At 38.1% G+C, this 72089-nt stretch overlaps 1 protein-coding gene across 2 annotated transcripts; it reads right to left on the reverse strand.

Moving 5' to 3' along the window:
* Nucleotides 1–32785: 32785 nt before the first annotated feature.
* LOC108041569 lies at nucleotides 32786–35143 on the reverse strand. 2 transcript variants are annotated; one of them, XR_006417393.1, is made up of 6 exons: nucleotides 34825–35143; nucleotides 34057–34426; nucleotides 33794–34000; nucleotides 33620–33729; nucleotides 33314–33532; nucleotides 32786–33255 (listed from the first exon to the last, which is right to left on the reverse strand). XR_006417393.1 is itself a non-coding variant. In XM_044456815.1 (5 exons), exons 1-5 carry the CDS (start codon nucleotides 34950–34952, stop codon nucleotides 32803–32805), a joined length of 1551 nt encoding a protein of 516 aa, XP_044312750.1. In that variant the 5' UTR covers nucleotides 34953–35143; the 3' UTR covers nucleotides 32786–32802. The 2 variants fall into 2 exon arrangements, 1 of the variants encoding a protein (XP_044312750.1); XM_044456815.1 differs by having other exon boundaries at nucleotides 33620–34000.
* Nucleotides 35144–72089: the final 36946 nt, after the last annotated feature.

Raw genomic sequence — 72089 nt, forward strand, 5'->3', positions numbered from 1 at the left:
ATTGATTAACCAAATATAAAATCCATAGAAGATCCCAGCCTCCTAACTTTACAAACACCAATGTTATGGCATATAGTCGTCCGATCCTTATGAAATTTGGGAGGTCGGATTTATTAGCCAAAAATAAAACCCATAGAAAATCCCAACTTCCTAACTTTAAAAACACCAAAGATATGGCATTTCCGATCGTTCAGTTATATGGCAGCTATATGATATAGTGGCCCGATCCGGCTCGTTCCGACTTATATACTACCTGCAATAGAAAGACAACTTTTGGGAAAGTTTCAAGCAGATAGCTTTAAAACTGAGGGACTAGTTTGCGTAGAAACGGACGGACAGACGGACGGACAGACGGACGGACAGACGGACATGGCTAGATCGACTCTCCTGGTGATGCTGATCAAGAATATATATACTTTATAGGTTCGGAAATGTCTCCTTCACTGCGCTGCAAACTTTTGACTGAAATTATAATACCCTCTGCAAGGGTATAAAGATACTTGAATATGATATAAATCTTCTAAACTACAATGAATTCCAACCGTTATGTTAGGTGGAAGATGCTCTCTTAATATGCTTATTAAATTCTCAACTGTATCATATTCGATTATGTGTCTTGTCTTGTCAAAAATGTCCAGTGACTCATGTATTGTATACCTCCCCGTTGTTAATAACAATTGTTGTTTAAATTGATTTAACGGTTTACGGGTCTCTTGTATTACATTTTCAAAACTACTTTCAGCTGAATGCTGTGTGTCTTGGTCTGAGTTTGACTGTTCAGAAACGTCTATATCGCTGTTTGTAATATTATTTATTTGTATTCGTGATAATGCATCGGCTACAACATTTGTTGTTCCGGGTTTGTATATAATTTTTGGGGTAAAACTTTCAATGAAAGAATACCATCTTTTCATCTCTACGTTTGGATTTTTATCCGAAATTGTGAACGATAAGGATTGATGATCCGTTTGTATTTCTATGCCAATTACTCCATATAAATAATTCCGAAGATTTTTTAAAGCCCATACTATAGCTAACAATTCTTTTTTATTTGTGGCATAAAGTTGTTCCGTTTTATTTAATGTTTTTGAAATAAACGTAATTGGTTTATTATCTTGTGTTAGTACTGCCCCGATAGCTACGTTTGATGCGTCTGTAGTTAAAACGAATTTCTTACTATAATCTGGCTGAATTAATTCGACTTGTGCTATTAGATTCTCTTTTAGCTCGTTGAAAGCTTGTACAGCTGATTCGTCAAACTGTATTGAAACTTTAGTAGACATTCTTTTAGAAACCTTTCCATTTTCCCCTCCTAGATATTTTGTTAATGGTTTAGCAATTTTTGCATAGTTACGGACAAATTTTCTGTAATACCCTGTTAAACCTAGAAAACTTCGGAGTTCTCTAATATTACGTGGAATCGGATATTTTTTAATTGTGGCAATTTTTTCGGGATCCGTTTTAATTACATTATGAGAAACAATGTACCCTAGAAATGTGGTTTCTAATTTAAAGAATTTAGATTTTTCGAGAGAAATTTTCATATTTGCTCTTTGTAAAATAATTATTATTTTAATTAAATCAGCATAGTGTTGTTCAATAGTGTTTGAAAAAATAATTATATCGTCCATATAAACATGGCAAGTTTTTCCTACTTGTTCTCTTAAGATATCATCCATAGCTCTTTGAAAAATTCTGGGTGCGTTTGTTAACCCGAAAGGCATTCGTAAAAATTCAAATTTTCCGTTATTAATAGAAAATGCTGTTTTTTCAATATCTGAATCTTTCATTAAAATTTGGTGGAATCCAGATTCCAAATCAATTGTTGAGAAGTATTTAGCCTTTCCTAAATTAGCTAATATTACAGACGGGTCTTGCATCGGGTATCTGTCCGGTATAGTGTTTTCGTTCAGTTTTTTGTAATCTATTACTAATCTATGTTTGAGACTGCCATCTTCATTTTGACCTTTTTTGGGTACCACTAACACTGGAGAATTATAAGGACTTCTACTAGGTCTTATAATATTTTCCTTAAGCATTCTATTGATTTCCGTATTAACGAAATCTGATACTGATAAGGCATAAGGATATTGTTTACTATAAATTGCCCTGTCATTTTCGGTGTTTATTTCACTCCGAATATCGGTACGAAATGGAATTTGTAAATTTATTTTTGAGTGTTCCTCCTCGATTATGTCAATTATTTTCTTCTCCAGTACTTCTATTCGATTTGTACTGGTCATATTAATATTGTTCATTTTATTTCGCTTTTTTATTCTTTTGTTGACGGAAAAATCGACGTCGGGGTGTTTAGGATTTTTAGATCCTAAACCAATAATTTTTTGTTGACGGAAACTACATCGTCGGCGTGTTCAGGATTTGTTGATCCCAAACTATTTAATTTTTTGTTGACGGAAACTACATCGTCGGCGTGCTCAGGATTTGTTGATCCCAAACTATTTAATTTTTTGTTGACGGAAATTTCATCGTCGGCGCGTTCAGGATTTGTTGATCCCAAACTTTTCTCGCTTCTTTCCACAAATATAGAATCTGTGTTTTCGAAACTTATATAATCAAAATATTTTTTTAAAATAAATTCTTTTAATGGAAGAGTATTATTGACTTCCATTAAACTTGTTTCATTTTTTCCTCACTATCGTAATATAATAACTTTTCTGTATTCCCTTTATACTCCAACACTCTCTTTTCAATATTTATAATTGCTCCGATTTTTCTTAATAAATTAAACCCAATTAATAGGTCAGATTCCAATCCTTCTATTTCATAGAACCAATGTCTTGTTCCAAATATATTTATATAATGGTAATATTTAATAATTGAATACCCATGAACTGTAGATAATTTTTTAAAAATTGATAATTCATTTTTATTCTCAAAAATTCCCTTCTTTATATAGCAAGCCGTAGCTCCCGTGTCTATTAAAATATTTAACTCTTTCTTAGTTTTTCTGTCCACTCTTTTTAGATAAGGCATTCCCCTGTAGGGGTCTGATCTAAAAAATGATCTTCATTGATATTATTTAATCTTGTTACCTTATTAGCAGGCTGATTAACTGTTCCTTCTAGTTCCCTTTTTTGAGCTTGAGTTTGCTCTTTGGTTTGATTTGGACGATAATAGTTTGTGCGATTATTGTTTTGATAATAATTATTATTATATCTACCTCGATTATTATTTGACTGCCAATTATTTCTGGGCTTATTTTGAAATTGGAGCGATGAATCTACATCCATTGGCTCGACAGGTTGTTCTTTTTGATTGGTATTCTGATTATTATTTTGCCAAAAATTCTTATTCTGTGGCCAATTATTATTTTGATTATAATTCCAATTATTTCCGTTCCCTTTAGTATTAGTGTTTTGTTTAGAATTAAATCTTAAATTATTTCCCTGATTTTTATTTTCATTTTTAAAACCATAGTATCTGTTTGCAAATTGAGCTCGGAAATTGTTTGACTCTAATTCCTGGACCTTTGCCAACGCATTGGGCAAGTCCGGTGGATTTAATGAGAAAAGGGTTTCTGCTATCGGACCATTTAATCCAGAGATAAAAATTCGTAGAGCATTGCTCCTTATTGTTTTGTTTGTTTCTTTGGTAATTACGTTATCTTTTCCGTATGTCATTATAGTTTTGTTTATTAGTAAAGTCATTTTTTTATTAACTTCATTATAGTATTCAGTAACTGTCATTCTACCTTGTCTAAGGATACTTAATTCGGACTCAAGAATATGGATTGGTCGTTTATCACTATATATAAAATCCAATCTAGATAAAATTCCTTGAAAATTTAGAACAGTGCCATGATTGGTAAGAGCGTCATGGGCTGATCCCATGATTTTATTTCGTAAAATTGTTAACGCGATAAAATACTGCTGACTTTGAATTTTATAAAGGCTCATTGCAGTTTCTGCAGCTGTTGGTTCCCCGGTGAACTTCGGTAATGATTTAATTACTTCAACTTCTTGAATTTTATAGTCCTCTACTATGTTTGCGTCTGTTGCTAACTTTTCTTCCAAACCATCTATTTTTTTGCTTACTTCGCTCAATTGAACATTAATTAATCTGTTAATTAATTCCACAGTTAGGTTACTGGCTGTGGCTAAACCACCTGCAGAAAAATTAGTTGAACTTCCAGTTGCCATTTTTAAATTTAATTCACCGAAACTATCTATTAAATTTTCCAGATTGTTCTTTTTTATTCTCACTGTTATTTCTTAAAAAATTTGCTTGTCTTAAATTAATTTTCTTTTCAAACTCCTTAATTAAAGTAAAATTATATTTATCCTCACGATACTGTCCGATGGGGTCTTCCTTCAATTTATGCGATGTTCTTCTTGTTGTCGATAGAGATTAAAAAATTTTTTCCAGTGTTGGCGAGGGATTGCCCTACAGCCCTTCCTTTCAATTTGTCTTTGGTTTTTTATTATCATTATTATTATTTGCTTGTTGTTTTTGGTTGGTTTTGTAGTTTTATTTGTTTTAGCGGTTTTAGCGGTTTTCGGATTTATTTTATTTTTATAGTGTTCTTGATGTTTGAGATTTAGATCTTCAGTCCACCAACTAATCAACTTAATGGATTATTTCATTTATTGGTTTCCATTACACGATCACTGTTTGGTGTTGGATGTTTTAATTTTTCCAATAAAAATTTGAGTTCTTGGCTGCGCGAGTTCCGTTGTTAATTTAACTTTGTTTTTCATTAAATTTTTATTTTTGGAACTTTTTAATGACACAGCCCCACGTTGGGCGCCAATTAAATTTGATCGTATTGGTTGATTAAAAAAAATATAAATTTTATTTTTTAATTTCACTTTATTGGTGCAGACCTTAATTCACTAACTCTTTATTACATCAAGACACTTTCACTTATTATTATTTCTTATGACCGATCCCGGTTTCAATCCGAATAAGACTGACTCCTTAATTCTAAAATCTTCTCCAACGAACCTCGGCCAGAAGCTTTTCTTTTTAAGCTTCTAGAACTTTGATTTTTGTTTAAAATAAAAGCTTATGCTGAAACTGTCGCATCTCGTTGTGAAATTCAATTATGCTGACCGATGCAATTTTGATTAAAAATTGGAACGCAATACTTTTGTCTTTGAACGTGAGAGTTTGGCTTCGAACGGAAGCTGTTGTTTACTTTACTATAGGTTTATTTATCTTAGCAGAACGGTCAAGCGCGGCCTTCGAAGTTAATGAAAAAGGCGAAGGCAGAATCATAAATAAAGGCAAAGGCAATGTAGCTCAGATTGAATTTAAAAATTTGTTTATTAATCCCATAAGTGGAACCGTTTCACGGGTTGGATAACTTACATACTTATATTGGTTAAACACATACATTCTTAAATAGTATTATGTATATTAAAGTCTAAATGTTTGCACAACACGAGTAACGGGTATAGCGAATAGCTTTCTTTGAAAGGAGTTATCTTTGCCGGGCAATTGCAACTGTGTACAATGTAAATACATACATACATATGTATATGCTTACATACATACACACATACGCCATTGTTTGACTCAGACCTCCAATTTGGGCAACTAGATTTGATTTGCATAGTTCTTGGGATATAGTTCGCTATTGACAAATAAAAAACCATCGCAATTTCCTTTAATAGAAATCCCATCGAGAATTAACGTTGACTACTGTTGAGCACCTTGGCCAGCTGTTTACAAAGTCATCCGTTAAAGATAGGCGCCAAAGAATGGACGAAATGTAGGCGCTAGCAGGCAAAATTTTTGGGCGTTAGAGTGGGCGTTGAATTAACTTTTTTGTTACAATCGATATTTATTGACGAAACAAATACTTATTCAATTACAAATTTTCATAATATCATCAAAACTGTGGCCATAATGCTTAGTGGTTTATGGGCGTCAAAGGGGGTTTTGGCGCCTTTTAAAACAAACTGGAAACGCTGCCTTTGAACTCCTTACAAGGTCTACATGCAAAATGCCAATCTTCCTAGCTTTTATAGTTTCCGAGATCTCAGCGGTTCATACGGACATCGATAGACAGACTTGGACAGACGGACATGGCTCAGATCGACTCGGCTTTTGATCCTGAACAAGAATATATATACTTTATAGTGCCTCCAAAACAATTCCTTAGCTACCTAAAGTTACATACTTTTGCACGAAAACAATATACCCTTTTACTCTATGAGTAACGGGTATAAAAATGTCGTGTATTAAAATTCACAATTCACAATTCAAATAATATGTACTAAAATACAGAAATAATTCTGAATGATTAATATACGTATTTATTTTTTTTTTGATTTTTTCCAATAAAAAAAAACTGCTTATTTATTGACATTAAGATCAGACGGAACAAAGTTCGTCGGGTCAGCTAGTAAAAAAATAAAAACAATAAGTCCAAAGGCAACTAACAGTTAAGCAAAATATAAAATTTAAAGAATATTAAATTAAACACTACAACTTAAATAAGTGAAATAAATATAAAACAAAATTAGTATTTCTACCGGAATTTTTACAAAATTATAATTTTACAATAATAATGGCACAATCAAATATCGCCGCACCCCAAATTGTGGCGCTAAGCGACAACAACCTTGCTGAAGCTCGTCGGCAGCTTAAAGATATCATACCATTTAAAGGTGATCCAGAAAATCTGTACACCTTCGTCAGCAGAGTGGATTATGTAATTTCACTCTACAAAACTAATGATGTGCGACAACAGAGGATTCTTCTTGGAGCAATCGAAAGAAACTTAGACGGACACGTAACACGATCAGTGGGCCTTCCGAACATCGAAGACTGGCCTACCCTTAGATAGAGACTAGTTGCAGAATTTAAACCCCAAACACCGAACTACAAATTACTGGAGAACTTCAGGGAGACACCTTACAAAGGAAATCTGAGAGCATTCTGCGAAGAAACTGAAAGGCGACGTCAACTGCTGATTTCGAAATTGCATCTGGAAGGTAACCAATCAGATTTTATTATTTATGTTCAGGCGATTAAAGATTCCATTAAAATACTGATCAGAAAATTACCTATACAATTATTTACTATTTTAGTTCAGCATGATATTTCAGACTTAAGACCGTTAATTACTATTGCGCAAAATGAGGGAATATATGAAGAACATATTAATTTTGAATTAAATAAAAATCCAGAAAACCGTAATAAAAACGCTAACCCTAAACAGAATTTTAAATCCTACAAATTCAATACAAATACCCAAACCAAATATCGACCAAGTTATCCACAATATTCTCAACCATTCTAACCTAATTTTAATCCATACACGCAATCATTTAGACCCAACTTTACACAGCAGATACCTAAGAACCAAGCCATGTGACACGTACCAAATCATTTCACACCCAACCTATACATGAACTCAAACAGCATATTTTAAAGGAAATACATACCCTCAATTGCAACAAACCTCCACATCTAAAAATACTAACTTCCCGGCTACCAAACGACTAAGACCATCGGACAGTGCAAGAGCAAACTAAAATGTCTATTGACGAATTAAGATTTCAAGACGCACACGAATACGAAAAATTACAGCCTATCTATTATGAACAACAATATTATGACCAAAATCAATACCATGGGTTGATTAATGTAGGGCAACAACAGATACAATCCATCCAAAATATAAATTAACAAAATCCAAATAGCTCAGAACCCAACGAAAAATTTTAGTTAACAGCCCCGGACAACACCAATACATAGAAATATCATACAAAGGTTGCACATACAAATGCCTTATAGACACAGGATCCACAATAAATATGATTAATAACAAGAAAGAAAAGCTAATTTCGGGCGGAGCCGAAGTTGATATACCCTTGCAGAATACTCTGTAAATTATAAAAATTATTCATATGATGCATTCTTAATACTCAAAAAAAATCCCAACTTCCTAACCTAACAAACACCAAAGTTATAGCATTTCCGATCAATCAGTTATATGGCGGCTATAAGATATAGTCGACCGATCATTATGAAATTTAGTAGGTCGGATCGATTGGCCAAATTTAAAACCCATAGAAAATCCCATCTTCCTAACTTTACAAACACCAAAGTTATGGCATTTCCGATCAATCAGTTATATGGCAGCTATAGGATATAGTCGGCCGATACCGGCCGTTCCGACATATATACTGCGTGCAAAGGAAAGAAGGGTGTGTGCAAAGTTTTAATTCGATAGCTTTAAAGCTGAGGGACAAGTTTGCGTAGAAACAGACAGACGGACAGACGGACATGGCTATATCAACTCAGGAGGTGATCCTGATCAAGAATATATATACTTTATAGGGTCGGAGATGTCTCCTTCACTGCGTTGCACACTTTTGACCAAAATTATAATACCCTCTGCAAGGGTATAACAAATGAACCATTTTATGTACACAGTTTTTCTAATAATTACGATATACTAATTGACAGAAAATTGTTGAAAAATGCACAATCAATTATAAATTACAAAAAGAGCACAGTTACCCTGTTTGATAAAACATACAAATTAATTACTTTAAAATCAGTAAAAAACCAACATTTTCTGGGGGTAAAATTTTAAAAAGGGAAAAAGGGAGAAAAAAAATATAAGGAAAAAACGCGGCCTTCCTTTTCCCGTTTCTATTAAAAAAAAAAAATTTGAAAAAAAAAGAAAAAAAGTGTTTAAAAAAAAAATAGAAAAAAAAAAAAAAAAAAAAAAATTAAAGTATAAAAAAAAAAAAAAAAAAAAAAAAAAAAAAAAAAAAAAAAAAAAAAAAAAAAAAAGAAATTTTAGAAAAAAAAAATTAGAAAAAAAAAAAAAAAAAAAAAAAAAAAAAAAAAAAAAAAAAAAAAAAAAAAAAAAAATAAAATTTTATTTATTTTAAAGTTTAAAATAATAAAAATATAAAAAAAAAAAAAAAAAAAAAATTAAAAAAAAAAAAAAAAAAAAAAAATAAAGGAAAAAAAAAAAAAAAAAAAAAAAAAAATTATATCCAAAAGCCCCCAGAAACAATAAAATATTCAGCTCAGAAACCAATCAAAAAAATAGATTTTGAATTGTTTCGATTAGATCACCTGAATCAGGAGGAAACTTTAGGGTTAAAAGATTTATTAAATAAATTCAAAAATCTTCAATATGAAGAAGGAGACAATCTAACATTTACAAATACTATTAAGCACGTACTATATACAACACATAACTCCCCAATTTATTCAAAACAATACCCACTTGCTCAAGCGCACGAAATTGAAGTCGAAAACCCAGTGCAAGAAATGCTTAATCAGGGATTAATTAGGGAAAGTAATTCACCATACAATAGTCCTACCTGGGTAGTACCCAAAAAAATCAGATGCTTCTGGTAAAATTAAGTATAGAGTAGTAACAGATTATAGGAAACTTAATGAAATAACTATCCCCGACAGATATCCTATACCAAACATGGACGAAATCCTCGGTAAACTAGGAAAATGTCAATATTTTACAACTATAGATTTAGCTAAGGGATTTTATCAAATAGAAATACACCCAGAACCAATATCAAAAACAGCATTTTCCACCAAAAGCGGTCATTACGAATATCTTCGAATGCCATTGCACCCGCTACTTTTTAAAGGTGCATGAATAATATCCTTCGACCGTTGCTTAACAAACACTGTTTAGTGTATTTAGATGATATTATAATTTTTTCCACATCCCTTACCGAACATTTAAATTCATTACAACTAATTTTTTTCAAACTTGCAGAATCTAATTTAAAATTGCAGTTAGACAAATGTGAATTTTTAAAAAAAGAAGCTAGCTTCCTTGGTCACATCGTAACCCCTAGTGGCATAAAACCAAACCCCCTTAAAGTTAAAGCCTTAGTTTCCTATCCAATTCCAACAAAATTAAAGGAGATCAGAGCTTTTCTTGGATTAACCTGTTATTATCGCAAATTTATTCCAAACTACGCAGACATAACAAAACCAATGACCAAATGTTTAAAAAAAGGAGCAAAGATAGATACACAAAATCTTGACTACATAGAAGCATTCAAAGAACTTAAAGCTTTAATAATCAGAGAACCAATTCTCCAATTGCCCGATTTTGAAAAGAAATTCACTTTAACCACAGATGCCAGTAATTTAGCCCTTGGGACCGTACTTTCTCAAAATTGTCATCCTAGATCCTTTATTAGCAGAACATTTAATGAACACGAATTATATTACAGTGCTATCGAAAAGGAATTACTCGCAATAGTTTGGGCCACTAAAACTTTTCGATATTATTTACTAGGACGACATTTTCTCATTGCTAGTGACCATCAACCTCTTAGATGGCTGCATACCTTAAAAAAACCGAATGCCAAGCTACAAAGATGGAGAGCCAAATTAAATGAATACCAATTTAAAATCGATTATATTAAAAGAAAGGAAAATTCAGTTGCCAATGCATTATCAAGAATTAAATTTGAAGAAAATCATCATAGTGAAGTTACTCAACAGAAGAAGACAATAGCAACCTTATTCATTTAACAGAAAAACCAACTATTTCAAAAAACAAATAATTTTCATTAAATCCGATAAAAATAAGGTAGACCATTCAACAATATTCGGTAACTCCATTACGACAATTCAATATAATGAAATAACACTTGAAAAGGCCAGACTTTACTTGATCATTTTATTCATAGAAACATTACCATTTATATTGAGAACGATGTAGATTTTGAAATTATTCTAAGAGCATACAAGGAAATTATTAATACCACATAGTAATTCGCAACCTCTACCTATTAAAGAATGATTTCATACCAGTTTCTGGCCCGAGGGCATATTTATAAAAGAGTACGAAGCTAAGAGAAAACAGAATAGTTCAGGGGAAATGGAAAATACCATTAAACAACTGTCCCAAAAAACTAGCCTCCTATTTTCTTCTTTACTATCAGAATACAAGAGGCGTACTTAGTAAGCTGATTAAATTGTATTTGGAAAGTTTTTCACTCCCATATAATATTATGGTATGTACAGACCTGGTTAAGGCCGGATATGCTTAGCTCCGAAATTCTCCCGGGTAAGTACACAATTTATAGGCTTGATCGTCAGTCCAGACGGGGAGGTTCGAAGAATTTTATGACATCGAATTCCTAGGTATAAAATTATCGTTTCCCGGTAGTTTTGTATATATTACTTGTTCATATATCCCACCATCATCTGAGTTCCCTATTTACGCAAATCACCTTTCCGTTATTCAGTCCATTTCCAAAAAACTGTCAGATCGAGATCAGTTAATAGTATTGGGTGATTTTAATATACCTAGTGCGACATGGTCCCATGACGAAAACTCTAACATTTTACTTCGTTTAGCGCAGCATGATTTTGTTGACGGCTTGCTTGACATTGCGCTATCCCAAGTGAACCATGTTAAGAACTGCTTAGGACGTTTACTGGACTTGTGTTTTGTTTCAAATTCAGAAGGCGTTTGCCTATCAAGAATATCACCACTTACACAACCGGAAGATCCTTATCATCCAACTCAAGAGCTGACTGTAGACGAAAGAACAGAGCTGAATAAAAATCCGAAAAGTCGACTAAACGAATCCGCTGCTTTCGTAAGGCAAACTTTCATCTTTTAAATACTTTTATATCCGGGTATGACTGGTCCGAATTTTATTCATGCACTAACGGGCCGTTAATATCTTTTATAATGCATTGAATTCCTTCTTTTATATGTGTGTTCCGTTATACTATCCGTAAATTTCAAATAAACCTACGGGGTTTAATAAAGAGTTGTCACACCTAAAAATATTAAGTCCAGACTTTTCAATAAATTTAAAATGTGCGGTTCACAATCTGCCTTCTCTCGGTACCTAAGGGCTCGGTCAAATTTTACCGTGCTTAACGCCCGGTGTTATAAAAGCTATCTGACTCGTTGTAGGGTCCAATTTTCACAAGATCAAAACAGTTTTATAATTTTGTTAACGCTAAGCGTAAATCAGCCTGTTACCCTGCATCGCTATCCTTCGAAAACTCTACGGCAAACTCTGATCAGGCAATTGCCGATCTATTTGCCCAGTTTTTTTAGACAACATATTCTGTTTCGTCCCGTCCAAATCCGTCTTATTCAAATACCATATCCAAGTCGAACTTGATTTTTTGTCCCAGGTTAAGCGAAAGCTCCCTTCTCTTGGATCTCCATAAAGTTAAGCCAGTCTATTCAACGGGTCCGGACGGAGTTCCAGGCTGCGTGCTTAAATACTGTGCTGAAACTCTGTGTAGACCTCTGTACAAATTGTATACCTTGTATTTAAAATCATCTAATTTCCCACTTATTTGGAAGGAGTCATTTGTTATTCCCCTTCATAAGAAAGGAAATTACAGAGGCATATCCAAATTATCCGCTATCCCAAACCTTTCGAAAACACTATTACACCCCATTTGCAATCTCTTTGTAGATCGATTATATCTTCATGTCAACATGGATTAAGGCGAAGATCTACGACGAAAACGTCTTGGAGCTAACGTCTTTTGTAATAAATGGCTTTAAAAAGAACATGCAGACTGACGTAGTTTACACTGATTTTGGTAAAGCGTTTGATTCAGTAAATCACTCTCTTCTTCTATTAAAGCTGGACATATTAGGGTTTCCATGTGATCTTCTAACATGGATCTCAAGTTATCTAAGTGGTAGCACTCAACGAGTCCTCTTTAAAAACTCGATCTCTGATTTGATTCGAGTTTCTTCAGGCGTCCCACAAGGAAGCCACCTTGGCCCACTTCTTTTCACTTTATTTATAAACGACCTCCCTCTAATCTTGACAAAGGCGCGTGTCCTTATGTACGCAGATGACGTTAAGTTATGCCTGCAATATAACTTTTTTTCGAGCAGTTCAGACTTACAATCTGACCTAAATGCTTTTCAAACATGGTGTTGTGAAAATCTTTTGGATTTAAATAGCGCTAAGTGCGTTGTGCATTGTCTAGAATTACGCATGTTGATGACCTTGGTGTCCTTCTTGACCCAAAACTTAAGTTTTATGACCATATTACATCTATGGTGAATAAAGCCAGGGGAGTACTTGGATTTATTAAAAGGTGGTCAAAGGAATTCGATGATCCTTATGTGACAAAGACTCTGTTCATTTCACTAGTCCGTCCAATCCTGGAGTACTGTTCAGCAGTAGCAGCAGAGTCCTCAGTATGGTGTACAAATAGACCGGATAAGAGTCTGTGTCTTAACTGGAATGCAAGCCTTATTTTACCACCCTACTCTTGTAGACTTCTCCTAATTAATCTACCATCTTTATTAAACCGTAGAACGATGCTTGGCACAACTTTGATCTCTAAACTTATTCACGGGGATGTGGACAGTCCCGAGATACTGGGTCGCATAAGCTTCTCGGTGCCTAATAGAATTACCAAGAACTATGTTCCTCTTACTTTAAATATTTGTAGATCTAACATTGATATGCATGAACCCTTTAGAGTACTGTGTAACGACTATAATAGACTAAACCATATTATTTCTACTACCGACTCTTTGCCAAGCCTAAAAGCATTAATTTTATCTTACTTAGCACAAAATTAGTATTAGTATTAGTCTCGTACGTATTTCTAATCTTAGTCTGTCCGCTTTTACATTGTCCTTTTTAACTTCTCGCGATCTCGTTTTTACGCCTATTAGGCACCGCGCGTAACAAGCACTGCTTGGTGTCGTGAGGGCCGCTTGTTTGCGCTGATCATAGTGCATCAACGTCCGAATATATACATCGAATTCAAAGAAATAATTCTTCAATCACATGAAAAAATTTTACATCCAGGTATACAGAAAATGACCAAATTATTCAAAGAAAATCACTTCTTTCCAAATAGCCAACTATTAATTCAGAATATAATTAATGCAACATATGCAATTTAGCTAAAACAGAACATAGAAACACCAAAATGCCTTCAAAAATCACACCTAGATACACCATTGTCGAGACAAATTTGTGGTAGATATTTATTCATCTGAGGGAAAACATTACATCAGTTGCATTGACATTTATTCTAAATTCGCTACACTTGAGAAAAATTAAAACTAAGGACTGGATAAAATGCATGAACGCACTAATGCACATTTTTAATCAGTTAGGGAAACCCAAATTACTAAAAGCAGACAGAGACGGAGCTTTCTCTAGCTTGGCTCTAAAGCGTTGGCTTGAAGCAGAAGGAATTGAGTAGTAACTCAATACAGCAAAAAACGGTGTAGCAGACGTCGAAAGACTTCATAAAACAATAAATGAAAAAATACGTATAATCAATTCATGAAGAAGTAAAATTAAGCAAAATGGAAACAATCCTTTACACATACAACCATAAAATTAAACATGACACTACTGGGCAAACACCAGCTCAAATATTCTTATACGCTGGGCATGCAATATTAGACACTCAAAATATTAAAGAAAAGAAAATAGATAAAATAAATGAAGATCGACAGGAATTTAGCATTGACACTAGATACAGAAAAGGTCCACTTCAAAAGGGAAAATTAGAAAATCTATTTAAAGCTAATAAAAATGTAGAAAAAATAGACGAAGACCATTACAAAATAACTATTCGAAATAGGGAAATAGGGAAACTACAAAACACAATTTAAGAAACAAAAAATAACAAACGCCGTTAAACTTCCACAAAAATAACGAATTACTACTTATTTCACATATCCCTATTAACCACAAAATCATTAACACCATTAAAATAATTCCTTAACTCGACCATAATGAGTATCAGTTAGACTATTCAGATCAACAATAATATTTTGAAGATGAGAATAAAATTTATAATCAAGACAATAAAGAAGTTAATAATGAATGCATAAACAAGAAAGGAAAGCTAACTTCGGGCAGAGCCGAAGTTGATATACCCTTGCAGAATACTCAGTAAATTATATTCTCCAAAATTATTCATATGATGCATTCTTAATACTCATAGAAAATCTTAACTTCCTAACTTTACAAACACCTAAGTTATGGCATTTCTTTGAATAATTTTGAATTAATTACAAATTGATTGTTATTATTACGGATTAAATCGTTAATTTTATTACAAACTGTTATGAAATCATCGTGATCTGGCGTTCCTGCTATCCATTTCCAAAGTGTACCTAATTCGTTGATTCCCCTTTCAGCTCTATTGGGTGTAATTTGCGAGATAAGAATTTTAATAATGTCTAAATCATGGGAAATTTCCCACTGTGAATTATGATTGCTTATATTTAAGTGAGTTGATTCGAATTGAATGTTTTTAAATAGACTTAGATTAGTTATATGGAATAGGTCAGCGTAAGATTCATAAGTTAGAACATCTTAAGTATTTTTGTAAAGAAAAAAATCATGGTTCGTATAGTCCATTATTTGGGAATTGGTGGCGACTATCATCAACAATACGTATATTATTGAATTCATTTTCTGTAATTTAAAACAAATTGTGTTTAAAATTTTATGTTGTCTTTATGAATAGTTTCTTTCTTTATGATAACCTTATTGTAGATTTTCCTTAACTACTTGTCTCTTATATCGAGAATTAAGCTTGTTTCTTTCCCCATGCTTCTTTTTAAAAATGACTTTCCCTATGAGATAGTCCTTCTCCTTTCTGTCTTTGTTATGTCCCTCTAACATTTTCTCTTGTGTAGTTTTTAACAGTTGAGGAATAGTATCGTTCTCGATTTTATTATAAAGTATGTCAAAGGGTTATCGAATTCCTAGGTATAAAATTATCGTTTCCCGGTAGTTTTGTATATATTACTTGTTCATATATCCCACCATCATCTGAGTTCCCTATTTACGCAAATCACCTTTCCGTTATTCAGTCCATTTCCAAAAAACTGTCAGATCGAGATCAGTTAATAGTATTGGGTGATTTTAATATACCTAGTGCGACATGGTCCCATGACGAAAACTCTAACATTTTACTTCGTTTAGCGCAGCATGATTTTGTTGACGGCTTGCTTGACATTGCGCTATCCCAAGTGAACCATGTTAAGAACTGCTTAGGACGTTTACTGGACTTGTGTTTTGTTTCAAATTCAGAAGGCGTTTGCCTATCAAGAATATCACCACTTACACAACCGGAAGATCCTTATCATCCAACTCAAGAGCTGACTGTAGACGAAAGAACAGAGCTGAATAAAAAATCCGAAAAGTCGACTAAACGAATCCGCTGCTTTCGTAAGGCAAACTTTCATCTTTTAAATACTTTTATATCCGGGTATGACTGGTCCGAATTTTATTCATGCACTAACGGGCCGTTAATATCTTTTATAATGCATTGAATTCCTTCTTTTATATGTGTGTTCCGTTATACTATCCGTAAATTTCAAATAAACCTCCGGGGTTTAATAAAGAGTTGTCACACCTAAAAAATATTAAGTCCAGACTTTTCAATAAATTTAAAATGTGCGGTTCACAATCTGCCTTCTCTCGGTACCTAAGGGCTCGGTCAAATTTTACCGTGCTTAACGCCCGGTGTTATAAAAGCTATCTGACTCGTTGTAGGGTCCAATTTTCACAAGATCAAAACAGTTTTATAATTTTGTTAACACTAAGCGTAAATCAGCCTGTTACCCTGCATCGCTATCCTTCGAAAACTCTACGGCAAACTCTGATCAGGCAATTGCCGATCTATTTGCCCAGTTTTTTTAGACAACATATTCTGTTTCATCCCGTCCAAATCCGTCTTATTCAAATGCCATATCCAAGTCGAACTTGATTTTTTGTCCCATGTTAAGCGAAAGCTCCCTTCTTTTGGATCTCCATAAAGTTAAGACAGTCTATTCACCGGGTCCGGACGGAGTTCCAGGCTGCGTGCTTAAATACTGTGCTGAAACTCTGTGTAGACCTCTGTACAAATTGTATACCTTGTATTTAAAATCATCTAATTTCCCACTTATTTGGAAGGAGTCATTTGTTATTCCCCTTCATAAGAAAGGAAATAAATGCAATACAAGTAATTACAGAGGCATATCCAAATTATCCGCTATCCCAAACCTTTCGAAAACACTATTACACCCCATTTGCAATCTCTTTGTAGATTGATTATATCTTCATGTCAACATGGATTAAGGCGAAGATCTACGACGAAAAACGTCTTGGAGCTAACGTCTTTTGTAATAAATGGCTTTAAAAAGAACATGCAGACTGACGTAGTTTACACTGATTTTGGTAAAGCGTTTGATTCAGTAAATCACTCTCTTCTTCTATTAAAGCTGGACATATTACGGTTTCCATGTGATCTTCTAACATGGATCTCAAGTTATCTAAGTGGTAGCACTCAACGAGTCCTCTTTAAAAACTCGATCTCTGATTTGATTCGAGTTTCTTCAGGCGTCCCACAAGGAAGCCACCTTGGCCCACTTCTTTTCACTTTATTTATAAACGACCTCCCTCTAATCTTGACAAAGGCGCGTGTCCTTATGTACGCAGATGACGTTAAGTTATGCCTGCAATATAACGAAATTTCTAGCAGTTCAGACTTACAATCTGACCTAAATGCTTTTCAAACATGGTGTTGTGAAAATCTTTTGGATTTAAATAGCGCTAAGTGCGTTGTGCGTTGTCGAGAATTACGCATGCTGATGACCTTGGTGTCCTTCTTGACCCAAAACTTAAGTTTTATGACCATATTACTTCTATGGTGAATAAAGCCAGGGGAGTACTTGGATTTATTAAAAGGTGGTCAAAGGAATTCGATGATCCTTATGTGACAAAGACTCTGTTCATTTCACTAGTCCGTCCAATCCTGGAGTACTGTTCAGCAGTAGCAGCAGAGTCCTCAGAATGGTATACATATAGACCGGATAAGAGTCTGTGCAAAAGAACTTTTTATTATTTGCTCTACGGGGCCTTAACTGGAATGCAAGCCCTATTTTACCACCCTCTTCTAGTTGACTTCTCCCAATTAATCTACCATCTTTATTAAACTGTAGAACGATGCTTGGCACAACTTTGATCTCTAAACTTATTCACGGGGATGTGGACAGTCCCGAGATACTGGGTCGCATAAGCTTCTCGGTGCCTAATAGAATTACCAGGAACTATGTTCCTCTTACTTTAAATATTTGTAGATCTAACTTTGATATGCATGAACCCTTTAGAGTACTGTGTAACGACTATAATAGACTAAACCATATTATTTCTACTACCGACTCTTTGCCAAGCCTAAAAGCATTAATTTTATCTTACTTAGCACAAAATTAGTATTAGTATTTCGAACGTATTTCTAATCTTAGTCTGTCCGCTTTTACATTGTCCTTTTTAACTTCTCGCGATCTCGTTTTTACGCCTATTAGGCTCCGCGCGTAACAAGCACTGCTTGGTGTCGTGAGGGCCGCTTGTTTGCGCTGATCATAGTGCATCAACGTCCGAATATATACATCGAATTCAAAGAAATAATTCTTCAATCACATGAAAAAATTTTACATCCAGGTATACAAAAAATGACCAAATTATTCAAAGAAAATCACTTCTTTCCAAATAGCCAACTATTAATTCAGAATATAATTAATGCAACATATGCAATTTAGCTAAAACAGAACATAGAAACACCAAAATGCCTTCAAAAATCACACCTAGATACACCATTGTCGAGACAAATTTGTGGTAGATATTTATTCATCTGAGGGAAAACATTACATCAGTTGCATTGACATTTATTCTAAATTCGCTACACTTGAGAAAAATTAAAACTAAGGACTGGATAAAATGCATGAACGCACTAATGCACATTTTTAATCAGTTAGGGAAACCCAAATTACTAAAAGCAGACAGAGACGGAGCTTTCTCTAGCTTGGCTCTAAAGCGTTGGCTTGAAGCAGAAGGAATTGAGTAGTAACTCAATACAGCAAAAAACGGTGTAGCAGACGTCGAAAGACTTCATAAAACAATAAATGAAAAAATACGTATAATCAATTCATGAAGAAGTAAAATTAAGCAAAATGGAAACAATCCTTTACACATACAACCATAAAATTAAACATGACACTACTGGGCAAACACCAGCTCAAATATTCTTATACGCTGGGCATGCAATATTAGACACTCAAAATATTAAAGAAAAGAAAATAGATAAAATAAATGAAGATCGACAGGAATTTAGCATTGACACTAGATACAGAAAAGGTCCACTTCAAAAGGGAAAATTAGAAAATCTATTTAAAGCTAATAAAAATGTAGAAAAAATAGACGAAGACCATTACAAAATAACTATTCGAAATAGGGAAATAGGGAAACTACAAAACACAATTTAAGAAACAAAAAATAACAAACGCCGTTAAACTTCCACAAAAATAACGAATTACTACTTATTTCACATATCCCTATTAACCACAAAATCATTAACACCATTAAAATAATTCCTTAACTCGACCATAATGAGTATCAGTTAGACTATTCAGATCAACAATAATATTTTGAAGATGAGAATAAAATTTATAATCAAGACAATAAAGAAGTTAATAATGAATGCATAAACAAGAAAGGAAAGCTAACTTCGGGCAGAGCCGAAGTTGATATACCCTTGCAGAATACTCAGTAAATTATATTCTCCAAAATTATTCATATGATGCATTCTTAATACTCATAGAAAATCTTAACTTCCTAACTTTACAAACACCTAAGTTATGGCATTTCTTTGAATAATTTTGAATTAATTACAAATTGATTGTTATTATTACGGATTAAATCGTTAATTTTATTACGAACTGTTATGAAATCATCGTGATCTGGCGTTCCTGCTATCCATTTCCAAAGTGTACCTAATTCGTTGATTCCCCTTTCAGCTCTATTGGGTGTAATTTGCGAGATAAGAATTTTAATAATGTCTAAATCATGGGAAATTTCCCACTGTGAATTATGATTGCTTATATTTAAGTGAGTTGATTCGAATTGAATGTTTTTAAATAGACTTAGATTAGTTATATGGAATAGGTCAGCGTAAGATTCATAAGTTAGAACATCTTAAGTATTTTTGTAAAGAAAAAAATCATGGTTCGTATAGTCCATTATTTGGGAATTGGTGGCGACTATCATCAACAATACGTATATTACTGAATTCATTTTCTGTAATTTAAAACAAATTGTGTTTAAAATTTTATGTTGTCTTTATGAATAGTTTCTTTCTTTATGATAACCTTATTGTAGATTTTCCTTAACTACTTGTCTCTTATATCGAGAATTAAGCTTGTTTCTTTCCCCATGCTTCTTTTTAAAAATGACTTTCCCTACGAGATAGTCCTTCTCCTTTCTGTCTTTGTTATGTCCCTCTAACATTTTCTCTTGTGTAGTTTTTAACAGTTGAGGAATAGTATCGTTCTCGATTTTATTATAAAGTATGTCAAAGGGTTATTATACCCGTTACTCGTAGAGTAAAAGGGTATATTGTATTCGTGCAAAAGTATGTAACAGCTAGAAGGAAGCGTTTCCGACCCTATAAAGTATATATATTCTTGATCAGAGTCACTAGCCGAGTCGATATAGCCATGTCCGCCATGTCCGTCTGTCCGTCTGTCCGTCTGTCTGTCTGTCCGTCTGTCCGTCCGTATGAACGCTGAGATCTCGGAAACTATAAAAGCTAGAAGATTGGTATTTTGCATGCAGATTCTAGGAGTTCCTACGCAGCGCAAGTTTGTTTCAAAAAGGTGCCACGCCCCCTTTAACGCCCACAATCGCCTAGATACGATTTTAAAAATTTAAAGATTTCGGAAAAGTAGAAATGCAGTTTTATTGTGTTTATCAATAGGTATCGAAATGTAGAAGAAATTTTTCAAATCGGACCATTCGTTAAAAAGTTATGCGTGATCAAAGTTTCTATCTCCATCTCCCTCGCACTCCCTTTACCTGAGTAACGGGTATTTGATAGTCGGGGCACCCGGCTATAGCGTTCTCTCTTGTTGGTTGGTTGTCGAATGAATAGTTTTATTATACTCTTGCGCGGCTCGTATTACAATTTCGGTTTAGTCGGTTAAATTAAATTGCTATTAAATTGTTAATGTCGAATGTGCCCTTTCGACTTGACCGTTTGAGGTACTGTGTCTCGGGTCTGCGTTATGTAAAGTTAAACCGCTTCGTTGTGCAATAGATTTAAATTGAGCAGAAGTAAAGCTCGGTTCATTATCGGTCATTATTACCTTGGCTTGAGGAAATTGTTGAAGTGATTCCATTACTTTATTTTCAATATTTAATTTATTTTGGATTCCTTAACTACTAGAAATTTTGAATAGGCGTCAATACAAGTTTTATAACTGAGACCTTGCGCATAATATATATCAATATGTAAATTTTCGCCTTCTTTAGATGGCTTCACCAATGGGAATTTTAATTGGGTGTCTGTTATATTTGTTTTCATTGCAAATATTACAGTTTTTAATATATTCTTTTAATTTTGAAAACACCTTGGGCCAGTAATACAATCTACAGATTTGTTTGTAGTTTTCATCTAGTCCTCGGTGAGCTCTACTGTGTGTTTCTTCTATTATGATAGTCTTGCCTTCATTGTTTTCTACATCTTGAAGGAATGTCCTTATGTAAAGGAATTTATTAACGAATTATATAAAAATCTTCAAGTGTACAATGTATACCGACGGTGACATTTGGTTGTAAATATTCTCTTAGAATTGAAACCAAATTTTCGGGAGTTTTATACTCGAGTATACGTCTGGTATTATTAAATACGTTAACAGATTCAAGAACTGTAAACCTTGCCTTTGCTATTAATAATAGAATCATAAACTAGTTTAGAGGTTTTTTTGTTTCTTCAATTGCATTTTCGAAACTACTTTCTGCTGAGTGCAAAGTATTATAATCAGACTCGGATGGTTCCGACTGATCTCTATCGGACAAATTGTTAATTCGTGATAATGCGTCGGCAACTACGTTAGTTGCACATGGTTTATGTACGACCTTTCGAGTGAAACTTTCTATAAATTAATACCAGCGTTTTATTTCTATATTTGGATTTTTATCCGAGATTGTAAAAGATAATAGTTGATGATCGGTTTGAATTTCAATTCCAATCACTCCGTATAGGTAATTTCTCAAATTTTTCAGAGCCCACACTATTGCCAAAAGTTCCTTTTTGTTAGTTGCATAGAATTGTTCAGTTTTTGACAGGGTTTTTGAAATAAATGTTATTGGTTTAAATTTTTGAGTTTTTAAATTTTATTTATTCCAATATATTTATTGGTTTACCTTCTTGAGGTAATACCGCACCAATAGCTACGTCTAAAGCATCTGTGGTTAATGTAAATTTTTACACCCTTGCAGAGGGTATTATAATTTCAGTCAAAAGTTTGCAACGCAGTGAAGGAGACATTTCCGACCCTATAAAGTATATATATTCTTGATCAGCATCACCAGGAGAGTCGATCTAGCCATGTCCGTCTGTCCGTCTGTCCGTCCGTCTGTCGTCCGTTTCTACGCAAACTAGTCCCTCAGTTTTAAAGCTATCTGCTTGAAACTTTCCCAAAAGTTGTCTTTCTATTGCAGGTAGTATATAAGTCGGAACGAGCCGGATCGGGCCACTATATCGTATAGCTGTCATATAACTGAACGATCGGAAATGCCATAACTTTGGTGTTTTTGAAGTTAGGAAGTTGTGATTTTCTTAGGTTTTTTTTTTGGCCAATCAGTCTGACCTACCAAATTTCATAAGGATCGGCCGACTATATCTTATAGCTGCCATATAACTGAACGATTGGAAATGCCATAACTTTGGTGTTTTTAAAGTTGGGAAGTTGGGATTTTTTATGAGTATTAAGAATGCATCATATAAATAATTTTAGAGAATATAATTTACAGAATATTCTGCAAGGGTATATCAACTTCGGCTCCGCCCGAAGTTTGCTTTCCTTTCTTGTTTATTATAGTCTGGTTGGACCAGTTCTATTTGAGCAACGAGACTTTCTTTTAGCTCGTTAAAAGCTTTAATAGCTGGGTCATCCAGCTGAATTAACATTTTAATTGATATTCTTTTTGAGATTTTGCCATGATGTCCTCCTGAATACTTCGTTAGTAGTTTAGCCTTGAAGGCATAATTCGGAACGAATTTTCTATAATAGCCGAATATTTTTTGGAGGCGGATATTTAATAATGGTGTCAATTTTTTCGGGGTCCGTCTTGATGACGTTATAGAATACAATATATCCTAGAAAACTGGTTTCGCGCTTAAAAAACTTGGATTTCTCCAAAGATATCTTCATATTAGCTCTAAATAATAAATCGATTATTTTAGTTAAATCGACATAATGTTGTTCAAGTGTATTAGAGAAAATTATTATGTCGTCCATATAAACATGGCATGTTTTTCCTACTTCTTCCCTTAGAATGTCGTCCATTGCTCGTTGGAAAATTATTGGTGCATTGGTTAATCCAAATGGCATCCTTAAGAATTCATACTTCCCGTTATTTATTGAAAAAGAAGTCTTTCCTACATCTGATTCTTTCATTAGAAACTGATGAAACCCTGATTCTAAGTATATGGTTGAAAAATATCTAGCCTTTCCCAAATTAGCTAGAATTACAGACGGGTCTTGCATGGGATATCTGTCCGGTATCGTACTTTCGTTTAACTTTTTATAGTCAATAACTAGTCTTAATTTAGGACTTCCGTCCTAATTTTGGCCTTCCTTTGGTACCACCAACACTGGAGAATTGTAAGGACTGCGAATTGGTTGTATTATTCCTTCTTTAAGCATTCTACTGAATTCGTTATTAACGAAATCGGCGACTGACAATAAGTACGGATATTGTTTTCCGTATATGGGTCTGTCGTGAAATAAATTTAGTTTCGCCTTTTATATCTGTACGAAATGCGATTTGCATGTTGATTTTCGAATGCTCAGTTTCTACTTTCTTTAGTATTCGGTATCTCATATCGGAAATGTTTTTACTGATTTCACAATTGAGATTGTTTAAATTGTCAGTGACGGATACTTCAACGTCGGCGTGTTCAGGAGTTTTGTATCCCAAATTTGTATTTTTGTCGGATGATTCTACGACGGCGCGTTTGGGATTTTTGAATCCCAAATTTATATTTTTGTCGGATAATTCAACGACGGCGCGTTCAGGATTTTTGAATCAAAAAATCACTTCTGATTTGGTCCTTTTCATCAAAGTATTTGTTTATTATAAATTCTTTCAATGGAAGAATGGTTTTTTCTTCAGATAATGAAAGTTGGTTGCAAGAGCTGTCGTTATCATATATCAATTTTTCTTCTTTGTCCCCATATTTCATTACCCCTTTTTCGGTGTTAATTATATCTCCGATTTTTTTGAGTTTAACCCATATATTTTATAGAATGTGTAACGCGTATTAAATATCGTTACCATGTGATAATATTTAATTATTGAATATCCATTAACCGTAGACACTTTTTTATATATAGGAAGTTCGTTTTTATTTTTATAAATCCCCGTTTTGATATAACATGAGGTTGCCCCTGTGTCAATTAAAATTTTGAGTTTTTTTTTAGCTTACTATCATTTCGTATTATGTAGGGTAATCCCACTCCGGATTCTCGCCTAAAATTGTTTTATTAGCCGGTTGGTTAACTGTCCCTGTTGGTTGTCTTTTATTCTGTGGTTGATCTTGCTGAGTTGTGTGTGCCTCTGGCTTTTTATACTGAATCCATTTATTCTGGTTATAATTAGTGTTGCTAAAATTTTTATAACCCTGATTATTGTTATACGTTCGCCTATTCTGAAACTGTATGGATTCGTCAACATCCATCGGTTCAGGTTTATTCTGTTGAGGTTTATAGGAATTCCATTGATTTTGAGTATAATGTTGGGGATAATATTTTCTGTTATAATTATATTTATTCTCATTATCAGGTTGATTAAACCTCAAGTTGTTAGTATTCTTAAAATCACTATTACAGTTATTATAGTTATTTTGCCTGGGTTTATTATTAAAGTTTTGTTGCCCATATAAGTTTGACTCATTAGTCTTTCGTTGTGAAAGACTTGTTGCTTTCAAGTTCTTCTACTATTACCATTGCGTTCGGTAAATCTGGTGGATTCATTGAAAATATTACATCTGAAATACGGCCGTTGAGGACAGTTATGAACACTCGTAGTGCTGTCTTTCTATGTTTTTCATTAGGTTCAGCTGTAATTGACTTATTTCCTACCATGTGTCATAATGGTTTAATTATTTATAAAATTTCATAACCGATAGTTTCCTGACTTATTACACTACTAAGTCCTGCTCTAAAATACGTATGTAACAAAATTCAATACGGTTCTATTATGAGTTAAGGCATCATTGGCAATGCCTGTAATTTTATATCGAAGTATATTTATTGCCGAAAAGTATTTTTTACTTCTCCTTTTGTATTGTCCCATTGCTATTCCCGCCGATTCTCTCCAACTAACATTCTTCTTCGCCTTTATATTCTGCGACCGACTTGATGATTTTATAAGAAGTATCGCACTTTACGTTTGGATCAACATCTTCTACTTGATAATCCTCAACCTTCTTTATATTGTGTTCTTTAAACTCGCGAACTCATTCTTCAAAGGACTCAATTCATTTTTAACTATTTGTGCTATTAAATCGCTTACATTAAAGTCTGTGTATTTGCCTGGCTGCTAGAAGCCATTCCACGTAAGGGTGGAGTCATGGTGAGAAAATTTTCAAAATCGTTGATTAACTCTTCCACCTTGTTTGTTTTTATTTAATTGTTTTGAAGTAAATTTTTTTAAATATAAAACTATAATTAAATAGCTCACTAATTTTCTTCTTAATTTCCTTGGATATGGGATGTCTTCTTTGTGATTGATGATCCTGTTTGGGATGGCCTTCAGCTCTTCCTTCAATTTATTTCTGTGTAGCGAGGGTTTGCCCTCAGCTCTTCTTTTTTTGTTGAATTTTTATTTGATTTTTTATTTATATTGTTTAGTTTTTTGTAATTTTGTTTGTAGGGAACCTTTGATGTATGTTTAAATTTTTTGAGTTTTTCCGGCTCAAGGTCAACAATTGAAAAATTTTTTAAATAAAAGTTTTTAAAGAACAAAAAATAAAATTTAAAAACTTTTATTTAAAAAATTGTTTAGTTTTTATTTGTCCGTTTGATTTATTTATTTTTGTTTGATAATTGTTTTAGAGAGTAATAGTTTTTGGAGCAGTGTGTTTTTTTTTGTTACGATCATTTTTGATTTCCTCCATTAGCTATTTTCACGATGCAAACACTTTTTATTATATCATCGTTTAGGTTTTTGAGCGGCGCGAATTCCCTTTTTGTTTTTGAAAATTGTTTTGTTTTAAAATTTATTTCAGGATTTTTTTAAATAGCACCGCCCCACGTTGGGCGCCAATTAAATTACCGCTTAGCGAATTTGTTAAAAAAATATTTTATTTTTTACTTCAATTATTCACTAGTTTACACAACCTTTTTCAGTATCGGACTTATTATTCTACACTTCTCACATTACTCTATTTGTCAACTGATCCCAAAACGGACTAACTGCTCAAGGGCCGATTATCTGATAAGCAAACCTCGGTTTAAGAGAATCTAGGGACTCGTTAAGAATTGGTTAACAGATGGACTCAAGAGAGTCGGAATAAATTGGATGATGAAATTAATAATTTGATTTTTGAAATAGATTAAAGAGATTACTCTGCAATTTTAGGTCTCGCTGGATGCGTACCGGATGTTAATGTTTACATTTGGGAGACCCGGCTTAGTTTACGGTAGAAGGCCTGCGGCGCAATTGTTTACAGTAGAAGGACCGCGGTGCAATTGGTATTGAATTAATGAATTCTCATTGGAGTGGGGAAGATAAATAAGAACTCTGGATTTAGTGGGAAAGCTAAGTAAGAAGTTCCCAGCTAGAAATTGTTTACAAAATAGATAAGGAGCCTGGGTTCTTGGGTTGTATAACTTGCACGCCAAATGAAAATCAAATCTAACATGTTGATCAACACTATCAACATTCTATTAATTTTAATACTTTCTAAAAAACTTACCAATGGCCAAAATTTGGAAATCAATCCCGTTCAACCAAAAAACGGTTATTTTATATTCAAAACAGGAACCTTTGACTTACCAACTAATTACGAATATTACCGTCAACTTAACCAAAACTGAACTAACGTACACTAATTTAATTAAACAATCAGAAAAATTTTTAGGTTTAAAACAAGCTTTATACTTAACAGAAAAATTAAACAGAGAAATGAATGGAATCAGAATTGCAAAACGTAGCAAAAGAGGTCTTATAAATTTTATAAGCACAACATACATATATCTATTAATAACATTTGATAAACAAGATAAAGAAGAATTAACAAATAAAATTGAAAATTTAGAACAAAACACAATTCAAGTTAACGAACTCGATAAAGTAATAGATGCGGTAAACAAAGGTATTGAAACAATAAATCATTTAAGCTTGGTCAATGTGTAGCGAACTGATTTTTATGGTCTGCTCGCTACGAGTATCGTGCGACTAGCTCAGAAGATTTGTGTTGTTCGTCCCACCAAATTTATATAAACGTGACCGCCCGATTCTCTAGTGAGAACGCACAGAATGTTAGGATGTTTTAGTATTCGCCGACTTGTCCCTCGGCCTGGGACTAATGGTGACAGATGGTGGTCTCAACGCCTTCCCTGATGAATTTTGTGGCTGCTCCACCGTCGCTCTCCGCTGTCTCGTTGCTCTCTGCCCCGGAACGCCTCCGTTGTCTTTGGCCTCGGGGCTTTAGGGGTCTAGGGATGCGTAGCCGTTCCCAGACTAGGGTAAACAGGCACTGGGCTCCCACAGCATACGCCTTTCGCAGCCACAGCCTCCTGTCCCTGGATCAAGACGAACGCTTCCGCCCTCGCCTCTTAGCCGTGGACAGGATACGTCGGAGTGTGGCTTGGTTGCTGCTGGGCCTGCAATGACTGATCGTCGTTTCTTGTGTCCTCGATGTCCTTGCTCTGCTCACGGCGGGAATCCTGGTTCCGTCGTCCGCGTGCTTTTGTGAGACTTGGTGGCTCTCGGGATTCGGTCAGCTGCCTTTCTAGGACTCTGGCAGCGAACTACTGTGCTACTGTGCTCTCGACGCATACGCCTCTCGAGACACCCGTGGTTCGGACGCGCGTCCTTCGTGGCTAGTCGCACCAGGGCCTGCACAATTCTCGCCTGCCGGTTCAGGCGTACGCCGGAATTCGACAAGACAATTGTTTTCGCATGGCAGCTGGTTCTGGACAGCTTCCCTTCCGAGCCCACGGTTCTTTGTCGAAGGACGCTTTTTTATTCAATTCTGTCGGACTCGCCGAGCAATACGCCAAGCTCAAATCGCGACAAGAATTAGAACAAAGCGCCTGGACTTAGCCGCGTGATGCCTTAAGGACCTCAGCTACCAGTTTCTCAGCTCGGAGACTTCAACTCTAAGCCCCGAACGTCTTGATGTAGCGATCTTGCTCCTTGTTGACTCGGCGCGGCTCTGCTTCCTCCTGATGTTAACTTGACTTGTGTTGTTCACTGATTTGCTGCTTGTCTACTGATCTTGCTGGATTGACTTCTTGTGATCGACTGATCCAGCTTCCTGCGCTTGGCCTGCTTATATAGGCCGGCGTATCCCGTTAATTCTCGGCTTCTCCTTTTTCGGTTTTGCACACGGCACCATACTAGGGTCCAAAGTCCGCTGCGTTCTACCGTTACTCCTTCTCTCCAAACTCTCTTTCCCTCCTCGTTCTCTCCAAACTCTCTCCAGGAGTTATTTAACTCTTCACAAATGATGTAGACGAAAGGCTGGCATCACTTATTTTTAATCTACAAGAAGTCACTGAATACATAGAGGATATAAAACTAGGCATGCAACTTACTAGACTAGGCATTTTAACCCTAAATTACTTAAGCATGATACTTTAACACACGTTAATTCAAAAAAACTATTAATAATAAAAACATCTACTTGGTTACAAACCAATACTAATCAAATATTGATAATTTCTCATATCCCAAAAGACATTACAAAAACTTCAAAATTCAAAATTTTGCCTTACCCAAATTAATTTAATGACATATTAACAGAACCTTTAGAAGACATATATTATTTTCAAAATAATCAAACATTTTCATTTAACACAAAAGAAAGAGTTACAAATAAATGTATTATAGGAATATTAAACCAAGCCAATGCCGAATGTAGATACACAAAAATGTATAAAAAATATGAAACTAATTATATAAGGCCAAATATTAATCAATCATGTATAAATCAAGCAATAGTTGTCGAAGGATGTAATATCATAAAAGCATTTAATTGTTCTGTACAAATCGAAGAAATTTTAATTACAAATACCATAATGGACTACACCCAAATTTTTTATGTAAACAATAATGTAACAATGTTAGAACCACTGTCAATAATTGAAACAAAAGATATAAAAGGAATACATACGAACCGAAGGTTTGATAAGGGTAGTTATAAGTTTGTCTTGTAAGGAGCAGACCTATCTCTCCCAGTTCGCGTTTACACTATTTTGATCAATAAAGAAATTTATATTTTTTTTTAAATGTTAAGTCCCGAATTTGTTATTATATAGTACAAGTTTTCACTTTAAAGATTATGAAAAAAAATAATAATAATCAGGCGTTAGAACTAGCGGATTCAGAAGATTGCCATTTTTTCTTCAGTTCTCATGACATCGTTCACTATTTTTAAAACGCAATATTTCAGAATATTTTCAAGGCTGGGTTATTCTTATTGTCTTTCTCAAAATATTAGCTTTTAAAATAATATATCCTGAGTAATAAAGAGCTAAATTTAATTCAGCGACTACCGATAAATTAAGATGTTTCTTTTAAATACTATATAATCACGTGCAGACAAATTTATCACCTTCGGCTTGCCAAAGCTAGCTTCCGTTCTTGCTTATATTACGGAAGTATTAAATGATATAAGCGCCAAGTCGACCAAGTCCTCTTGAGAGCTTTAGCCATGCACGTTTGCACCCTTTTTAGTGATGAACCACAGGCCGTAACCCAGCAATTGTGGGATGGACAATAACCTTAAATAGCCGCACCTTGGCCTGAAGAGATAGGCCGCTACCTGGTTTTGTCCTCGATGAGCCACAGACTCGATCAATATGTCCCTTCCAACAAAGGCGACGGTCTAAGGTAACTCTAAAGTAAGTTACCTTTTCCTCATGCTTGAGCCTATTCCCATCAAAGTAGAGGCTACGCGACCGGCGAGGGTGTAGAGAAAATGTTGTTGCGGTTAGTCAACACATATCGTAAAGTACCATCGAGAAGCCCCAGCACTCAAATGCGTCTAAACGAGTCTGGATACTCCGTGTGGCTTATATACATCCCGACGGTGATGTCCCAAAGTTTTAAATCTCGCAATAGTCTATGTTATTTCAGTGGATGCATGAAGTCACTCAATGACGTCTCGAAAGGCTTGTTTGACAGGGATTCCTTTATCATTTTTAAAGCTTCTAGACTCCACGGTATACAAATTATGTTTTAGATGTGTCCACACGTTGTCCCTCGCCGCTGTCCGTGAGGGTAGGGGGTCACACTCCAGTTGCCACCGTGACTGGTTCCGGGGGAGGGGGTGATGACGCAATCGCCACCGTGGCTGGTTGTTCTTATGGGTGAGCCGGGCGGTTGCCACTGGCTCTCTTCTCTCCTTTTAGGTAACCAATTTCAATTAATAAGATAAGTGTTAACGGCCAATGCCGGAGTTTTATATTCAAGCCAATGCTCTTTATTGAATATCAAGATAAAAACTGAAAACATATATTACTTTACGTAAGCTATGCGCGGCCGGCAAGCCGACCGCTCGTGCAGCGAGCTAATGATCACCCAATATCTGAATATGCTAGGGTGGTCCTAATGATCACCCAAGATCTGTGTCAACTTATGACTACTCCTTAACAGTGTTAAAAACTCTCCCCTTAGGAATATGACCGTCCTCGGTCATCTGGAATTTTTCAACAGCTTGTTTGATCTCCCGTGCGTCTCGTCTCCTCCTCAGCATTATGATGAGTAGGAAGGTTCAGCTGATGAGAAGACTGGCTCCCACACCGACCGCGAACCAGGTGTCGGTAGTTCCAGCCGATTTCACTTCCTCCTTAAGTCCTTGGATGACCTCCAAGTTTTGGCTGTTAATTCTCTGGAGGAGTGGCATGCTTAGCGTGGGATCGTGGCCGATGATGTTGAGTAACGGTGATGCCGCCATGCCCGGAGTTTTCCTTATGGCTTCACGTTGGTTGGAGTATTTGGTGCCATTGATGAGAGCCACTCGCTCGAACATGACGAGGTGCGAGCCGTTGGTGGTTATTTCAGGGCCATCGTCAGTGCTGACTTTAGCTGGGCTCTCGTTGATTATTATTACTCCGTCATCTTTTAACGTGATGGGGCTTAGGTGACTGGCTTGCGTCTCGCATAGTGCAGTACTCCCCGCGTGCAGGCCTCGAGCACAAGTATCGTAATCCGCCAGTTTGCAAAACGATGCGTAAGTTGTTGGTACGCAATCGGTGACTGCTAGGACGTCGCTATTGCATTCGGCTACTGTGTTCTCCTTCAACTGCAGGATGGTGTGTTGGTGTGATACAGGGAAAATTGTGACCTTTTTACAAATTGTTTTAATCTTAGGGTATGCGATTAGCACATGGATTATACTATCGGACTGAAGGACTCTAATGTTAGACGCCTCTAGTAGGCTAATGATGGGGACTTCTGTGTGGTGATCAACAAATACAGACTTCAAATCATTTTGATTAAAAATTGCTGGGTTTATGATGTTGGCTTTTGCAAGCGTGACTGTAAGCATTTCGTTTTGAATCTCCGTTATTAGTATTCTATTCCTGGCCAAAAGTACCTCGTACAGGTGAGAAGTGTCAACTACATTATTTTGTTTTGCCTTGATAATTTTATTAACGGTCTCTATTAATTCATTTATTTTATTTTGCGTCTGCGTATTTATTATAACCTGCCGGTTATTTGATTCAATTAAACGTGCATCGGACATTTTTAGCATATCGAAATCGGCCGCATCAGGTGTGCCCGCAATAACTTTGAGTGCGGTGCCTAGGAAGTCTAGGCTCCTGGCCATCCTATGGTGTACCTTTAAAACAGACAATAAACCTCTAACGTGTTCGGTATCGACTTCTAACAATTTTCTCATATGAGACTGTGGGAATAGATCGGACAGCCTAGTAGTTTCTTCTACTATAATTGAAAATTCGGTTCCCATACTAACGCAATTCCGTCCGTAATTGGGATGTACTGAGCATGCGAATAATCCGTTACTCTAACATTAACTATAGAAAAAAATTTATAAAAAAATCCCCCATTTTTAAAAAAAAGAAAAAAAAAAAAAATATTTTATAATAATAAAAATATATAAAAAAAAAAAAAAAAAAAAAAAAAAAAAAAAAAAAAATTTATTTTTTTTTTAAAAAAAAAATTCGGCGACATATCTCCGCCCTTCTACAAACGGCGCGGAGATAAGATGTTAAAAAACGACAGATATCCGCGCGAAATTATTTCGTTTTTAAACGTCATATCTTCGTCCGGAGATATGTCGTTTGCAGAAGCGCGGACATATGTCGTTTTGAGACGACATAACCCCCCCGCTGATCAACGCGGAGTTATGTCGTATAAAAACGACATATCTCCGCCCTTCTGCAAACGACATATCTCGAGATGTGACGTTTAAAAAATAAATATTTTACCTCCTTGTTGACTACGCCGTGGATCATGCCGTCCCAATTCAAAGAAACAGCTTGTATTTATAGGTATTACTTTAAACTTTTTGTTTTTGACAGCATTTTAGTTGTTTAAGACTTCTTATTTAATTGTAAATAAAAACATTTCGAATTGCCTCATCAACAGGCTGATTACAGCTGGGACATTTCGGTTTTAAATTTCCACTTTCATCATCGTCAATGTCACTATCTTTCAAGGAATTATTTTCGACAATTTTATCCCAACATATGCCGCAGACATTAACATGATTACATGGTCGCAACAAAACAGATTTAGGATTCAATAGGCACACATTACATGGGTTCATTTGGACAATAGCAGTATCCGACAACTGACTTAAATTGGAACCGTCTGAGGAAATAGATGATGTTGAAGAATTAAGCTCAGACGAATTAGTTTCCATGTCATCCACACTGTTAAAGATATCCTTCTTCTCAAGAGGATCGTTTAGCGAAACCGTGCGAGTTAAAAATCCCTGAATATATATTTCTCCAATATCAAACAACTCCATTGCGTCCATGATTTTTTGAGAACGATTCTGAAAAAATTATTGTTCTTATGTATAGTTATCTCTTAATAAAATAACATATACTTACACGTAACTGTTTCGTTATTGGTTGATTTCCAACACTGGCGTTTTGGAACAGGAGGGCGAATTCCCGGCTTTTCTCAAATTCTGCATCAATTAAACATTGTACAAATTTGAAAAAATGCCCTTTTGCTCGAATCTTATTGCCTAAATTCAAATTATACGCTTCAACAGACCCGGTGGTTCGAGTTGAACGCTTAAAAACCGATATGTTCTCGGGTCCTTCCTAAGAAATAAAATAAGGTATTATAATATACCAAAAAACTAATACCAATACAAATTTATAAGTTATAACTTATAACATAGAACCAACCTTTTTAAGCCACTGCTTTTCAAAATATGTTAAAAATGGAGAAAACATCTTATTTTCTAAAGATTTTGCTTGGCATTTCAACATATTAAATGCTTCGACTATTTTTGTAGCTGGTAGAAGCGGTAAATACAAAAACTTGAGAAAGAGTACATATGCATGTTTATTGCAATTTACCATTTTTTCAAATCCGGGCGTCTTTTTTGCATTTTTTTTGCATGCTTGTGTAAAATGGAACCAACAAGCAAAGAAATTCATTGAAGGATGCAATTTTTTTAGGGCGTTACGCATTGCTTTTTCGTAGTCCGAAATAAAAGATGCACCTTTTAAGCAACAAATGTTGAAATCAATATACGTCATCAATACGAATATAAACGGCGTTATCTAAAGCAATAAAAAAATAAAATAATCATTTATATCAATTAAAAGAAATAATTTACCTTCTGAATATGTTTAATGTAAATTATTAAAAGTTGCTTAAAATCTCCAAAAGGACATACTTTAAAAGTGGCATCAATGAGGTAATTACGATTTTGCTCTTCAATATTATTTTCAATTAAACCAATTATCTTGTCCGAAGAAAAAATACAGTACCCAAATGAGCTTGATACGTGTACTTTTTTGAAAAAACATTTTGGAGAATTTCCTTTGGTCATACCAAATAGGTTCATGACGTTTTCATCTTCAAACATTAAACGAACGCTCTCTGGGGTTGTTGGAGACTTTGGCAAGAATGGCTGCCTTATTCTTTGTAGAGTTCGTTTGACAGTATCGAAGTTGACCTCAATTTCCTCATCACCTTCGGTTTTTCTTTATCAAACAGAAAATTTAAGAAAAGTAATAATTAAATTTTAATATCGAATTTTACTAAAATTACAAAAATGTTAAAGTATGTAATACATTACATATATATTTTATATATATTGTGCAACCAACTTTATCTACATAGAACATACACAAATATGTAATCTACAACGTAATCTCTAAATACAAACTGTAATAAAAACAAATTTAAAAAGTTTTAAAATCACAAAAAAAATCGTAATATTAAAAAATAAATATTTATTTAATATTAGCTTTTTAAATTTTGTATTTTTACAAAAGATTTTTACTTTCAGAAACTTTTAACTTTATTTTTTTTTCATTCAGAACTAGTAAAAAAATGAGGAAAATTTGACTTGAAAAAATTATTATGTTTGTTTACTCACTCAGCAAGAACATCATTAAAAACTTGTTTTATGTCCAAATTTGTATTGTCTTGGCATTTTTGTTTAATTTCTGACACCGCACCGAGTTTTGCTATTTCGCAACATTGGGACGGATGATTATGCACCATATTATTAACATTCGAAAAAGCACGTGTTTTATCTGAACTTAAATATAGTCTGGCTTAGCAGCCTTCCACGCGACAGACGTATGCTATATCACCGAGCTTCAATATTTTATTTTTTTGTGAGCCATTACGGCTTCCTTCCCGAATTTCAAATTTAATGTTTTCCAAGTCCATTATTAGGTCAACTGCTCGCTGTGAACTTACGAAGTCAAATGACTTCTTCTTGTACGTACGCAGCACTTAATAAAAGAACAGATAATAAAGAACGGTAAAATGCAATTTTGGAGCATGCCACATAACTTCTCACTTCTCATAGTAAAGTGGTACAAAATATTAAGATTCCCAAAAATGGGAAATATATTTATATTAATTTTTGTATTTAATAGTAACTTTTAAAATTATTATAATATATTGATGTTTTTTTCAGAATATTCAAAATATTTGTGTTTGAACTTGTGTTTAATCAAATAATGATTTTTATTTTGTCTTTTTCCAAATTTTTAATTTGTTTTTCACTGTTTTAACACACTATAGGACATCAATTCAAGGGAATGTGACAATATATGTATGTATGTAGTTTGTGTATGGGAAAAAAATTTAGAGCTCTATAATTTGTCCTGTTTTACATGCCGATATGAATATGTACATTTGAAATGAGTGATATATGATATTTAAAAAAATCAACTTTGTAGCTATGAAACTCGCGCGGAGATATGTCGTTTTAAGCGCATACTCACGCTATCTCCGGAGATATGTCGTTTATATTTTCGGCGGGATATTGTTTTAACGTCTTCTCCCGCGGGATTGTGTTGGGCGGGAATGTCGTTTTGGATACTCGCGGCGTTGTGCTTTTAGCGCGATTCCCAATAATCGCATATCTCCCGCACCTGGGCGGTTGCGGCGAGTTGTGTTATCTTTTTATCTAATGTTGTCCTTGTGGACCACCCTCCCACTAATAAGGACAGACGTTTCCATGTCTGCTTGTACGTAATTGTTGTAGTTTATTTCCTAACCTTTTGTTATTTTTGATGCTGTGTAGAGATGGTGCGTTAACAATGTCAATGTTATATTGATTTTTCAATAATGAGGTTATAGTCTCCGAGTTGAAAGATGCCTCAATATCACAATATATTGTTTTAATGTTTGGGAAAAAATTTATTAGTTGTAATATGGGGCTGCGCACATCGACTATGGCTCTAGAAAGTAATGGCTGTACTACAGCGAATTTTGAAAATTTATCTAAGCAGGTGAAAAAAAAAAACTCTTATTCGTAGAGTATATGTCTATATGCAGCATTTCGCCAGCATATGAGGGGGTTGGTGTGATACCCAACTCCTGCTTCTTGGCGTGTCTATTGTACTTCCCTTTGGTGCATGTCTTGCAGTTTACATCCACTTCGTTAGCGAGTTTGGACATATTTGGAAAGTAGTAATCCTGAAGGACTTGTTTGACATTTTCTTGGGCTGCCCTGTGAGCGCGGTTGTGTTCGCAGATAATTATTTCTTTCTGTTCATTTGCATCCGTGATGTCATTCAATTTTTTGCAATGCCAGAACTTGGTTGCTGGGAATTCGGTCACCAAGGCATGTTGGATGCAAGCTAGTGCAGGGAGGTCGCAGTAAATGGCGTTAACAACATCTACATTTACTACCTCTTTGACCAATTCGAACAGCGAGTCCTTGTTATTGAATTGGATTATGTGTCGGTTTTTGGTCCCGAAAACAATGAAGTGTCGCCGTAAAGGCTGATCTGCTTCCTCCAGGATTATTTGATTCCTGTAGCAGTTCAGGGGCTTATCAGAAGATTCGACGGTGTAGGTCAAAGAAAGTTCACTGTGAATAGTGGCTACGACAGATTGGGGTTCGTTTAGTATAGCATTTATGTTTTGTCGTGACAAAGCGTCAGCCACAAAATTTTCCTTTCCGGGTTTGGCGTTATGTTCTTCGATGAATGCTTTCAATCGTTTAATTTTGGCAATTGTATTTCGCTCGGATAGAGCGAAGGTAAGAGGTTGATGGTCCGTAAAAATCCGGATCTCTTTAGTGCCGTATAGGTAATTTCGTAATTTTCCTATGGCCCAAACAATTGCCAATAATTCTCTTTCGTTTGTTGCGTAATTGAGCTCGCAGTCTTTCTACGTGCGAGATATCATTGTGATTGGCCTGCCTTTTTGGGACAGTACCGCACCGATACCGCTTGCTGAGGCATCGGTTGTCAAATCGAACGGAAGTTTGAAGTCTGGATATGTTAGTATCACATCTTCTGATGACGAAATGTCTCGCAGGCGCTCGAACGCTCTGCGTTGGGTCTCATCAAATTCGATAGCAACCTTTTTTGACATGTGTTTGTTAACAGTGCCATTCTCTCCTTTAAGTATGGAGGTAAGTGGTCTAGCTATGGTAGCGAAGTCCTTGACAAAACTTCTGTAGTAGCTGGCCAATCCTTGAAAAGACCTGAGACTGAACAAATTTTTTGGTTCGGAGAACTCCTGAATGGTTTTTACCTTTTCCGGGTCTGTTTTGTCTCCGTTTGATGTAACAATGAAACCAAAAAATTCAACACTTTTCTTGAAGAATTTGGATTTTTTCGGTGCCACTCTCATGTTGGCTTCGCACAGGCATTTTAGGACTGTGTCAATGTGTATAACGTCGTCGGCAGCATTTTCGGAGAAAATTATCACGTCGTCTACATAGATGTAACAAATTTTCCCGATCTGTTCACGTAGTACGTCGTCAATCGCCCTTTGAAAGATGCTTCCCGCATTTTCAAGTCCAAAGGGTAGACGGCAAAATTCATACTTTCCTCCGTTTATGGAGAGAGCAGTTTTTTCGTGGTCTTTCTCAGCCAGATAAATCTGGTGTCGATTTTAAGTCTAGAGTAGTAAAAATTTTGCCTTTCCTAAGTTCCAACTAGGAATACATAGGGTAACGGTCGGAGATGGTTCATTCATTCAGTTTCCTAAAATTGATCACCAGCCGTTTTATCTTGTTGCCATCTGCATCAATTCGCTTTTTGTCAACAACCCATGTTGGGCTGTTAAATGGTGACCTAGAAGGCCGGATAATGCCATCCTTTAACAGCTGTTTGATTTCTGTGTTAACAAAATCTGCTGCTCCCATGGGGTAAGGATATAGCTTGGAATATACGGGTTCGTTAGTGTCCGTACCAATTGTGGCAATGATCGAGGTGTTAAAGGTAGCGCCTCGTTAGAGTGCGAAAACACTTGTTTCCTCTTAAGGATCATTTTTTTAAATGCAGCTTTCACTGAATCTGGGACTATTAAGTCATCGATATTAGTGAAGTTCACGTTATCGCATTCGTGGTATTTGAGCTGTTCAGATATATTTCCATACCTGATAACGCTGTTACGTAAATCTAATGCCGCTCCGGCCTGCGTAAGCAAGTCGAAACCTATTATGGCATCAAAAGTGTTGATAGTATCAAGTAAAAACAAGAGAGAACGCTATAGTCGAGTGCCTCGACTATTAGATACCCGTTACTCAGCTAAACAACTTAATATAAATATGCCTTCTTGTGTTTTTTTTTTTTTTTTTTTTTTAATAATGTGAATTATAGTGACCACAGGAAAATAGGACAAAAAGTTCAAATTATCAATTTGAATTCGGCGATCTCTTAGTGCTGGCAGCTTTACAGCACGAGCATTAGCACCAGCGCTGCTTTAGCGCAGGCAGCTTTTGTCCTGCACCAGCAGCTGTGTTTATGTTTATGTTTTTGAGTGCAATAAATTGACTAGAAATATTAAACATACATACTTATATTGGCTAAACACATACATTCTTAAATAGTATTATGTATATTAAAGTCTAAATGTTTGCACAACACGAGTAACGGGTATAGCGAATAGCTTTCTTTGAAAGGAGTTATCTTTGCCGGGCAATTGCAACTGTGTACAATGTAAATACATACATACATATGTATATGCTTACATACATACACACATACGCCATTGTTTGACTCAGACCTCCAATTTGGGCAACTAGATTTGATTTGCATAGTTCTTGGGATATAGTTCGGTATTGACAAACAAGAGAGAACGCTATAGTCGGGTGCCCCGACTATCAGATACCCGTTACTCAGGTAAAGGGAGTGCGAGGGAGATGGAGATAGAAACTTTGATCACGCATAACTTTTTAACGAATGGTCCGATTTGAAAAATTTCTTCTACATTTCGATAGGTATTGATAAACACAATAAAACTGCATTTTTACTTTTCCGAAATATTTAAATTTTTAAAATCGTATCTCAGCGATTGTGGGCGTTAAAGGGGGCGTGGCACCTTTTTGAAACAAACTTGCGCTGCGTAGGAACTTCTAAAATCTACATGCAAAATGCCAATCTTCTAGCTTTTATAGTTTCCGAGATCTCAGCGTTCATACGGACAGACAGACAGACAGACAGACAGACGGACAGACAGACGGACAGACGGACATGGCTAGATCGACTTGGCTAGTGATCCTGATAAAGAATATATATACTTTATAGGGTCGGAATCGCTTCCTTCTAGCTGTTACATACTTTTGCACGAATACAATATACCCTTTTACTCTACGAGTAACGGGTATAATAAAAAAACATCGCAATTTCCTTTAATAGAAATCCGTATCGAGAATTAACGTTGACTCTGTTGAGCACCTTGGCCAGCTGTTCCAAAGTCATCCGTTAGATGGCGCCATGAAAGCGGAAATGTTGGCGCTGGCCAGGCTTAAGCGTTTAATGGGTTTTTGGGCGTTAGAGTGGGCGTTGCAAACTTTTATTGGGCCAATCGATATTTATTGACGAAACAAATACATATCAATTAAAATTTTCATAATATCATCAAAACTGTGGCCACAGCGTGTGGCTTGTGGGCGTCAGAGGGGGCGTGGCACCATTTTGAAACAAACAAACTTGCGCTGCGTAGGAACTCCTAAAATCTACATGCAAAATGCCAATCTTCTAGCTTTTATAGTTTCCGAGATCTCAGCGTTCATACGGACGGACAGACAGACGGAGAGACGGACAGGCGGACATGGCTAGATCGACTCGGCTAGTGATCCTAAACAAGAATATATATACTTTATAGGGTCGGAAACGCTTCCTTCTACCTGTTACATACTTTTGCACGAATACCATATACCCTTTTACTCTATGAGTAACGGGTATAAAAATTGAGCCTTTATGCCGAATATGTGCATAAAGCACTTTTCTTTTACATTACTGGAGCCATGAATGGAACTCATAGTGAATGGGGAGTCGACAAGCATTATGTTCTTCAGCTCCTTTAGGGGCTTTACATAACTCTTTGCCGCTCTAGTGTCTAAGAGTATTTTTATAGTTCTTTCCGCCAGGCCTCGCTCAATAAAAGGCAAGCGGGGCCTTCCTCTAAAAAATTGACGAGGTCGTTACAGTCAAATGAGTCACTGTCATCATCAACTGCGTTTAGTGCGGCTGCGGCCGCGTTTTCATAATCTTGAGTTTCTTCCGCGTTTGCGGCCTGCTCAACATTGTTAACCCGCTGGCGCCTTTGGCCAGTCATTCTCTCCGAAGAGTTTGGTCTTTTTGAGCCCTGCAAATTTTGGTATTGAGTGTTGTTTCCCTGTTTAAAATATGTAGGATGTCGGAATTTAGAAGATGATGGATCAATGTCCATAGGTTCAGGGGACTGATTTTGTTTACCCTGATCTACCCAGTTGTCCTGTTTACGCCAAGAATCGTAGTTTTGATACTTGCTTGGCTTTTTGAAAAAATGGGGATTTTTTTCTGGCCCGCGGTCGGCACCAGAATTTTTCCCTTGTTTCTCGGGCGCTCGGTGTTGGCCCTTGTGAAAATCAGTATTCTGATTTCTTTGCTCAGCTACCTTGGCATATGTGGCCGCGAACATACTTCGTTCAATGCTGGCTTCTGCCGCTCTGGCTAATGCCAGTGCTGCTGCAGGTCTTTTGGCTGTGCTGGAAACACAACAGCCCTTAGTGATTTTTTTAGACCAGAAATGAATACGTGTAGGGCGTCAGCCCTAACTTCTGTATTAAGTAATGCAGCCCTTTCATCGTCATTTGTCATGACAATTTTGTTTGTAACGAGGGTCAATTGTCGTTCGACCTCATCGTAGTACTGCATAAGTGTTTGGTCGCCCTGACGGACCGACTCAAGTCCCTGCCGTAATAGGCGCAAAGATGTTTTATCTGCGTAGGAGCAGTCTAATCTAGCTAATATGGCCTTAAAATTAAGCACTGTATTATACGAAACTAGCAGCGCTGGTCCCTTAATTTTGGTTCTAATAATAGTGACGGCTTGGTAATGCGCGGTACTGCCCTGATAAGATTCGAGAAGTTCATAGGCATCGGTGGCGGATTGCCTCCATGCCACGTACTCATCTTGTACACCAGTAAAATCTGGAATTGACTTCACTACATGTAATGGTATATCGCACTGTGGTGCTCCCGGTACTACCGCTACCCTCTGGTAGGATTCTATCTCCGGCGCTTCTATACGCAAACTCTGAAGTTTTTGATTAACGGCACTGATCTGATTCGCGAATTCGGCTCTGAGCCTCAGTTCTTGATTATTTAATGCTGCCCGAATTAACGCCTCTATTTGTGCCGCGTTCATGGTTTCTGTGTTATATTGTTGTGTCCGTACTGGTTGATATCTACTGGGCCCTCTAATTAATTCTTCTTCACTATCACTTTCAAGACCGCGTTTAGTTTCCCTATATGGGCCTGGAAAACTCATAAGGCCACTTATTGGTTGACACTAAACACAAGTTATTGGGAGGCCGAATGTTTTAATTCGACCAATTTAATTTTCTATATTATAATTTTATATCAATAACCGGGTGCTTGGCGTCCAAAAAAAAATTGTTTTTTTTTTTAGTGACGGCCGATATTAATTCACATAAGTCACATTTGCAGTTGCTTCATTTAAACTATTTTAAAATTTTGGGTAAATAATTTGTAGGGATTTTTATTAATTTTGATCAGCCCACTTACATTTTTTGGTGTCGTGGATTCGGTATTAAAGTTGGGTGCCAATTATGTTTTAAATGTGTCCACACGTTGTCCCTCGCCGCTGTCCGTGAGGGTAGGGGGTCACACTCCAGTTGCCACCGTGGCTGGTTCCGGGGGAGGGGGTGATGACGCAATCGCCACCGTGGCTGGTCATTCTTATGGGTGAGCCGGGCGGTTGCCACTGGGTCTCTTCTCTCCTTTTAGGAAGACTACGTTGGGAGTAACTGACTCCGTTGCTAACGGCCATTAAGGCACGATAACCAATTTCAATTAATAAGATAAGTGTTAACGGCCAATGCCGGAGTTTTATATTCAAGCCAATGCTCTTTATTGAATATCAAGATAAAAACTGAAAACATATATTACTTTACGTAAGCTATGCGCGGCCGGCAAGCCGACCGCTCGTGCAGCGAAGTGCTGACACTAGCAAAATCAACATAACTCACCATACCGTGCACCAATAGGAACCAGGCTCGGCCCCTAAAGGCGTTTATGCTGATTTTGCAATTAAACGCTAGGGTGGACCTAATGATCACCCAAGATCTGTGTCAACTTATGACTACTCCTTAACAGTGTTAACATGCTAGGGTGGTCCTAATGATCACCCAAGATCTGTGTCAACTTATGACTACTCCTTAACAGTGTTAACATACAGACTTATGAGTCGTCTTGGGCTAAAAACCAGTTGTCGCAGATAATAGTAAAGCAATAAGTTGCCTAAAATCAGAATGGAAAATGGATCGCGTTTCTTGGTTTTGATTATTATTATATAATCATAATCAAAATTGACATCCTAAAACGCATTGCTTCTAAAAAAAGGTATTCGCACCTATACATGTATATGCGAGTTATATATAAACCAGAAACGTTTATTCCTGAATCATTAAATAGTCCAGCGTTGTCAACTCTCCTTGCTGAGGCTTCTATAGAAAAGACAAATGTATAAGTACATGTAGTATATTATGTTGTCAAATAACTCCCTTCCGCTTTTTTGCTCTTAATTAAATGCTTTATAAAAATTGATACAGTGAACGGATTAAGGTTAGCTATGCGCCGTTTTGTTCGATAATGTGTTCCCATTTAGACGGCAACTTCATACCCAACTCGTAGAAACTTCCCTCCTTATTTGCGAAAAACTCTGACAGCCACTTTTGACAACCCTCTTTTGAGCCCATCTTTACACCAGTAAGGGCATTCGCCATGGACAGGAACAGGTGGTAGTCACTTGGCGCTATGTCCGGGCTCTATGGTGGATGCGATAAATTCTCCCATCCGAGCTCCCGTAGCTTCTGACAAGTCATCAAAGAAGTGTTTGTTCTGGCGTTGTCCTGGTGACACTACACCCTTCCTGTTGGCCAATTCTGGTCGATCACCGAATTCAAGCGGTCCAGTTGTTCGCAGTAATTGGTAGAATTAAGCTTCTGGCCATATGGGAGCAGCTCATAGTGTATGATTCCCTTCCAATCCCACCAAACACAGAGCAAAACTTTCCTGGCCGTCAATCCCGGCTGGGCCACTGTTTTGGACGATTCACCGGCATCCAAACACGACCGTTTTCACTTGACATTGTCGTATGTGATCCATTTTTCTTCGCCAGTCACCATCCGCTTCAAAAATGGGTCGAGTTCATTCATTCCGTTTCAACAGCATATCGCAGGCGTTGATTCTGTCCAACAGGTTTTTTGCGTCAAATCATGCGGCACCCAAACATCCAGTTTTTTTTTTGTTTGCAGCCTTCTACAGATGGCTTAAAACGGTTTGGTGACTCCTATCTGCTCGGCGATGTCACGAGATGTCGCATGCCGGTCTAGCTCGATGTTTTCCATGATTTGATCGGTATTCGTCGTCACAGGAATTCCGCCGGCTGGCTTATCCATGGTGTCGTTTTCACCTAAAACACCATTAATCTCACGGAATGTTTCTCTAGGGGATTTACCTTTTACGAAGAAAAACTTTAAAACAGCGCGAATTTCAGCGTTAGCGAACTCTATGTTTACACATGTATAACTTTTCTACGCAATAACCAAACTTCTTATGAATAGCGTCGTTTTGTAGGTTATGTCAAGATATGTAGCATTGCCCGATACCGATATGTAGCGCTTTGCACAAAACCGCCAAATTCAAAAACCAAAAAAAACGGAAGGGAGATATATATTATATTTGACAACCTGATATATACGTGTATTTTTTCGGAGCTTGGTGTGGCACAAGAAAAATGAATTTTACTTGTTATCTGTTATATCTGTTATAAGGTCGCGCGGGAACTCTCGGCTGTTGAAAGGTCGGAAGGAACTTTCAAACGCTGTGGTGTCGCTTCTTCTTTAAACTTTCCCGAAAATTGTCTTTCTATTGCAGGTAATCGGAGCAAGCCGGATCGGGCGACGTTATCATATAGCTCCCATAGGAACAATCGAAAAAATTTTTAAAAAAGTATAACTTTGTTTTTTTACATTTTTTTTTTGTTCTTTGAGGTGTGCTAATATTTAGATACTATGGAATTAGTATAATATCATATAGCTGCCATAGAACCGATGGAAAAATGCAGCGCAAAATCGACAAAGCTTCATTGTCTTTAGTAATATAGGCATTTTAAATGTAGTAGTTTTGTAATAGCTGCAAGGGTATATAAACTTCGGCTTTCCAAAGTTTGCTTCCTTTCTTGTTTTTCCTTGCAATTTAGCATTTAAAGCCGCGGGAGCAGATGCATTGTAGTTCAATAGGATGAAGGATCCAAATCTCGCACAACATATTTATGAGAGTTTGCAGGGGATTCAATATCTAAGGACCAGTTCAAAGTATACTATAATGAACCACAAATCAGGCACATGCGTTAGATTATTACGGCACCAGAATGAATTTTTTTCGGCGAAAGAGGACTCTTAGTGTCCAGCCACTCAAATAACTTAGGAATCATCCAAGGAGAAACCTAACAAGTCGAGATTCCGATCAATAAGTAAGGGATTTTCGGAATCAAATGCTCTATTAAATTCTGTAATGTGGGTGGTTTCCCTGTGTCGAAAAAAAGGAAGATGTTGTAGGGGAAATAGCTAAAAGCTATTGATTTCGGAGTGGTGTTTCGTTCTTCAGACTGGGAATTAGCTGTTAGGTATCCCATTTCTTTACCCTCCCTTCCTTTATCATATTAAATATTAAGATGACCCTTATAAAAGTTCTAGTTTTAATTCATATTAACACTGTCCTGCTCATGCTCTACTCGGGACGAGTAAATAAAGAAATTAGGCGATCATTTTAATATCAAGTGTACATTTTAATAATTCAAATAAGTGTCAAAATAATTCATAGTAATTCTCATAGTTTTCTAATATTGTTTTTAGAGTATTTAATTTTATATTTATAAAGAAAAAAATAGTTATAATCTAAGTCATCAAAATTTAGATGAACAAAATAGTCGATAGTATGTATTTAGGTTATTGGGATTTCAATTTTCGTATCTTTAGTTAAGAATAGGGCGCAAGTATATATATAATTTGGGGGGTTCAATTCATTTAATTATTCTTACTGAAAACTCACTCTTTACTTTTTATATCATTTTCCAAGCGTGATCGTTGAGCTCAAGGATGACGATGGTTGATGAGTGCTATATTATGGAATCGAAAAGACTTATAAGTAAACATGGCCTAATATTAACTAGGAATATACTTTATTATTTTGTTTTCATACCCTTTGTAGCGAACTGATTTTTTGTATGTCTGCTCGCTACGAGTATCGTGCGGCTAGCTCAGAAGATGTGTGTTGTTCGTCCCACCAAATTTATACAAACGTGACCTCCCGATTGTCTAGTGAGAACGCACAGAATGTTAGGATGTTTATACTAGGATCTTTATTCGCCGACTTGTCCTTCGGCCTGGGACTAAAGGAGAAAGATGGTTCTCTCAACGCCTTCCTTGAAGAATTGTGGTCGCTCCACCGTCGCTCTCCGCTGCCCCGCTGCTCGCTGCTCCGGAACGCCTCCGCTGTCTTTGGCCTCGGGGCTATGAGTGTCCAGGGATAGCCTGTTCCCAGACTAGGGTAAACAGGCACTGGGCTCTCAATGTCCCTGGATCTGTCCCGGCCGGGCACACCAGACGCCTACACAGTTTCTACCTGACGGTACAGGCATACGCCGTAAGACCGTAAATGCAGCCCCTGTGGCAGGACGCTAGGTTCAAGACGAACGCTTCCGCCCTCGCCTCTTAGCCGTGGACTGGATACGTTGTAGTATGGCTTGGTTGCTGCTGGGCCTGCGATGACTGCTCGTCGTTTCTTGTGTCCTCGGTGTCCTTGCTCTGCTCACGGCGCGGATTCTGGCTCCGTTGTCCGCGTGCTCTTGTGAGACTAGGTGCAGTGGGTCTTTGGCTATCGGGATTCGGTGAGCTGCCTGTCTAGGACTCTGGCGGTGAACTACTGTGCTCTCGACTCATACGCCTCTCGAGACACCCGTGGTTCGGACGCGCGTCCTTCTTGGCTAGTCGCACCAGGGCCTGCACAATTCTCGCCTGTCGGTTCAGGCGTACGCCGGAATTCGACAAGGCAATTGTTTTCGCACGGCAGCTGGTTCTGGACAACTTCCCTTCCGAGCCCACGGTTCTTTGTCGAAGGACTCTTTTTACGCCAAGCTTAAATCGCGACAAGAATTAGAACGAAACGCCTGGACTTAGCCGCGTGATGCCTTAAGGACCTCAGCTACCTGTTTCTCAGCTCGGAGACTTCAACTTTAAGTCCCGAACGTCTTGATGTAGCGATCTTGCTCCTGTTGACTCGGCGCGGCTCTGCTTCCTCCTGAAGTTAACTTGACTTGTGATGTTCACTGATTCTCTGCTTGTCTGATCTTGCTGGATTGACTCCTTGTGATCGACTGATCCCGCTTCCTGCGCTCGGCCCGCTTATATAGGCCGGCGTGTCGCGTTGCTTCTCGGCTTTTCCTTTTTCGGTTTTGCGCACGGCACCATACTCGGTCCAAAGTCCGCCGCCTTCTACCTTTACACGTTCTCTCCAAACTCTCTCCAGCCGTATTCTTCAAACTCTCTTCTCGTTTCTCTCCAAAATCTCTCCAGCTGGATTCTCCAAACTCTCACCAGCTGTATTCTCCAAACTCTCACCAGCTGGATTCTCCAAACTCTCATTTATTTGTGAAGAGTTATTTAACTCGTCACACCTTGTTCACGTACCATCCTCGACACTTTATTTAAGTTTAAAATTAACGTAAAGGTTAACAATCTAAATATTATTTATAAAAGAAAAAAAGGTCTCGAACAGCAGTCCAACTCTAGCAACAAGAGTTTTGGAGCAACGACCTTGCGCATACAGCTTCGGTTTTAAGGCCACTCCCAAAGTCACATGGGCACAGTTTGAGAGGCGGCGATGTGTTGGCCAAAACTGATTTTAGCAAAGCGTGATTGTCATCCGAGTTCCCTGAAGACGATCAGGAGTGGCACAGGTCACAATTATGGGGTCATTAGAGCACTCTTTCTTTTTGTTTGTGGGGTTGCTCTGACGGTTTATGTAATCATGACCACGTGCAGCTGGACATTGATCCGGCATGGATAATAAGCCTCTCCGATAGCTTGGGCTCCGCGGTTCCACTAGCCAATAAAACCTGGATAGTTATTTCCAATTAAAAGTCCCTCGTCGAAAAGTATCAGGCCCTCAAAGGGGCCAGGCGAGTACACGGCCTTAACCGGCAACTCCCGAGTAGAAAAGATCTTTGGTTTTTAATCCCTTTTAACCGGTAAGGTGATGTGCACGATTATTTGGATTGGAGTATTAAATAATAGATTCCGGGTGACACGAGGTTGCTTTATGTACAGGGTCCGGCACTCGAAGTGTAACCACTTAAAAAAGCCATAAATTTAGTTTGGAAAATTACTTTTTCTCAATTCAAAGTACAAAATGTCTAAAAATAATACAAAATTCAGAAACAATTCACTTTTTCTCGATATGACCACCTTTTGCCTTGACTATGGTCTTCAGACGGTCCAAAAACGAATCGCAAGCTGGCCGAAAGTGACTTGCAGGTATTTTGGCCCACTCTCGGACAACGGCTTTTTTAAGCTCCTCGAGACTGGTGTATCTTTTAGTGCGGACCTTGCTCTCCAAAATGGCCCAAAGAGAATAATCCATCGGACTTGCGTCTGGTGAATTCCAGAGCCATTGTGTGGACGTTATGAAGTTTGGAACGTTGTTTTCCAGCCATTCTTGGTTCAATCGAGCTTTGTGAGATGGTGCTGAGTCCTGTTGAAACGTCCATGGTCTGTCACCGAAATGATTGTCTGCCCACGGCTTCAAAGCAACTTTCAGAATACTTTCCCGATAATATTGCGCATTTATTTTGACGCCAGGCTCGATAAAAACGATTGGAGAGCGCCCATCTGCGGTTACAGCGGCCCAATCCATTATCTGTGGCGGGTGCTGCCTCCTGGTGGCTAATCGATGACTCAAATTCTCGCATGAACGATCCGTCAAATAAACTCTATCGTTTTGAGAGTTTACGAATTGCTCAATTGTAAAAATTTTCTCGTCAGAAAACACAATGTTCGGAAGTTGACCGCTTTCGGCCAAGCGAAGCAACTCCTTCACTCTCTTAAGTCTGACTTCACGCTGCTTCGGTTCACTATCAGCAAAATGCTTTCGTACACTTGTAAACAATACTCTAAGCTGTCATTTAGCTAAGTTACAGACAGCTGATCCCCGTGCGTCAGCTGAGCGAGCGGTCTGAAGTTGGTTACACTTCGAGTGCCGGACCCTGTAATAGATTTTGGACAACTTGTATTCGCACTTGTGTTCACAATGACTCGATCGACGGTAATAAAATTGTCTTTAGTCGCTTAAAGAAATTTTAGGCTCGCAACCGAGCATTTGAGAGTTCGTGCAGAGTTGCCGACACCGAATTACTCAAGCCGGGGCGATAACGGAAGAATAATACGATTATCTACCTGCATGTTACCCGAATATTGCTTATCTATCATATATGAGCGTTTTTTCCCGATGCACTCTTGCAAGGCGAAGCTTTCTGCATATGAACCATAAAATGACTTATACTTCAGAAGTTTCACTCAATGCAAATTATAAAGAGAACATTAAGAGCATAGGTTTTAGTAATTTCTATTTAAACTGACCACTACAACCAGTTTGCGAGTGCTAGTTATAACTGGCAATGAGAAAACAGAAAAAAGGACAGTTTCTTATGTTCTTACTTGGACATCTTTTAGATGCAAAATTTCTAACTTTTTACCTTGTTCATTTGATAACTGATAGTAAGACGACCCTACCTTACGTTCAACAATGGCTGGTACAAAGACTGGTGCCAATTTTGCACTAAACTTTTTGATTGCACTACTTTTGCAAAAATTTCGAGCTAATACTTAATCACCTTCCTTAAAACTTATATTGCTACTACGCAAATTGTATTTAGCTACATTTCGATCATGTGCCTTGGAAACGTTTCGACGTGCGACTATCTGCATGGTTTGAAGCGCATCTGGATATCCTATTTTAGTATCCCCTAAAAGAAATTGAAGTCGAACATATTTTTCCCAAATGCTTCCAGATATGGGGAATATCTCGTACTTTGGTCAACGCTGGATCTTAATGCTCCACTGATTTCTGGTAACTTAACATCCCAAGTGATGTGATCCTGATTTAAATAGGCCCATATTGCGGCCAAAACTGATTTTTTTAGCCGCTCGCTGGCATTAGCCTGTGGCGAGTAAATCGCTGTACAAGTATGCTTAACTCCAAAACGGGTAGTGAATGCTTTAAAATAGTTAGACACAACCTGTGACCCATTATCGGTCAATATAGTTTCAGGTACTCCAAAAGTACAAAACAGACTGTTTTCCAAAAATTCACAGATTCGGTTTGAGGTAAACTTTCGAAGCGGGTGCAGGAAATGGAATCTTGTAAAGTAATCTACTATTATAAGGATTCCAATGTTTCGTGATCTTGGGTAAGGTCCTAGAAGATCCTTGTCAAGCTTCCGGAAAGGTCGATCGGACATCATGGGCTTTCCCATAGGTGGTCTTAAGACGACGTTAGGATACTTGGTCTGATGACAAACATCGCAGCTAGTTATGTATTCCCGTGTCTGCTTTACCATCTTCGGTCAAAACAAATATCTTCTGATTTTTTCTACTCCAGTTTTTCCTACTCCACTATGAGCTGCGTTAGGCCGGTCATGGGCCCTGATAATAACATCTAATGTTAGTCCAGCCGGTACCCATAATTTTCAAAACTAATTGGTCTTCAATGTCATTGCCCCTAACTGGTTCAGTTCTTTTATAAATTATCCCATCTACGATCTTTAAATCGGGTAACTTAGCCTGATTAGTACAAATATTTTCTATAAGATAAACATACTCCTCTGATTTGAACTCCTCGGAATTAAGATCGACTATTGGTCCCTGTTCTTCTACTTCGGATACGACAGGTTTATCTTTTCGCGAAAGCGCGTCTGCTACAAATTTTTGGGGTCCTTTTCTATGGGTTATTCGGAAGGAGAACCCTTGTAATTGTATTGCCCAACAAGCCAGACGACCAGACAATTCCTTTTACTCATAAGCCACTGTAGAGACGCGTGATCAGTAACTACTTCAAAATCCTGACCCTTACGTACGCCCGAAACTTTCGGATTCCATTAATTAGCGGCAAACATTCTAGCTCTGTTACAGAGTAGTTTCTTTGAGCCTTCGACAGCTTTTCGGACATAACTTCTACAGGTAGTACCTCGTTCTCCTCATTGTTTTGGGCTAACACACATCCTAACACACATCCCAGACGCAAGTCGTCGCACAAAAGCAGAAAAGGTTTCGTAAAATTTGGGGTGGATAAACTCGGGTGTTAAAGGCTTCTTCTGCTGTAGAATTCCATACATAGTGTTTCGAGTTCTTTAGAAGCTCGGTAAGCGGACAACCGACTGTGGCATAATTATCAACAAAACGACGCTACCATCCGGCAAGACCCAGAAAACGCATAAGTTGCTGTACTGAACTCGGTATTGGAAATTTTAATTGTTATAATTATAATTAATTTTGCCAGGATCGGTTTTCAGTTGGCCATATTCAATTATGAACCCGAGATACTTAATTTCCTGCATACAGAAATGGGACTTCGCTACGTTAATCGTAAGTTTAGCTTCTCGTAACAACATAAGATGGGATTCAAAATCATTGGACAACACTAAAAGATCGTATAAATAGACTAAAACACGCGTTCGCAGATGGGCGGGTATCACTTGATCCATAAGCCTACATAGAGTCTGAGCGGCATTCGTTAGCCCAAAAGGCATAACTTTATACTGGTACAGTGACCTGTTTGGTATAGTGAACGCAGTGTAAGGTCGAGAAGACTCAGCTAAAGGTATTTGCCAGTAGGCATGCTTCATATCCAGCCCTGTTATGTATTTGGCTGGAGGCATCCGACTAAGTATCCCATTTATATGGGGCAAGGGATATGCGCCCTTTCGTGTGTATTTGTTAATTTCTCGTGAATCTAAGCATAACCTATTTTTATTTCCTTTTTTAACCAATACGATTTAACTATTTACTATTTTACTATTTGAAGGTTCAATGACATCTAAGGCTATCATCTCTTCCACTTCCTCAAACATCCATTTCTCTTTGGCCGGTGAGAATGGCCAATGCCTTTGCTTAACTGGAGTCTCTGTATTTATAATCATCGAGGGTTCAATAAGAGATGTACGACCCAGTCCTTCGCGTTCAAATGATGGAAATGTTTTTATGACTGCTCCAAGTTTAACTTTCTGATCTTCCGTTAACAATCCTCTTCTCTGGAGGAATCATCTCCTGTATCTAACTCACCTACTGTTTCTTCTTTATTAAGTAACTTAGCTAAAAGACCGAAACTCTGCCAGAAGTCAACTCCTGAATAAACATTTTGTTTTAATTCCGGAATCAAAAAAAATTCTATTTCCTTAACTTTATCTTGAAACCTAATTGGGACTAAAAGTTTTGCGATAACTAAACAAGACTCATTGCTAGCTGTTCGTATTTTACCTGAACATTTGCGGGTTTTCTGATGATGTGCTTAGGTTTTGGCAGGGGCTCCCCCTAAACAACATACAGTTGCCCCCGAATCCAAAAGTGCTTTAAAAGTTGTACCTTATATTATAATGTCAGTGTATAAACGGCTGTCTGAACTCAAAATGACTGCTGATATTATTCTGATCCGATCTGCTCTTACTTTTTTCCAGAACTACCGACTTCTTAATGTAGATCGATTGGGTTTGATCCGTAGATTGAGTAATGGATTATTATATAGTTCTTTTTCGTTTTTATCTAATAGTTCGTCTAAAGTATAAGTTGCGGCTTGACTGACTAATTTTAATGGATAAGAGTGTAATTTAAAAATTTGGTCTACTTTCGCGACGTTAATATCGAACATTTTAGATGGTTCTACTTTGTCGGATGCGCTGATCGATGGTGGTTCTGCGCATCCTGCTTCCGGTTTCCCGACGGAATGCATTTTGGACACCGAGGCTTGTATACATCTTTAGCACCACATCCGTAACAATGCAAACGCTGTTCCGCCAAACACTCCTTATTTCCGTGGTCGATCTAATCACAGTTAAAGCAAGTCACTTTTGTCCAATTCCTTTTTACTATCTGTGCTACGGATTCTAAGAGGAAGCCTTTAGTATCGGTTAGGACCTCGGATACATGTTGTTTTCCGAACCTATTTCTAGGTATGGCATTGTTAGTTTCTCGACAAAAATTGTCATGCTTCTTAACTTCTTCACGCAGTTCGCAGCGGTTCTTAATTTTTAGGTGAAGAAGCTCGTATCTAAGTGAGACTTTAGCATTGCGCTTTAAAATATCCACTATTTTATCTTCTGCTACTGGAAAGAGGAGATACTAGGTCTTCAATGGCTGATTGGAATTCGTCAAATGATTCACCTTCTCTTTGTCGCCTTCTCCTTATCAACTCCCACAAGTCAAAGTCATCTTTCGTATCATCGAATCTTTGTCTGAATGCTACCGAAAGGTTTACCACGAAAAGAGCGGATTCTTTCGATGAAAGTTCCAGAACCAAGCACTGGCTTTGGCTGAGAACAACAGATTTAAAGTTGAAGATGTTAAAGACTTCAACCTGTACAGCAATTCGTCAACGTACAGGGAGTCTTTTGATCCATCGAATCTTAAACGCCAACTGGCCAGAATATTTGTGTCGGAGTTAAGTCCGTACCTAATGTAAGTCTTTCTAGTTGTGCTCTAAGACTCTCTTCTATAGCGCTTTTTACGAATGAACTATGTTCTGTCATCATGTCTTTTTGCTGACTTTTTATAATAACTGTACTTGCAACTGAGTTATCACTTCCGTTTCGAGTCTGTAATCTGGTTCTCATCGTCCTGCGATCGAAATCTGTACGGTTTTGTCGCGACTTAGCCCCTCGACCCCTTCCTCGACCTCAAGGTCTTTGCCCGGAAGATAGAAATTCAAAATGTTGTTGAGCTGGAGCTAAATTCATATTATCTGGTAGTTCAGCTGCTAGAGTGTTTTCCTCAAAGGTGTTCATAGCCGGATTAAATTCGATTTTGCAAATAGTGCATATTCGGCTCGTTTTCAAAAATTCCTGCATGCAGCTATCGTGAAAGCGATGTCCACATGGTGTGGTACACTTTAACTGCGTTGTAGTTAATGTCTCTTTTACAGATGCTGCAAAATTCGGGGGCAGGTTCTCCCAGATCGCCGCCTACTGCGCCACCTTCTGGGGTGCGTTGTAACGGCATTTTAAATATAGATAAATTTTTTTGCGCTTAGAAATTAATTGTTCTGAACTAGCTTTTCTCTAAACTCAAGAATGTTTGTTTTATAATCAAATATAAAAATTCGTCCCTTTTGAGCATGTTTTAGTCAGTAAAATATAAAACTACTAGCTTAGAACGAAACACTTTCTTTTGAAATGTAATATACATTTTGTTTGCTTTTATAGAAACTAATCTGGTAGTGGTTAATCTCCAAATAATGAATCCAGCAAATTAAATATCCAACTGCCTTGATTTAATTTCCTCTCACAAACTTTGGTTATATATGGTTTATAGTTTGGACTCCCTATCCTGATACTCCGAATGGATGACGTAAAATCGCAAACTAAAATTGATCTAAATAAATATGTCTGCTTTGTCAGCCTTACTGAGTTTGTATCCACTTATATTCTGAATTAATTAAGGTCTGTTAATCCAATTTTGAATTAAACACCACATATCTGTTAATATCATCCAGAACTTAAAAGGAACAGACTAAGTTTAGCATGACTTTTTTGCAAAATATGGGTGGAATTGAAAGAGCTTTATTTGTGGTATCTTAAACTTTCTCCTGGTTTCAAAGGACCCACGTTGGGCGCCAGCTATGTAAGGTGGGTGGTTTCCCTGTGTCAAGAAAAAGGAAGATGTTGTAGGGGAAATAGCTAAAAGCTATTGATTTCGGACGACACAGACGATTGACAGGATTTCGAGAAGTGTACCTCTTGCTGTGGTCAAACTAGCTCACCGGATTGTCGTGGGGTCTTTCTACTCTTCTATATGCCAATCGATCCCATTAGCATAATATTTTAGGTACACGTATGACTGCGAGTTTATGGCTATTAAAAGTTGTGGGGTTGGCAAATAAAATAACTGTAATAGGCTAACAACTATAACCATGTGGTGTTTTGTTCTTCAGACTGGGAATTAGATGTTAGTTATCCCATTTCTTTACCCTCCCTTCCTTTATCATATTAAATATTAATATGACCCTTATAAAAGTTCTAGTTTTAATTCATATTAACACTGTCCTGCTCATGCTCTACTCGGGACGAGTAAATAAAGAAATTAGGCGATCATTTTAATATCAAGTGTACATTTTAATAATTCAAATAAGTGTCAAAATAATTCATAGTAATTCTCATAGTTTTCTAATATTGTTTTTAGAGTATATAATTTTATATTTATAAAGAAAAAAATAGTTATAATCTAAGTCATCAAAATTTAGATGAACGAAATAGTCGTACGATAGTAGGTGTTTAGGATATTGGGATCTCAATTTTCGTATCTTTAGTTAAGAATAGAGCGCAAGTATATATATAATTTGGGGGGTTCAATTCATTTAATTATTCTTACTGAAAACTCACTCTTTACTTTTTATATCATTTTCCAAGCGGGATTGTTGAGCTATATTATGGAATCGAAAAGATTTATAAGTAAACATGGCCTAATACTAACTAGGAATATACTTTATTATTTTGTTTTCATACCCTTGTTCACGTACCATCCTCGACACTATATTTAAGTTCAAATTTAACGTAAAGGCTAACAATCTAAATATTATTTAAGAAAGAAAAAAGTCTCGAACAGCAGTCCATCTCTAGCAACAACAGTTTTGGAGCAACGGCCTTGCGCATACAGCTTTGGTTTTAAGGTCACTCCCGTAGTCACATTGGCACAGTTTAAGAGGCGGCGATGTGTTGGCCAAACTGATTTTAGCAAAGCGTGATTGTCATACGAGTTCCCTGAAGACGATCAGGAGTGGCACAGGTTACAATTATGGGGTCATTGGAGCACTCTTTCTTCTTGTTGGTGGGGTTGCTCTGACGGTTTATGTAATCATGACCACGTGCAGCTGGACATTGATCCGGCGTGGATAATAAGCCTCTCCGATAGCTTGGGCTCCGCGGCTTCACTAGCCAATAAAACCTGGATAGTTATTTCCAATTAAAAGTCCCTCGTCGAAAAGTATCAAGCCCTTAAAGGGGCCAGGCGAGTACACGGCCTTAACCGGCAACTCCCGAGTAGAAAAGATCTTTGGTTTTTAATCCCTTTTAACCGGTAAGGTGATGTGCACGATTATTTGGATTGGAGTATTAAATAATAGATTCCGGGTGACACGAGGTTGCTTTTTGTAATAGATTTTGGACAACTTGTATTCGCACTTGTGTTCACAATGACTCAATCGACGGTAATAAAATTGTCTTTAGTCGCTTAAAGAAATTTTGGGCTCCCAACCGAGCATTTGAGAGTTCGTGCAGAGCTGCCGACACCGAATTACTCAAGCCGGGGCGATAACGGAGGAATCACACGATTTTCTACCTGCATGTTACCCGAATATTGCTTATCTAGCGTTTTTTCCCGATGCACTCTTGCAAGGCGAAGCTTTCTGCATATGAACCATATAATGACTTATACTTCAGAAGTTTCACTCAATGCAAATTATAAAGAGAACATTAAGAGCATAGGTTTTAGTAATTTATATTTAAACTGACCACTACAACCAGTTTGCGAGTGCTAGTTATAACTGGCAAAGAGAAAACAGAAAAAAGGACAGTTTCTTATGTTCTTACTTGGACATCTTTTAGATGCAAAATTTCTAAATTTTTACCTTGTTCATTTGATAACTGATAGTAAGACGACCCTACCTTACGTTCAACAATGGCTGGTACAAAGACTGGTGCCAATTTTGCACTAAACTTTTTGATTGCACTACTTTTGCAAAAATTTCGAGCTAATACTTAATCACCTTCCTTAAAACTTATATTGCTACTACGCAAATTGTATTTAGCTACATTTCGATCATGTGCCTTGGAAACGTTTCGACGTGCGACTATCTGCATGGTTTGAAGCGTATCTGGATATCCTATTTTAGTATCCCCTAAAAGTAATTGAAGTCGACGTAGTATCTCATAATCTTTCCCGTTTAATAACATATTTTTCCCAAATGCTTCCAGATATGGGGAATATCTCGTACTTTGGTCAACGCTGGTCCTTAATGCTCCACTGATTTCTGGTAACTTAACATCCCAAGTGATGTGATCCTGATTTATATAGGCCCATATTGCGGCAAAACTGATCTTTTTAGCCGCTCGCTGGCATTAGCCTGTGGCGAGTAAATCGTGGTACAAGTATGCTTAACTCCAAAACGGGTAGTGAATGCTTTAAAATAGTTAGACACAACCTGTGACCCATTATCGGTCAATATAGTTTCAGGTACTCCAAAAGTACAAAACAGACTGTTTTCCAAAAATTCACAGATTCGGTTTGAGGTAAACTTTCGAAGCGGGTGCAGGAAATGGAATCTTGTAAAGTGATCTACTATTATAAGGATTCCAATGTTTCGTGATCTTGGGTAAGGTCCTAGAAGATCCATGTCAAGCTTCCGGAAAGGTCGATCGCACATCATGGGCTTTCCCAAAGGTGGTCTTAAGACTACGTTAGGATGCTTGGTCTGATGACAAACATCGCAGCTAGTTATGTATTCCCGTATCTGCTTAACCATCTTCGGCCAAAACAAATATCTTTTGATTTTTTCAATAGTTTTTCCTACTGCACTATGAGCTGCGTTAGGCGGGTCATGGGCCCTGATAATAACATCTAATCTTAGTCCAGCCGGTACCCATAATTTCCAAAACTAATTGGTCTTCAATGTCATTGCCCCTAACTGGTTCAGTTCTTTTATAAATTATCCCATCTACGATCTTTAAATCGGGTAACTTAGCCTGATTAGTACAAATATTTTCTATAAAATTAACATACTCCTCTGATTTAAACTCCTCGGGTGGGCAAAAGAGTTTTTTTTTAAATTCTTAAATTTCAGGAGATGGGCAAACATGGTCATCTTTTATTTTTCAAAAAAAACGATTTTTAAGGGGTGGGCAAACGTTTTTTGTTAAAAAATCTCGTGTTTAAGCCGTCGGCAAACGTTTTTGTCAAAATTAACTATTTTTAAGAGGTGGGAAAACGATTTTTTTTTAAATTCTTAAATTTCAGGAGATGGGCAAACATGGGCATCTTTTATTTTTTCGAAAAAACGATTTTTAAGGGGTGGGCAAACAATTTTTTCTGCAGGTAAATATGATCAAAACTTAAAAGTCAAATATTTTTAAAAGTATTAATATTTTCAAATTTCTAAAAGATGGGCAAACGTGGGCAAACGATTCTCTTGGGATTAAAAAAAAGTCAACTTTTATGTTTTCGAAAATGTTCGAAAATTTTCGAAGATTCCATATTTTCAAAACTAAAGGTGGGCAAAAAAATTAAAAAGTGGGCAAACATGGGCAAAAAATGGGCAAACGATTAAGCTATTCAATTTTCGAAAATTCGATTTTAGTCGACCCAGCTTCTTTGAGCTGAAATTTTACACTCATGTAAAAAAAATCGTAAAGTATTTTAAAAAAGCAAATTTGCAACATCGGCTAAACACAACATGAAAAAACTCTTGCCCTACTCGATGGAATTCAAATTATACTATGCTTAATTCTATAGTGGATAATTGGGCAACAGTTAATCAAATATTAGGTGACTCTGAGGGAGGTCAAAAACTGATTAGCGTTAATATATGTACTTTAAGAATAATAGTGATTTTGCTTGAAGATTTCGAGAGAATTTTTTAAGAATTACAAACGTGTAGTTCTCTATCTTTATTCTTTGTTTTACGCTCTATTTCAAAAATAAAAAAACCTTTGTTATCCGTTCTTAAGGAAAGAATTTTAATTAGTGTACATACTATTTGGAAAGAAAACTAAAGTATTTGGCACAAAGCTGCATTTTTTTATATCCACCTGCTGCAGTTATGGAACATGAGGACATAATACAAATAAAACATTTCTGTTATAAAAAAAGAATAATTTTATTTACAATACAAGCGAATTTTCCAGTAACAATAGTTTTTCGAGTAATGAATCAAGTCCAGCAAGTCCTATTGTCAATTGGCAACTAACTCTAAAAACCAAACGTTTGTGCCGAAAACCCAATTTTTCTTTTCTGACCTGGTGGCTTTTTCAAAAAACAGTTATAAAACGCCTTTGGAGGAAATAGAAAGTTACTGTACAGAGAGCGTTTCCTTAAGCGAGGACTTCAAGCCGATTGAATGGTGGAAAAGCAAGGAAAACTGCTATCCTCTTTTATCTAAGTTAGCATAGATACTTCTTACTATACCATCGAGCAGTGCAGCGGCCAAGAGAGTTTTTCCCTAGCGGGCAATGTTATTACAGAGAAAAGAATTAGATTAGGACATAAATTTGTTGATAATTTACTTTTTCTCCATTCTTATTATAATAAATTTAAATAAAAACAAGAGAGAACGCTATAGTCGGGTGCCCCGACTATCAGATACCCGTTACTCAGGTAAAGGGAGTGCGAGGGAGATGGATATAGAAACTTTGATCACGCATAACTTTTTAACGAATGGTCCGCTTTGAAAAATTTCTTCTACATTTCGATAGGTATTGATAAACACAATAAAAATGCATTTTTACTTTTCCGAAATATTTAAATTTTTAAAATCGTATCTCAGCGATTGTGGGCGTTAAAGGGGGCGTGGCACCTTTTTGAAACAAACTTGCGCTGCGTAGGAACTTCTAAAATCTACATGCAAAATGCCAATCTTCTAGCTTTTATAGTTTCCGAGATCTCAGCGTTCATACGGACAGACAGACAGACAGAGAGACGGACAGACAGACGGACAGACGGACATGGCTAGATCGACTCGGCTAGTGATCCTGATCAAGAATATATATACTATATAGGGTCGGAAACGCTTCCTTCTTGCTGTTACATACTTTTGCACGAATACAATATACCCTTTTACTCTACGAGTAATAAAAATAATTTTTAATAAAACGACCTGAGCTACAAAAAATATGTTAAATAATAAATAATTAAAAGTTAAGTAATATGCAATAAAGCAAAAAAAATATATATGTTAACTAATAAATAATTATAAAGTAAGTAATGGGCAATGAAGCAAAATTATGTTAAATAAAATGTAACATCCATAGAAATAATTTGTTTCATTTAGCGACGCATTTTGAGCAGCAGGTAGTAAAAAAACAACTCAAGCGAAGGCTCGCAAAAAAGAAACCCTAACACTCAACACACTCAATACAATATTTGCCTTCATTTTTGTGTTTTTCTTTTCACCCATCCTTTTTGCGACGCTAACGCGCTGGCGTGCGCACACACGCTTGTTTAAAAAAACTACCCGCTCTATATTGATGCTTGGTGCGGCACACACTTATGCATTATTGTGAGGCTGGCACTTATATTCAGTTGTCCGAGAGAAAAAAACACCAGGGTACCAGAATCACCCTACATTTACCCGGTGCACCTTGAGTGCCGGTGGACTCTTGCAGTTCTCTGATTACCACCAGTGCAGCTCAGAAGATAGTCCCTCGACCAGTCGCTCCAAAATCACTGTTTGATCGCCGATACTAGCTGCCATCTCTGCAAGAACGTGAGGTTGCCGTTCTTTTGGCTGCGAGGATGCGGGCAGATAAGCCCGCGTGACATCATCTCTCTCGTTGGAACAGACACTGTCTACGCTACCTCGTTGCGAAGGGAAAGGCGCCAACGCAACGAAGTAACCCTGGACTCTTTTGAATGGAACGTTTTGAACTACCCCCCGTATTACCCTGACCTGGCCCCCTTCAGATTTCCATCTCTTCACTACTTTTAAGGTGCACATGGGTGGGAACAAGTTTTCAACAGACGAAGAGACTTGCACCGAGAGGGAAGGTGACTATGTCGAAATTGAGTACAGTTATTTTCTGGACGTGCCTCGTACATATTTCTAAGCCCCTGTTTAGAAAACTAACATGAAATTCTTATCCTGTTCTGATCTGTGACCTGCGCAGAGGCCGCGTCTGCCTGAGCGGAAGAGTTTTATTTTAACCCCGCGTAGGACCAAGGTGCGTGAGAAACATCTTAAGCGATTATATTTAGTAAGGCTTAAGAAACCTGCACTTACACATTTCAAGTGCTAACACCGCTCCCTCGTAGGGTTTAAAATTGCAGATCATAGTTTTGGCTCTAAATCGATTTACAACTGTCACATGTCATGTGCAGAGCTCATAAAGAAATATACTTTATTTTTATTATTCTTCGTCTGAGCATTCCGGCAACGGCCGGCAAGATTATGTGTATGTATTAATTACAATTATTTATATTTATTTTCTATAATATTGCAATTAAAAATTAGTGGATTGTATTTATAAGATATATTTTATTTTGCAAAATAATTTTAACACTTTGCCACGGCTTAATATGATTGTCTTTTAAAATTTTATTGAATTTCATAAACATTTTTTTAACATAACACTTTATTAAATAATTTATTTATTGTATCTACAAATTTATATATTAATCATATTTGCTATGGCTTGTATTTGCATTCGTATCTTTAATTTTCTTAAAAAATATACAGTTCAAATAATTATTATTACAATATCTTATCATCAGTTTGAGCAGTACAATCTGACCGTAACGTCAATATTCCTTGTTCAGGAAAAAACACTATTTATATTTGGGAGTTAAATTCAAGCGTTTGAATTGTTCTGAACCTTAAAAAGCCAATTTTTCTTTCCAACTTAACCCAATATTACTTACTCTAAACAATAGAGGTTTAATCTGTCAACTATTATCGTTAGCACTACTCCAAGGCCAACTTCCCTCACAAATTCTTTTGTTCGACCGCCACCTTTGACAGATATTCATAGTAGATTCTGCAATAAGGTGATACGCATCAATCTCCAAAATGTAAACTAAATACGGAGAATCTGCATGCTGAATTTTCAGACAAACTGTCTTTTATTTTGAAGATCTCACTTTTTAGCTGACTAGGTCTTAAAATATTTGAATTAAGTCGACCATGAATAATATCATAAGCCTGTGGGTCCATTGTGATACCGTATGATCTCTATTTTTGGGTCCCCTATCCGTTAATAGTCAGCCTGTAAGTTGGTCGATCAGCAGGTCCCCCATCCGGAGGATTTAATAAAAGAGCTTAGACTCTTCAGGTTAGTCTGCGATATTTCGGTCAGGTCATTTATGAAAGGATATCCTAAGTGTTTCAGTCTGAGCCTGCATAGGGCTGGGCATGAACAGAGTAGGTGCTCCACCGTTTCCTCTTCTTCCTCATCCCTGCAGCTTCTGCAAAAATCGTTTTTTGGGGCTTTTAGCCTGCCGGCGTGTGCGCCAACGAGCCAGTGGCCTGTGAGTACTCGAATTAGCATGCTGCACTCAGTGCGGCTGAAATTGAGTAGTTCTGATGTTTTCTTATTGTTTATTACAGGCCATGTCTGGTGAGAGATTCGGCATTGCGGTGTGTTTTGCCAATAAGTGTTGGCTAATTTGCTGAAGTGGTTTTTAATAATTAGCTTACAAGTAGCCATCGGCATGCCGACATTCTCCTTTCCTGGAAGGAGAGGTATGGTGGTGCCTTGCCTGGCTAGCTCGTCTGCTATACAGTTGCCTACGATATCCCGGTGACCCGGAACCCATATAAGGCTGACAGTAAACTGATTAGCCATCTCGTGGAGAGATTTGCGACAGTCTGCTATTGTTCGGGAGTTTGTGTTTGTCGAGTAGATTGATTTAATAGCCGCTTGGCTATCACTATATATGTTTATGTGTCTGTTCTGGGTGTTTAACTCCCTTAAACAGACAAGTGCTTCCATTATAGCGTACACTTCCGCTTGGAAGACACTGCAGTGGTCAGGAAGTCTGAAAGACCGCCTGATCTCTAATTGCTCGGAGTATATACCTCCACCTACGTGTCCGTCTAGTTTGGAGCCGTCTGTATATAGACAGATTGCGTCTATTGAGCCCGGTCGGCCACGATCCCAAACTTCCCTGCCTGGGATCAGAGCTTCGAAGGGCGTGTGATTGTATTCACGGGTTTTACATAGATCCGTTTTTGGCGGGATCAATTTGTCATGCTGAAGAATCTTAGCGTGACCATACAGTTGGGCTTTCCATTGCCCTGTATCCCTTAGTCGAATGGCTGCCGATTTCGCCCTTTCCATTCCTGCTAAGTCCAGGCTCTGGAGGTTCAAGATCGCATTCAGCGCTTCGTTTGGGGTAGTTCGAAGGGCTCCACTCATACACAAGGCCGCCATGCGCTGTACTTTGTTAAGTGGAGTTAAGATACATTGTTTGTGTAAAGCGGTCCACCACAGAGCCACTCCATATAGTAGGATTGGCTTGACTACCGCTATGTATATCCAGTTGACTATTTTAGGAGACATACCCCATCTTAGCCCAATTGCTTTTTTACAAGAGTAAAGTGCAATGGTCGCTTTCTTGGTTCTCTCTTGGTTGTTTAGTCCCCATTTAAGACGCTTATCTAATACTAACCCCAAGTATCTTGCGTGCTCACTAAAAGAGAGATTACAGTTGTTTAAAGTGGGTGGGTTAAGTTTAGGGATTTTGTATCTATTTGTAAAAAGGACTAGTTCCGTTTTTGAGGGATTTACCCCAAGTCCGTTCTTTGTAGTCCATTCCGATAGTGTTTTTAGTTTTGCGGTCATAAGATCGCATAACGTTTGTGGGTATCTACCATTAAAGATGATAGCGACATCGTCTGCGTATGCCACTATTTTACATCCTCCTCCTTCAAGAATCCGCAGTAGTTTATTTACCGCGATATTCCATAAAAGGGGTGATAGTACACCTCCTTGCGGAGTGCCTCTGTTCACTAATCTAGTCTGGGTCGAGGTCCCTAGTGTGGCCGTGACCAATCTGCTTATCAGCAATTTGTGGATCAGCCCCACCAGCGGTGGCTCAACCCCTAGTTCAGTGAGGGATTCTGTTATTGCCGTGGGGAGCACGTTGTTGAACGCTCCTTCTATGTCAAGGAAGGCGATCAAGGTGTATTCTTGTATACTGAGTGATTTCTCGATGTTGCTTACTACCAAGTGTAGCGCCGATTCGGTCAACTTACCTTTGGTGTATGCGTGTTGCGCCTCTGATATCTGCGTCGGGTCAATGATGTCTCTAATATGTAGACCTAACAGTCTTTCTAAGATTTTTAGCAGGAATGATGTCAGACTTATCGGTCTGAAATCCTTCGCTGTAGTATGGGTGGCTTTCCCTGCCTTAGGGATGAAAACGACTTTCGTTTCCCGCCATGCTGTAGGTAGTTCACCTACTGCAAGAATGGTCTGGAATATTTTTCTCAGCCAGTTTATAGCTAGTTCTCCTGCTTGTTGAATATGTGCCGGTGTTATATTATCCGGTCCCGGCGATTTGTATGGCTTAAAACTATGAATGGACCAGTTTATATTACGGTCTGATAGTAGGAGATTTAAGTTTATTCCTTCTCCGGTGTGTCTTCCTGGGGGATGTCCTGATTGTAGGCTCCCTGGGAAGTGAGCGTCTAGGAGTAGGTTTAGGGATTCTTCACTAGAATCCGACCATGAACCGTCAGCCTTTTGGAGATAGCCTAGGGATACGGCTGTCTTAGAATGTATTTTTCTGAGCCTTGCGGCATCAGTTGTCTTTTCAATGTCCGAGCAGAAGTTCTGCCACGCAGTTCTCTTCTCTTTTCTAATGGCCTTTTTGTATGTGGCTAGTTCCTTTTTGTAGCTTTGCCAGTTTATGTCCTCATTTGCAGCTTTCGCTCTGTTGAACAAGTTTCTGCATTTGGCTATGAGGATTGATAATTGCTGGGTCCTCCAAGGAGGTTTTTTCCTTCCCCTTGGTTTCCCTAACGGGCATGCAGCTGAGAATGCCGCGTTGCATGCTTCTGTGAATTTGTTTACTATATTATCTAGCTCCTGAGTGCAAGGAGTGCTTTCTGGTGGCTTCCTGGGGAGGAAGTTCGATAGAATTTCTTTGTATTTATTCCAGTTTGCCCGCCTGGGGTTGGCAAAGCTGACCGGCACAGGTGATATTAGGGACAAAGTTGTCTCTATAAACCTATGATCTGAAAATGAGTGCTCATTGGAGACAGCCCAGTTTGTGACTGTGTTTATGAGTGAATCTGATGCCAGGGTTAGATCTATGATCGTTTGGCACGTTTTTGTTATAAAAGTAGGGGTATTGCCCCTATTGCAAAGAAATAAATTCGATTTAAGAATGAAGTCGAATAAAGACTCACCTCTGTCGTTGTTGATAGGGCAGCCCCACTGAGTATGGTGGGCATTTGCGTCGCATCCTATCACCAAACCTTTCTTAAGCTCTTCACATTCCTGTACCAGTCCTCTGACTAGCGCGTCTGGGGGTCTACCTTTTCGGAAGCCATGTAGGCCGATAGCATCCTAAAAGAGCCGCTTTGCAGCTCCAGGCTTATTGCTGTGTTGTCTCCGTTGCTGTATTTGTGAAGCAGAAATGTACTAAGATGCCGTTTGGCTAAAATGCAGGTTCGAATTTTACCTTGTTTGGGGTCAAGCATAAGCTTGTAGTCTTTTGTTCCCAGTCCAGAAACCCTGCCTCCTGCCACCCAGGGTTCCTGAACTAAGACCACGTCGGCTTCGCCTTTGGCCAGGCGAAGCAAAAGAGCAGCGGACGCTGCTTTACTGTGATGTAGGTTGATCTGCAGGAGTCTTAGCGACATCCCCAGCTGCAACCTCCACCACAGTAACGTCGGCCTCCGAATCGCTCAGGTCCACTTCGTCGATTGCCGGTCCCATCGCTCGCATCTCTCTGCTTAGCGACGAGTCGGTTGAATAGCCGTCCTCCGGCACACCAGGGGCCTCCTACTTCCTCCGCAAGCACCTGCTCGGCTGGGTTGCCGGCAGGACTTCCAGAGGAATTAGAGTCCCCTTTATAGATTTTGATGTGTATGGCACTGAACCCATAGTTAAGCGTTCCCCGAGCAGCCTCTATGGGAGCGATAGACTCCTTGTTCAGTACCACAATCGCTTGGTTTACGTCTCCTTCGTGCTCCTCCACCTTAACGACTTTCCAGTCTTTTGTGGGGAGATGTGGGTTGCATTCTTGCAACATAAAGAGGATGTCCTCCGGTGATGCAATTGCTGCTGGGAACCAAATTCTGGCTCGTGGTCTACTGGGGACGTCACACCAATCTAGTGCGACTATGTTCGCACCTTCGTAGACTGCTCCGAGCTGAGCTACCGCCTGTTTATCGCAGGCCACCACTTTTACACTGCCCTGGTACCAGCCCGCGTCCATACAGCAAGGCGCTGAACCGGGCTTCTCGCGTACCATACGCAGGCAAATAAGTGACAGCTTGGACTCAACCGCCTTCCATTTGTTTCTGGGGATCCTGCTCTCCGGATTTCCCCTGTCAATGAGTCCAAGTAGGACCCGATCTTTGGTGATCTCGGCAAAGGAGACCGACGGCTGGATCCTCGATCTCTTCGCCGACGGGCCGGGCAGCTCTATGGAGCGTTGCCTCTTCGCCTGAGCACCTTCTTGTTGGGGCTTCTCTTGCCCATAGTTGGGAAACACCGTCCTTGCCCACTCTACCTTCTTTTAGCCATTCGGGCGAAGGCGTGGCGACAGTGCTTCTGGCATGTGAGCGCAGGGTTTGGGCGGCAGTCCGTCTCTGCGTAAGTAAAATTCTTCTTTGCACCAGCGGGTGACCCGATCGACTTTGCTGCGCCTACCACTGGTTTTGGCGCAGATGCGCACATAGCAGAGGCGTTAGCGACAGTCTTTCTGTCCCCCGTCATCCCTAGTTTGGGATGGGGCCCTTTCTGAGCCCTACTGGTACTTGCAGTGGAACCATCGTTCGTCTTTGCAACTCCGGGTTTTTGTGGAGTTCCCGTCTCCGTTTTTTTGTTTGTGTTTTTGTGTGTTGTTTCCATAGTTGGTCCCACGAGCTGCGGAGAAGGGGAAAGGTCCGCCCGGGCAGAGATCCGCGTTACCCGGGTAAGGCGGTAGATAGAACAGGGGGTCGCCATCTCCCTGAGCCCACCGTTTGAGACTGGGCTAGTTGTTGATCCGGGCCCCCAGCCAGGCTGACTCTTGGCACGGTCCGGATTACACCGTAGTCCGGCCCGGAGTGAGATGTTGTTTGGGAGAGGAAGTGGGTAGGTGGTGTGTGGGGGATATTGGGTTTGTGTAAAGCAACTGTTTAGATGCGGCTGAACAAATCGCATCGTCGGTACTGCCTCGTTGCAAGATACCCGCTGGTTGTCCGGGACTGCTTATTTGCTGGGGTTTCCGTCCACGATTCCGTGTTTGATTTCCACCGCCAGCTTATTCGCAGTTGGCCTCGAGTGAGGTCGTCCGCTATCCGCAACCTGCGACCCGCTCGGTCGCCCCAGCTAGGCGGCTTCAGAACCATCTCACAAGTTCCTCAGACCAAGAGTATTAAGAATGCATCATATGAATAATTTTGGAGAATATAATTTACAGAGTATTCTGCAAGGGTATGTCAACTTCGGCTCCGCCCGAAGTTAGCTTTCCTTTCTTGTTTTCTATTCTGTTTGGTTCTGGTTGTTCCAAGACCGTTTTGTCGTATTCAGTTAAGCAAAAGGTTTGTATTGGTATACATTCACACGCATAGGCAAGCCAATCGTTAAGCGTCTGTTTTGCAGATATATGGAATATGGAATCAAAATGGAACTTGTTAACAAATATTTGAAAAAATATTTAAAATTCTCTACTAAACAAATTATTTTATTTCTTTTTCACAACAACGAAAGTAAATGTGAAGACCGCTGTGCTCGCAACGAGAGCGCAAGAAAAAAAACGGTCAACAGTTATTTGCGAGCTATGCATAAAACCAAAACCAAAAGGAGCTCGTTCAATTCTGGATTTGAGCCATAAAAAGTTTTTTTCTGAGTCTGAGATCTGCCTTTCTCTGTTACTCAGAATTAAAAGGCATTGATCCTCAAAACTATGAAGCCTATCGCAACTTACTCTCATTTTTGGTATTACCTTTCGAAATAAACGTCCATATTATAACATATGATTAGATTCCAAGAGCAGGCTTCAATTGTCATTGGGCCTAAATTTATTGCCGAAGTCTTATTTATCTTCTCTATCGCATACTTTGGCTGATAAACTTTGACGATCCTCTTTTTGTCTTTTAGTTTTCGTTTCTTCGGGATCAGATTCCATTTTATCGACAGACTTTATTTCAAAATGTTTCTTATTGGTCTAGTGATAAATCCATCTTGTATTTTCATTTCTACCACTCCAAACTTTCGTCTTAGCCCTTATGGACCTTTTCCATCTTCCCCACTGGCCATCTGGCTGGAAAACTGTTGTCATCCATCTTCTTCTCTATTTGGACTTTGCCTCTTTCACTCGTTGCACTCTGTTGCAGAGTGTGCAAATACTCCTCTTTCCACTTAATCCAGAAATATCAATCAATCATTGATAGAATGAATTTGGACATTCTAAAAATTTTTGCTCACTCTTGTCAAAGTGTGCCAGATGTGCTGGTGACCATGAAACAAAAGACAAGGAGAGGTCCTTGGCCATAAATGAGGAACAACTCAGGTGCATTAACTGTGGTTCTAATCATAGTGCGTCTTCCCGCCGATGTCCTGCCTATTTAGAGGCTATTGAAAGACGTAAGCCCACTGGTTCTGTAGAGCGTAGACCCACTCAAAAACGTACTTTTAAGCCTGCCATGCCCCCGGCTCAAAATGCTTGGTTTTCTACGCGTCTCTCTGCATCCTCAAATCAGACTTCGCCAACGGCTAATTCACATCCAACTAAAAAGACCTCCTTGGTTGAACAACCTACTCAGGACAGGCTTCTGGAATTTATTAATGGATTAAGGAAGCAACAAGAGGCTGCTGCGATAGCCCAAGCGGCTGCAATTGATAAGTTGTTGTTACGCTTTGATTAAATGATGTCAGTAATGACGACCACACTACAAATGTTACATAGCGTGATTTCTAAGCACGCCAATCTATCAGGCTCAACGCAATGCGATGACTAATTACGGTATAAATATCGTTATTTGGAACGCCAACAACTTAGTTGGCAAATCACTCGAGATTGAGCACCTCCTCCAGGAACGCAACATTGACATTTTGTTGATCTCAGAGACACATTTTACCAGCCGTACATTCTTCCACATTAATGGATATGCTGTTCACTCTGCCAACCACCCTGATGATCGACATCGTGGTGGTGCTGCTGTCATCATCAAATCCTGTTTAGATTATCACATAAGTGCCACAATATCGGAGCCTCACCTGCAAGCAGTTGCCATTAGTTTGGTCACTGGGTTTAGCAAAATTTCATTTGGTGCTGTCTACTGTCCACCTGGTCACCGCCTTTCTTGGACGACTGAGGAATATCTGCTTCTTTTTGGCTCTGTAGGTAGCCGCTTTCTCATTGGAGGGGATTGGAATGCGCACCACAGTTTTTGGGGGTGCAGGCGATCATGCCCTCGGGAAAACACCCTGATGTCAGTTATTGCTGACTCAAATATGCAGATTTTGGCTACTGGCGGACGCACTCATTTTCCTTGGATCAATGACCACCTCCCGACGGCCATTGATTTTGCTGTGTACGAAGGCATTCCGTGCAACCACCTTACAATCTCAGAGTGCCCGGGACTTTCCTCTGATCATATGTTGCTCCTGATATATTTTTGCGTGGCTGCCTATACGATCGTTACCAATTCCAGGCTTCTTCCCCGGGGCTCGGATCTTAAAAGATTCAGTGCGCAACTTACTGCTCTGACTCAGGAGCAACCTTCTCTTCTTTCTGTTGACGACGTAGATTCCTTTGCTGAGGTCTTAGTTGAACAGATCCATCAAGCTGCCCCTCATCCTAGAATTATACCTATTCCTTCTCCATCTTGGGCTTATTCAAAGCCAGAAATTGCTGCCTTGGCCAGAAAGGGTCATGCACTTCGCCGTGTCTGGATGAGGACGAGGCATACCATCGATATGGCAAGGTGGAAGGCTACTGTATCAGAGCTAAGGAAAGTCCTCCGTTCGGCCAAGTCAGAATTTTTTTATAGACAAGCTCAGTGCAATTGATCCTAACCAGAATCACGGATTTGCGCTCTGGAAATGCACCCGCAACCTTAAAAGACAGCCGCTTCAGAGGTTTTCCCTTAAACGTGGTGATGGGACTTGGGCCCACAGTGATTCCGAGATTGCTGAAGTATTTGCTGATGATCTTGAAAATCGCTTTACTCCATTTAAATTTGAAACAAGCGAAGAAGTCCAGACAACAATCTCTAGGTTAGGACTTTCATTTGGCCCTCCTATTACTGTCCGTCCAGTAGACGAAGATGAGGTACGTGGTCATATAAAGCGACTGGTTACTACTAAAGCTCCTGGCATAGACGCGATCGATGGCGAAGTAGCAAAGGCTGCCTAGCTCTGTCATTGCACAGCTCTGTCTCCTCTTTAATGCTTGCCTGGACCTTGGTTATTTTCCATCACCTTGGAAACGAGCATTAGTCACAATGGTGGCAAAAAAAGGAAAAGACCCATGTTTCCCGGAATCTTATAGGCCGATTAGTTTGCTGTCCACTTTCTCCAAGATTTTTGAGCGGATCATGCTTGGTAGACTTCCAGCTATTAACGTTTGGTTTCCGTAGTCGCCATAGTGCTATCGAGCAAGACCACAAATACTGCTCAGCCAAACCAAGTTGCTCGTGGTACACTCCTGGCCACATATGCAGATGACACTGCATTTCTTGCAGCTGGTAGCACCACTACGTCTGCGTCCCGACGCGTCCAGACATTCTTAGACGAATTTGAGTGCTGGGCCTCTCGATGGAACATTGCGCTTAATGTTAAAAAAACGCAACATGCCACTTTTTCCCTCCCCCCCGGCCTTTCGCGTAGCATAAAATTTAGGGAAAGGGAAAAAAGAAAAAAAAAAAGAAAAAGTCCTCCTCTTTCACCCCCAAACCTTCACTCTTAAAAAAAAAAAAAAAAAAATTATTTGATAAAGAAAAAAAAAAAAAAAAAGAAAAAATTAAACTTTTACATAGGCCCATAACCATAAACCTTCTTTTTAAACTTTTAATTTTTTAATTTTTAATGTTGACAAAACGCAACAAGCCCCCTTTCCTCCCCCCCCCGCCCTTCCCGTCGCCTTTACATTGATGGAAAGGGAAAAAAAAAAAAAAAAAAAAAAAAGAACCCCGTTATACTACAACCCTTCCCCCTTTTTTTTGAAAAAAAAAAATAAAAATTTATAAAAAAAAAAAAAAAAAAAAAAAAAAAAAAAATCCTTCGTTCGGGCAGGGGCAATGGTTTTTAAAAAAAAAAAGGTCAAAGTGGCAAACATGCATTACAAAGGCTCTCAGGTGGATGCTAGGGGTGAAGTGGCACCATTATGTAGAAAACCGAGTTATGTTCCAGGACACGGGAGTGCCGACGGTAACGGAGACGATTTGCAAATCCTCAAGTCGATATCGGGAACGTTTGCTCACACATGCAAACTGTCTGGCATGACATCTTGCAATACCACTGGGTCGACGGCGTCTCCGCAGACGACACCCGGCAGACTTATGGATTCTCGGCCGAGAAAAACAGTATTCTTCTTTTAAAAAAAAAATTAATTATAAATTTTTAAGCGGAAAAAAAAAAAAATTAATAAAAAAAAAAAGGAGCCCACCTCCCTTTTTTTTATATTTATAAAAAAAAAAAAAAAAAAAATTTTTTGGTGAGGGGGGCCCCCTTTGGCGCTGGACACTGAGCTCTCCGAGCTTTCGCTCTCGCCCCTCTTGCGCTCCCTCGCTCACCTCTCGCTCCGCGCTTCGCTCGATCTCCCGCTCTCGCTTGAACGGAGAAGAAAGCGGGCGGGAGCGCGGTTTTAGTTTTAAGTTTTAATTTAGTCTCTTGTATGCAGCTGAACTAAATACATTGATCTATACCACGACGCCCCCGACTTCGTCATTTTTTTTCATCTTCCATTACGTTTGCGCCGTGGGAATCTGTGCTGTGCTTCAAGTGTTTTTTTGTGGAAGGATCGCCCCCTACAAACATTTTGGTCCATTCGAACCGGATAAGGATATCCGTCTGCCATTCGACCAGCAGCTCCTGTGATTTCTTCCGCAAAAAAGATAAGTACGAGCATTTTCCGACTCCCTCTCGCTGCCGGTCTTTAGCAGTGGTTCGAACATTAAATTTCGTTCACACTGCAGTAAGATTTTTTTCGTGTCAACTCCACGTCCGAGTTTTCCCGACACAACGGCAGTCGAGAAATTTAACATTCCTTCAATTCCAAAAAATTTTCTATCCGTCTCCGCTTTGTGTGCGTCGCCATACTCCTTGCCGTTTTCCTTTCGTTCCCCGTTGTACATCAACTTGCCAACGCTCAAGGTATACATATGTGCATCCAGACATACACATACACGCGCGTGACAACTTGTGTACATAGTGCAGTGCAATTCTGCCTCCAAAAAAATACGACAAAAAGTGAAATTGTGTGGTGGAAAATAAAAAGGCATAACTAATATCAGTCACTCGGTGT

Source organism: Drosophila rhopaloa, unplaced genomic scaffold (assembly GCF_018152115.1).
Source record: "Drosophila rhopaloa isolate 14029-0021.01 unplaced genomic scaffold, ASM1815211v1 contig_153, whole genome shotgun sequence".
Taxonomy (NCBI): domain Eukaryota; kingdom Metazoa; phylum Arthropoda; class Insecta; order Diptera; family Drosophilidae; genus Drosophila; species Drosophila rhopaloa.

Bases quoted from the DNA above. Each gene is read 5' to 3' on its own strand.
- LOC108041569 (XM_044456815.1), bottom strand. From the start codon at position 34,952: ATGGTGCATAATCATCCGTCCCAATGTTGCGAAATAGCAAAACTCGGT. The intron at 34,001-34,056 runs GTAAATTATTTC...TTATTGCTTTAG, and splicing joins ACATTAAACATATTCAGAAG to ATAACGCCGTTTATATTCGT. The intron at 33,533-33,619 runs GTTGGTTCTATG...TTTATTTCTTAG, and splicing joins AAAAGCAGTGGCTTAAAAAG to GAAGGACCCGAGAACATATC.